Raw genomic sequence first — 72,089 nt, 5'->3', positions numbered from 1 at the left:
AAGTATTGGCAATCATGCATCCTGAGGGTCTGGCTGGAGTAGGAGGTGGAGTGGATTCTGGTAAGTCAACTCTCTATTACCATCACCCCCCTACCTGCATGCCGTCACATACCCCCACCCCACCCTCACTCCCATCACTCCACCACCTCACACACAACCCACCATCACAACCCACTCATCCCAATGCCAAACCCAGCATGCACCACTAATGCATGGACACCACTCACACCCCTGCATGGACACCCATCACTAAAGCATGCACACTATAGAATCACCTAGCCCACCACATAACTCACACAAGGAAAAGCTGCCAGGACAATAACAACCATAGAGAGCATCCCACCCATGTACAATATGTCACACACAGAAACGTTAACACTGCATATACATCCCCACAGGTACCCCAGCCAATGTCACTGGAGAAGAGGTGCCAGCAACATCCAGTCCCCCCACAGAAGAGGCCCACAGTAATGAAAGTGATGCTGCTCTCCTGGATCTGGATGACCAAAATGACCTCAGGACAGTTGGTTACCCAGACACAGTCCCACACCACCACAAAGCCTCCCCCTCAGGAAACACCACCACAACACTAAACCAGCGTGACCATACCTCTGCCCCAGGACACGTCAATCAGCAGTGTGTCCACCTCTACAGGGACCCCAGGGCACCCCCCCATTCCAAAGACAATCAGGGACCTGGGGTCAGTGGCAGTGGGCACACTGTTCAGGGGACAGAGGCGCAGGACAACAGGGAAACTGGGAGGACTGCTGTGCACCAGGAGGAGGACAGGCCCAGGGATCAGACTCTCCAGGACGCACTCACTGCGATCCTGAGAGCATACCAACATTACCAGGATACACTGGGCCAGATCATTAATAAGTTGCAGGAGAACATGCAGCTGCAGGGCAGTACCAGGGGGGGGATCAGGGAGGACTTGAAGTCCACCCTGGTCTCCATTGCAGGGGTGCCGGCAGACATGGCCAACATGATGAGGGAGGGAGTGTCACACCAGCGGGCCTCTACCACTAGTCAGACTAATGAATAGCCCTCCACCTCCGCTAGTGGACAGGAGGCCCCACCACAGGACCAACAGGCCACCAGCACCCCTCCCCCTGCAGAAGGAGAACCACCCTGCAATCCAGGCAGAAGCCAGAGACTTTTGCCAAGACCCCCGCCAGGAAATAAGGGTGACACTCAGGAGAGTCTTGTGTCCCACTCTGTCAACCTGTCCAACTTGAACTGCCATTGCTCCCCTTCCTATGCCCCCTTGGACAATGCACCTGTGCTACCAATAGACTGGACTCTACCCTGGAATTTCCTCCATCATCACCCGAGCCCATTGCACTACCCACTTTTCTTCAGAGCACTGCAATAAACACACTCTGAAAAAATAGTAGTATGGAGTATGTAAAATTATTTAAGTATGTATTCGTTTAACAAGGTTTCAACATTGCAATTCAACTGTACAGTAATGTATACATGGGAAAGACCTGTAGTTGGCTGCAGTGAAAATACCAGGAGCGATATTGGAGCACCAAGATCTGCAAAAAGAGCAGCCAAAGGGTACAGTGAGTGGGCATAGAAGTGGGAATTGACAGCCTCCCAGTGAAAATGCCAAACACAAAACTGTCAATGAAACATGTTACACTGTCTTACCTGTGTGTCATTGGAAGTATTGATGTATCACTGCAGTTCTGTTGTCCTCATCTTCACTGTCCACAGCTGCCACACAGCCATCTCTAGCCTCTTCCTCCTCCTCCTGCAGAAAAGGCAAGGCAAGGTTGTGCAACATGCAGCATGCCACGATTATCCGGCAAACCTTCTTTCAAGAGTAGCACAGGGATCCACCTGTGGAGGCACTGACACTTGGACTTCAGAAGGCCGAAGGTACGTTATGTTATCCTTCTAGTTCACCCATGTGCCTCAGTGTAACATTCCTCTGCCCTTGCCCTGGGATTCCTCACAGGGGTCAGTAGCCATGAGAGGTTGTGGTAACTAGAGTCACCTGCAAATATCAAGGGACAACTGTTAGCCACACACTATGCCATATGGCCCACACCATACCCATAAACCAACATCCGTTGGGTGGGAACCAGGGCTCACCTATTAGCCACACCCTGTGGCTCTGTAGAGTTGGGCCATCACATTTGGGATGCTGCTATTCCTCAGGATAAAAGCATCATGCACCAAGCTTGGATACTTAGCATTGACATGGGGGGGGATGTACTGGTCCACCAAACACACCATCTGCACACTCGAGTGAAAACTTTGATTTCTGAAGACCTGTACATTTTGCCGTGGGAGGGTGGGGGGGGGGGGGGGGGGGGGGAACAAATGCAATATGTGTTCCATCAATCGCCCCAGTGATGTTAGGGATATGTCACATTGCATAGAAGTCAGCCTTCACTGTGGCCAAATCCTCCACTTGGGGGAAAGCAATGTAGCTGCACGTGTGTTTAATCAGGGCAGACACTCTGGTCAGCACTATTGAGAACATTGGCTGCGACATTCCTGCTGCCAAGCCCACTATCACTTGGAAAGAACCAGTTGCCAAGAAATGGAGCACCGATAGCACTTCCACAAGAGGTGGGATCTCAGTGGGGGTGACGGATAGCAGATATCAGGTCAGGTTCCAATTGGGCACACAGCTCTGTGATTGTGGCCCTGTCAAGTCTGTAGGTGAGGATAAGGTGTCTGTCCTCCATTGTTGCCAAGTCCACCAGGGGTCTGTACACGGTGGATGTCTCCATCTCCTAGTCATCTACAGCGGTTGCAATCTATGGGGCAAAAGAGCGACGAGCCGGTCATAATCTCTACATTGTAGCCACTACAGTTCAATGCATGATGTGATTTTTTTAATGTATTAGTGGCATATGTCTTAGGATCCATGGTCTACCCCCCTTGAAATGGTGTCTGCCTGTCCTGTATGGAGGGACAGGTGGAAGTGAGGTAATTCCGCTGACGCAGTGCACCATTGCAGGAGGCGGTCGAGAACAGCAGTGCAGCACCTCATTGGTTAATATCGGACACTATGGGGTACAGTGGCCAATGGTGATGCACATCAGCAGTGATGGTATGCACCGCCGGACATCACCGCCATTTTCTATCTGTTCACTCGCTTACTACCTGACCTTCAAACAGGTGAGGACCTACACTGCATCTGCTGCTGTGACCTGTGTCTGGAACCTATCATGGCTCGTGTGACTGGGGAAAGGACCCCTGCCTTCACCTCGGCGGAGGTGAAGCGACTGGTGGATGGGGTCCTACCCCAGTACAGACTGCTGTATGGTCCTCCAGACCAACAGGTGAGTACACTGGGAGCACGATGCATGGGGCATGAATGCATGGAGTGGTGTGTGTGAAGGCCTTGTGTAGGGGGGTTGGTGGATGGGTCCTGGGCTACGTGCAGCATGTATGGTGGGCCATGTCTGTGCGTAAGGGGATGGGAGGGCTATGGTGGGCCATGAGTGTAACAGGCAGGACAGTCTAACTAATATCTTTCCCTATGTATATATCCTCTGCAGGTCAGCGCCCATTAAAAGAACGGTATATGGCATGCCATTGCCAAGGACGGGCAGACCCTGGGGGTCTATGGCAGTTGGAGCACCCACTGTTAGAAACAGTGGGAGGACCCGAGAAGCTGGGCACGGAAGATGACGGAGGCTCAGCTGGGGATGGCCTCCCAACGAGGAAGGGGTGCCCATCAAACCCTGCCCACCAGGCATCCACTACTGGGCAGGGGTGTGTGGGTCCCAGGTATGCTGCAGTGGGAGGTATGTGTCCCTCCCCATGTACTGGTGACTAGCATGGTTACTGGTAATGCAATGCATAGTGCGTAGAACTGTTCTCGGTGTGTGAGGGTCTTTTATAAGCTAACGGTGGTGTTGGTGCAGCCATTGTCCAAGTGTATCCTTCGTCTCTTCCCCCCTTTTGTTTTGTCATCCTGTCCTTATGTGCATTAGCATCATCCGGTGGAGGAGCAGAGGCACCGGTGATGGAGGGAGCTGCATCCCACAGGACCCAGGAGGCAGAGTCCACCGACGGTGAGGGCACCAGTGGGACAGAGGGTGAGGGGAGCACCACAGCAGAGACTGAATGGGACAGTTCAGACACAGATACGACCTCCAATGGAAGCTCCATGGTGGTGGCGGCCAACTCTGTGACCACCCCAGCTACAGGTACAGCCGCCACCCCCGAAACCAGCACCGCACTCCCAGCAGCCCCTCAGCGCGTTGCACTTGCCCACTCACCCAGGAGAGTGGGCATCTCCTTCGACCCAGGCGCCTCAGGCCCTGCCCCAGTTAGCCCTGCTTCCCTGAGTGAAGAGGCTATTGACCTCCTGCCATCCATCTCTAGTGGGCAATCAACCATTGTGAATGCCATCCATGGGCTGGCAGCCCAAATTCAACAGTCCAGTGCAATTCTGGAGGGCATTCACACTGGCTTGGTGGCCCAACAGAGATCACTCCAGGCTCTGGCCTCTCCTCTAATGGCAGCCATTGTCCCTGTTTCCACCCTCCCCCCTCCAACTTCCTCTACCCAATCCCATTCCCCTCAACCAAAACCTATCCCAAGCACACAACAGAGGACAATGCATACAGGACAACACACAAGAGTAGCACAGGCAAACATAAGCACCACACTTCATCCCACAGGCACTCACACAAACACCATCTATATGCAGACATACCAATGTCCACTGCCTCCACTGTGGCTCCCTCCTCCACCTCCACCTCCGTCCCAGTTGTGTCGACACTCACACCTGCATGCACTACACCCTCATCCACTACCAGCATCACAACACCTATCAGAACACACACCTCAGTGGCAGTCACCACACAAACAGCCATGCACACACACCCGTGTCCTCTCCCACTGTGTCTGTCCCCCTTCCTCCCAAAGTACAAAAACGCAAGCACTCAGACACCCAACAGCCATCCACCTCACAACAGCACCCAGCCCATTCACCTGCACCCACACACACACACAGCAGACAGACACCTCCTACAACCACACCCTCTTCCTCCACTCCCAGACCTTCTCCCTCTTCCCTCCCCAATGTCCCCAAGAACCTTTTCCTCTCCACAATTGACCTATTCCTTACCCCTCCCCCCCCATCCTTCATGTCTGGTATGTAAAACCCAGGCAAGCACCTCAGCCACCCAGTCCATGGGCCCTGTAGTGTCCACAGTAACTCGTGGTGGGAATGGGTCTCGGGCACCAGGCCGTGAAGGTCAAGGTGCCACCCCCAGCTGCTACTGTGAAGGTCAAGGTGCCACCCCCAGCTACTGTGAAGGACAAGGTGCCACCCCAGCTGCTGCCAAGAGGAGCAACGAGCCAGGAAGGGCAAGGTGTCTGCACCTGCAGGCAGAAAGGACAAGGGGCCTGGTGCTGGGACTCAGTCAGAGCCCCCACCACCAACCATGGTGGTGCATCCATCTGAGGCTGCAGGGGATAGGCTGTACCCTCCCCTCCCCTCCCCTCCCCCCCCCACCACCACCACCAGCACCACCTTCAGCACGACCACCAGCAGTGGGCAGCCATCCGGGGCTGCAGGGGATGGGCAGGAGCTTCCCCCTAAAAACCACTAGCAGCAGCACCACCAGAAGTGGGCAGCCGTCCGAGAATGCAGGGCATAGGCAGGAGCTTCTCCCCCCCCCTCCCCACACACCCAGCAGCACCAGCATGACCACCAGCAGTGGGGAGCCATCCGAGGCTGAAGGGGATGGGTAGGAGCTCCCACCACCAGGGGCAACATCACAACCACTGAGCAGCTGTCCCCGCCGGTGGACAGTGTGTAGTCCTGTATCCATGGTCTGTTGTGCGGGCTGCCCCTGCAAATCCTGTGGGATTGACACCCAGCTGAGAGACTGTGACCTTGCACTCCAAGACATGCATCACAGGGCACAATGCCCCCTTAAGAAGAAGTGGAGAAGCCATCCACTCACTCCTTCCTCCCAGGACGAAGATCACAGGGCACAATGCCCCCTCCAGAACCAGTGGAGAAGCCATCCACTCACCCCCACCCTGCCCAGGATGAAGAGCACAGGGCAGGTTGCCCCTCTCCAGAGCATGTGGGCAAGTCACCCACTTGGGAGACTGTGGCCTATCACTTCCCAGGACCAAGCAGTGGTGGTGTTCCATCTGCCGACTGAGGTGGCCCCGTTCCCCTGAGGTGCCTCCCTATTTTCTAACTGATGCCCCTGAAGTGTTCTCTCCGTGTTGTTGCAGGAGCCAAGTGGGGCCTTGAACTTGGTGATGTGGCCCACAAACATTGAGGACTGGGCAGTGACCCTTGATTTGTAAATATGTATATTAGTTTTAGATTGTATGCACATATTACTACTTTATCTTATTATACTCACTTTTATCTAGTCGTGTTGTCCTTGCATTTTTCCAGAGGGGTACACAGTGTATATATTTTATTACTGCATCGGGGGGGGGGGGGCGTCACTCTTTTTCCTCCCCGTGTGTTAGGTGGCTGTACTCACCAAGGTCGTCTCTGCCGTCATTGGTATGCGTGGTGGGAATATATGCAGTTCAGGCTCCATGGCGGCGTGGTTCTTTCCTGAGTTTCAACAGGTGAGTTGTTTCCCTTCTGTGCCATGTTTCGACCAAGCTTTTAATGTCTTTGGAACTGCCCCAGAAAAGGTGGTAGATTGAAGAGTCTTAATATGGTGGGGGGGAGGGAACATTGACTTCCACCTGGCTGTAGGCAGCTACCGCCATGGTGCCTATTGTTTCTGCCCTGGTGGTTGGTGTGGTGAAGTGGCTGTCTGGCTGAGCTCTTTCCGCCATGGTCATAATTTGGAGGTATTTACCACCAGCCTATTGGCAGTATTACCACCACTTTATCACTGACCGCCAGGGTTGTAATGAGGGCCTAAAGGCTACAAGGACTTTATATTTAGGCCCCAAATATAACTCATTCAAAACCAATGAAATTCAGCAGCTACAGCTACCTGATGTAACTATAGCTTACACCCCCACAATGCACTAGTTATGACCTCACTTTTTACATCACTCATGACATGCTCTGTGACATCATTGATGACATCTCAAATCACAACACTGTCATCATCCATATAACTACTCACACCTCCATAAAACCTCTCATACACTCTCTCAACCACTCGCATCCCATTCAGACCCTTACAGCCACACACCCATAAAGCTACTCACACACCCACAAAACCACTCACCCATGCAGCTACTCACACCCATGCATCCACAGAACATACCCATTCACACACCCATACAGCCACTCACACAGCTACTGATTCACCAATAAAGCAGAGCGGCTCACTCACCCATACAGCTGTGCTCACATCCATTCACTCATCCACAAAACCACTTGCATACCTATTAACACAAATACAATAACTCATGCACCACTCAATCATCTATACAGCCCTTCATACCCTTACCGTGCAAAACAGCCAGTCACACATGCACTCCCTTCCCCTTAAGCCCAAAACAGCCACTTACTTACCCATGCAGCCACTTACACACCCACTCACCCATAGAGCCATTCACAGCCACTAACACACACGCATTCACCCATAGAGCCACACACAGCCACCGCAGTCACCTATACAGGCACTCACACTAACCCACCCAATCAGGAACTCACATTTACAGCTACTCACAAACCTGATACAGTTACAGTGCCAGTTAGATGACATTAGAAACCGTATCACTCAGCAGTAGAAAAAGATTAGTAATGTAACTTATGCAGTATCTCAGGATAGATCTTAAACTCTCAGAATCTTTTACGCAACACTTGCAATCGCTGGATAATGTCATTAGTGATCCCCCTGAACTTGTGATGAATGTGAGGTCATAAGTAGTACACTGTGAGGGCATACATTATAGTTATGCTCTGAAAACTATAACTGCTGCATTTAAATGGTTTTGTATGAGTTAAACCGGAGCTTAACTCTAACACCCTCTTTAACCTTTGTTTTTTGGGAATCTAAGTTTAAAAAAAAAAAATTCTGTTCCCTATTATAACTATATGCACATATATATATATTTATTTATTTTACTGGTGGTTGTCAGTATGTAGTTAGTTTCCAGTAGTTAGCTATAGTTAGGAACTTGTTCCTTCAGGAAAGGGCTTTTTGTTTCGTCAATAACTGATGCCAAATGATGAATCTTCACAAAGTTTTCAAAAACTATTTTGCCGCTCATTTTAGCAGCAATCTTAACAGTTTCGGGGTGATTCGTCAAGCAGGGGCCAAGAAAAAGGGGGGGCCCCAATGCAATTTCTCATAGGGATTTTATACACAACTACTGCTGTATGGAAATACACAAAACTTTGAAGAAAGCAAAATTATGGTCCAGAAAGTATGATTTTTGTAATTTGGTGTAAAACTGTTCAGTATTTTTAGAGATCAAAGGAATATAGCTTTCTAGGGCTGCGGATCCACCATGGTGGATCGAAGTGTCACTGTGGAAAGTGTTAAACAGTATTCATGTATTCGCCTTGGAGTGCTGATCTTCTCTGAAGAAGAGTTGTTACATAGACGCTGTGGTGCACATCAGTTATCGGGCACCACCGGCGTTCAGGTGCGGAGTGACCATGCCGTATGAGTGTGTGTGTGTGTGTGTGTGTGTATATATATATATATATATATATATATATATACACACACACATATATATATATATATATATACACACACACAAAAAACAAAAGGAGAACTCTGGGAAGTTCCCAATTTTAGGTGGAGAGCTGCTCTAGTAAGGAGCACCCTGCAACACCAGCGACACTCTAGATTTGCTCACCTCAAATGTCTGCTTATCTAGCAAAGTTTAAGCATAGGATCAGCACAGTGCTATCCTTGCCGAGCTAGATAGTGACAAAGTCTTTTGCCATTTGTACAGCAAAATCTTTAAGCATAGGATTGACAGTGTCATCCTCGCCGAGCTGTAAAATGACAAAAGCCATTTACCACTCCAGGCACAGTATTACAGCTTTGGACTGGTCAAATACCGTCCAAGCCAACCTGGAATGAGTAAAGCAACCCCTGACACGTGTTTCACTCTCATTAGAGCTCTTCAGAGGGGTACAGCTTTGTCCAGACACAAGGGAGCACCCAGTATAAGTCAAACCAAGGCCCTTTCAGGATTAGAGTGACGCATAAATTATGCAAAAAACAAAGGAGAACTCTGGGAAGTTCCCAATTTTAGGTGGAGAGCTGCTCTAGTAAGGAGCACCCTGCAACACCAGTGACACTCTAGATTTGCTCACCTCAAATGTCTGCTTATCTAGCAAAGTTTTTAAGCATAGGATCAGCACAGTGCTATCCTTGCCGAGCTAGATAGTGACAAAGTCTTTTGCCATTTGTACAGCAAAATCTTTAAGCATATATACATGTACACACACACACACACACACACACACTTGTGACAGTTCCACTGAGAAAACAGGGCTGATTGCAGCAGCCCCCTAACTTTTTGCCCCATTTTCAATTTTTGCTTGTCCTTACTCTGATGGTGACCCGAGTACTGCTAACCAGTCCCAGGGCCTGTCCTCTGTGTAAAATCAGTATGCAAATTAGGCTAATTATAATTGCCAGTGTCAAACTACCTATAAGCCCCTAGTACATGGTAGGGCATGTAGGTTTAGGGATGTCAGCATAGGTAGTGCACTCATAGGTGCCCTGCTGAGGTGCCCAGTGTAATTTTAAAGGAAGGCCTGCTTTGCTGGCTGTTTTTAAAGTTATATGCAAATTTGACTTTAAGACTTTGGAAGTACTTTTAATTCCAATCTTATTTGTACATACAAGTCACCCGTAAGGTGTGCCTACGTGCCCCTAGGGTTGGGTGCCATGTAACTATAAGCAGGGACCTTAAAAGTTGTTTTTATAAGCCCTGGTGAGGTAAAATAGCCAAATTTGTTTTTCCCCTCACTGTTGTGAATGGCCTCTATAGGCTAAAATGGGGAGACTTTATTTTAAATAAAAAATTCCCCTTAAGTGTCAGATACCTTGAGTTTGGTATCAAATTGTTATAATAAATACCACAACTTACAATTGTTGGATTTAATATAACTAATTCAGGTAAATAGCTTTAAAACTCTACCTGAAAGTTTCCAGCTTCTGCTCTGTAGTGCCCTTCTCTGATTGGCCCTCATCTGAAAGGCTGGCCAGGCTGCCTTAATGAGGTGTGAAGTGGCCTGGGCTGAACACAAAGGATGTGCCTGGGGGAAGGAGATCTGCCTCCACAGATGGGGAAACAGGAATGCGGGGGTGGGGGTTTTGGGGGGAGAGCAGCCAAACTGGTCTTCAAAGGCAGGGAAGGACATTTGGAGCAGCCCAGCACCACCCTCACATCCTGCAACCCCAGACAATTAGGTGCCCTCTTGATAGGTTAGGAGAGGGGGTGTGTTTTGATTTTTTAGCCTCACCAGTTGGTAGGCTCAGAAACGATCCAACCTCAAAATATCATTGAGCCATGTTGGATTTTTGAGGAATGTTGCTCCCTTGGATTGATCTTTGCCACACTTCCCAGGAAGTGGTCAAAGGGGGAAGGAGCCTGCCTGTGATTGGCTACCCAGGGACACCCCCCCCCAATTGTACACCCAGGAGCAAGGATAAATGTAGCAGAGCTGCACCCACACCTTAGATTCCCTACAAGGAAGATCATCATAAGGACTGCCCTGCTGGATATCTGATCTACACCTGGACACCACACTCTGAAGGAATGCACCAGCCGCACACTTGGGCTTCACCATAGAAAGGACTTTGCCTTGTTTCAACTGGTTTAAGGAGGAACTCCCGGTTTGCCACAGGTGAAAAATAGCTAACCAGAGTCCCCTGAATCAAATCCTGAAGACCCTGACCACTGTCCAGTGGCCATTTTGGTGTTTGAGCCAGGTGCATTCTGGGAGTTGGAGCACCTCAGCTTCTGGAACCTTGGGGCAAGCTGTGGATTCCTAAAGGACCTTCTGGAAGAAGATACAGAGGTTTGATTAAGACTGGTGAATTGTTTGGAAAAATATCTATATAGACTAACCCACAGCAGTGAGTCTAGCCCGCTTGCCTCAACTGTGACCTGCCCTGACTTCCAAGGTCATCCCGCTGAAGAAAATTTTATATATATATATATATATATATATATATATATATATATATATATATATAATGACTAAGTCTGAAAGTAGAAAGTTGGTCAGGACCTCCCACGCAGTGTATCTGAATAGGGCTCCAGGGACATTAGGTCAAGATTCAGGTTTGGCCCGGTCAAAGGGTTTTGATCACAAAAACAAATCGTCCAAACGAAGAAATCTTCAGCGAGGTCTCCTGAGACACATATCAAGGAAGTGCTCCAGGGAGGTTAGTTCGGACTGGCATCTTCCTCCTGCTGAAGAAAAACAACTAAGTCAGAAGGTAAACTTTTGACCGAGGCCTCCAGCTTGCAGTAGCCGAGCAGGGCTCCATCGCAGTCGGCCTTAAACTTGGACTTTGCCCCAGTCGAGGTGTGCCCAAATGACCAGACTGGAGTTTTAAAAAAAATTTATTTCTGTGTGCTAGAAAACAGTGATTCTATAAAAATTCATATCTGCAGTTCCCCTTATCCAATTTTAAATGTTGGTGTCATTTTAAAGATAATAATCTAATATATTGTTATAAATTGGTGTTGGATTTTTGTTATGTTTTACTTTACTGTAATATGATTTTTAAATGCTTTACACACTTGTTTCCTAAGCCTTCTCACTCATTGCCAAGCTACCAAGGGTTAAGCTGGGTTTAATTTAATGAGACCTAACTGGACTTAATTGGAGGTTAGTGGCTTATTAAGTGTAGGTACTTAACTGCACTTACCAATAATCCACTTTCCAACATTTTTTGGTGTGTAGTGGTGGGAACCAGTACTTGTGTTTAAAGTCACACTATAGTTTTAAGTAACATAAGTTAATAAGCCTCTAAATTGACCTAGAGCAAGAGTATTTTTGATCTTTCAAATTTGGACTAATTTTATAATTACTTCATTTTTTATTTTTCTAAATTGCTGCCAAATTTTTCCTAACTGACAAAACTTGAGGGAAACCATGGAGCTTGATCTGGCTAGCCTACCCACACTCACTGCAGCTGAGCTTAGGGCATTGTGCAGAAAGAGGGGATTACCTGCTGCTAACAACCTTAGGAAGGTTATGATGGTCAAGTCCGTTGAATCCTGGGTAGTGCAGATGGAGGCAGAGAAAGCTTCAGAGGTAGGAAGTGAGAGGGAAGGTGTTGTCTCCAACCTCCAGGGGGAGGAGGATGCATGCCAAACTAATTTCAGCATCTATGGCCCCATCCATAGCTATTGGGAGAGGAGGATCTGTGGCATCAGCCCAAGAAAAAGACCTGGACCTCAAGGAAAGGGGACTTGAGGCACAGGTATGATTCCTGGACAGAGCACCTCTGATCAGCACAGGTTCAGGATGACTGACATCCAGTGACGATGCGTGAGAGTTGCAGTGTTAGAAAACTGCACTGCATGGGGTGTAGCATGAATTCCCCAGCCACGATGCAGGTGGAGTGTTGATTTTAGCCTCTAAGCAGGTGGCGTGTCATTTTCAGCCATGTTGCATCGAACATTTCCCCAGTGTTCTCTGCGTGGATTTCAGTCCGTGGTCTGCTCACTTCACCTTTCAAGAGCCCAGAAGCCAGACAGGGCATCACTTGGCAGGGCAGGAGTCTCAGCAGAGAGTCCAGGTGCTGGCAGAGGAAGTCTTTGATGGACCTGAGACTTCAAAAAACAGAAAATGCAGCTAAGTTTAAGCCCTTGGAGATTCTTGACACGCAGGAATATACCAGGAAGTCCAGCCTTTGTCCTCTTTTTGGCAGAAGCAGCAACTGCAGGCCAACCCAGGAAAACAAAATCACAGGCAAAGGGGCAGTACTCCTCTTCAGCTAATCTTTGTCAGAGGTTCTGCTTGATTTCTGAACTAATCTAAAAATATGGGGTTTCGGGTCCACTACTTATACCCCTTTCTGCCCTTGAAGTTGGAAAATTTAAAAGGTAAGTCTGTTTTCAAGATCCTGCCTTCCCCAGACATATACCATGGGGATGGAGTCTGCATTGTGTGGGGCAGGCACAGCCCATTCAGGTGTAAGTGACCACTCCTTTCTCCACTTCATAGGTATCATCAGGCTACGCATGGTGCACCCCAGCTCCCTTTCTCACTGTCTAGAGAAGATTCACAGACAGTCCAACTGTCAGTCTGACAGACAGGGAATCCCCAAACAGGCAGAGCCACAGAATGGTTTAAGCAACAAAATGCCAACTTTCTAAAAGTGGCATTTTCAAACTGAAAAGGTAAAAACAACTTTACCAAAAGCTGTATTTTTACATTGTGAGTTCAGAGAACCCAAACTCTGAATTTCTATCTGTTCCCAAAGGGAAACTGCACTTAAAATGTATTTAAAGGCAGCCACCATGTTTGATCTATGAGAGAGATAGGCCATACAACAGTGACAACCGAATTTGGCAGTATTTCACTTTTAGGACATGTAAAACACATCAGTACATGTCCCACCTTTAACATACACTGCACCCTGCACATTGGGCTACCTAGGGCCTACCGTAGGGGTGCCTTACATGTATAAAAAGGGAAGGTGTGGGCCTGGCACACTTTCCATGTTGAATAGGCAGTTTCAAACTGCACAAACACTCCAGTGGCAGCTTTGAGCCATGTTTACAAGGCTACTCATGGGGGTGGCACAACCAGTGCTGCAGGCCCACTAGTAGCATTTGAATTACAGGCCCTGGGCACCTCTAGTGTACTTTACGGGACTTACTAGTAAATTAAATGTGCCAGTCATGGAAGAGCCAATGACATACAGTTTACACAGGAAGCACTCGCACTTTAGCAGTAGCCATAAAAAATGATGCAAGGAAATCTCAGATTTCCTTACGCCATTTTTCTAGCTTTCCTAATGGAAAAACGCCCCCTTTGCATACATTATGCCTGGTGCTGGCATAATGTAGCAGCAAGGGTTGCAGAGCAATGCATGGATACAGCGTGGGGATTTTGGCCGCGTTGGGCCACATTAACGTAAAAGATAATGATGTTAATTTGGTGCAAGGTGGCACTAGGGCATTATAAATATGCCCCGCAATGTCTTAAAGGTAATGTTTCCTAATTGGAAGCCAGTGCAGCTGCCTCATGCCCTCCTTAATGGAAGAGAACCTAGATAGCCCGAGCAGTAATCTGGCAGCTGAGTTTTGACCATGTTGAAGCTTGTTCAAAGATAGTTGGTTAATATTAAGGTATATGGTGTTAGAGGTCCAATCTGGACACAAGAGCCAGGGTTACGGTCAGTTCCTGTGGGTTAAATGGCAAGATGTTCTATAGAATTTGAATTAGCCAGAAGCATGTGTTAGTAACTATTTACCTGAGCATCAAAAGTTAATTCTGAGTCGCAAATAACCCTGAGATTCCGGACCACGGGTGTTGGTAATGTACACATGTGTTGGGCCACAAGTTAGGATTCCAAATGGTGGTATTCGCACCAAAGACTAGCTTTGGTTTTGTCACCATTCATTTTAACCAGTTTTGGTGTATCTACTTTGACTTCTCTCATAGAGGTTTGAAATCTCTCAGGTGTAATGTGAACGTTTTCTTTAATGTTAACAATTTGGGTGTCATCATAAGAGGACACTTGGACCTGGAAGTCAAAAGACAGAACCAGTTTAGAAAGTAGTGAAACTGACAGATGAAAGAGGGTCGGACTCGAAGATGATCCCTGGGGAACCCCACCGGGGGGAGATCTGGTAAGGGGCTGAGCAGAAGTCCCCACACTTTAACAACAATATTCTCTTGGAGAAACAGACTACTGAAAGCAGATCCCCTCAGGCCTGCCTGGTAGTCAGTGTATCAGTATTTGATGTGTGATGTGTCAAATGCAGTCGACAGATCTAGTAGGATTAGATTAGTTCCCCTTCCTGATACACCTGTTTTCTTATCTGTGGGGACCAGTAAGGCAGACCCCATACTATGATGTTTCAGGAATCAATGTTGGGAGAACCAATTGATTATGGGTGAGAAGAAAGGTAACAAGGTCTTGATTAATATGCTTTTCAAACAATTTAGCCAGCATCGGTAGGAAAGCAACTGGGTGTAAAATTATAAGATCTGGACTTTTAAAAAAAAAAAAAAATTGGTATGATACCACTCTTTCCAAGTGGTAGGAAACTATCCTGATTCTAGAACGTCTGTGTAGATTTTTCTAATGGCACGGCTATAAATTTGCTGACTATTTGCAGTACTCTGGGGGACAGGAATCATTTGGGGAGCCCAAGTGAATCCTGGATAGAAGAAAGTGGACTTTGTTAGCTGTTAAAGGTGTAAATTTAGCCAGAGTCGCACCTCCAGCTATTTCATCATTAGACTCTGTGACCTGTACTCCTAGAATCGGATGGGGCTGAAAAATCAGCAATTATCTTCATGACCTCCAGTCACAGGGAGGACACACAGCGTTGCACTGTCTCCACATGAACCACCCAGCTACTACACACGCCACCAGCCAGGCGTTACAGCCCTGGATTCCGAGGAACCAGAGATCTGCTTTCATAGGACAGTGGTAGGAGTCCAGCAGAAGCTGGCCAAGCAGGTGGCGGTGTGGATGGAGTGCACATGTGCCTCAGTCAAACTAAGGACAACTCAGCTGCCTTCAGATTCACCTACTCCCCACTACGTGGACTCCAGCAGTCTCAGGCTGACATAGCTTCTGTCATGAAACAGTCTCCAACAATTGACCTCAGCAGCATAACAAATAGGCTGGGGGCTTTACAGAATACCCTGGAGTCCATACAGCAGGAAGTGACCTCCCTCAGGGAAAACATGGCTGCCTACCACCGTGATGCTGCTGAGGTATTGAAAATTCAGCAGTTCCTCCTTGCTGCAGTGATGCCTTGTGTTGCTAACAAATGGCATGCTACCAGGACCTTTGACTCCACATCTCTATCCCCTGAAGTGTGTGGCTCCCTCTACCATCGCATCAGCCATGGCACAGGAAGCACCATACACAGATGAAGATGTGGAAGGAATAAAATTCACAAGGAAAAGCACCCGGTAACAAGCCTGTGCCACATGGACAGTTTCTCCTTAGTTCTGGCCTTAAGATCATGCCAGTGTTGTGCCAGTAGGAAATGCGCTTCCTTCACCTAACCACTGTTGATTTGTCTGCTATGTACTGTCATTGTCTCTTATACCAATTGGCAATTTTGTAGCTCCTCATGAATGCACACTTCTACTAACCATGTCACATGACATGTCCCTCAATCCTGGACTCAGATTGTGCTACATATGGCTAACGTTCACTCATGGGTCTGAACTGGACATTCTATAGAATTCACAAAAAATAAAGCACCTTGTACACATGTAGCATTTCTACGCTTATTGTGATCCATCTACTCAGCTAAAAGATAGCATTGTATCAATCCATGTCAATATGTACAGAATATCAGCACGAGTGCATAACCATCAGATACTGCCACACACTAGGATCCTAACATGAGAAAGGTGAATGATTGTGTTGTCGGCTACAACCAACTTACTGAGTATTCTATATACATTTTGAACAGATAACCTTTGAAGTAAACATGGCATGTATGGCCCTGAACCAAGTCAACGGTAATTTACTCAGATGGGAGTACCAGTAGCACTTATTTGTGTGGTATAGGAGAAGCTAACCTGATCAGTGATGGCCACCTGTCAGTGTTGCAGGACAGTTTCAAATGTGCCCATTGTCAGATGTGCCACACTTGCCAACAATGAAATTGCAGGACCCTATCAATGAGAGATGAAGTATCAAATTTACTTGTCCAAGATAAATTATACATACACATTGTGAATGGCTGAACACAGAATGGCAAACGTATGCATGAGTAAACGGTATATATCAGCCAATCTGACAGCTCTTTGGTCATAGGGGATGCACATGGTAAACCTGGTAGATCAAGACAGTAAGCATACTCTAGGCCATTTCCACAGCTTGGCCAGTGCACTCATAAGCACCCCCAGACACTCAAACTTAAAATTATTAGGCTAAGAAAAACAGGATTTATTGTAAAGCCATATACATACAACTAACCTCAAGATACCTTTGGTTAAACCTATACTAAATTAACTACACCTATATAACCTATTCAAAACTTCTTACACATGTAACACCACATGCTAAACATTGCTCCCCCCAACCCCACCCCACCCCACTTAAGAGGCAAGATACAGTTTGTTGTCCTATGACTAAACATGTACTAACCTAAGGCATAAACAAGTATATACTTCTTTGGTATTTTTTTTACTACACAAATACCCCAGCATGACCCTGCACCCATCCCACACCAATAAAAAGAAACCTCCCCCACCACTATACTAAACCTAACATATGCCTACCCTACACTAACCTAATACTACCCATCTAAAACCCAATCTAAAACAATGTAACAGTAAAAGGGAGGGAAAAGAACTGGGAGGTTGTAGAATATAAGTTCAATTCTTTATTTCTTCGGTTTTTGATATATCACAATATCCTCTGGTTCTGAGCACTCTCCTATTTTTCAAGTCTGGCTAAAACCTTGGTCATGTCCCATCTCATGTCTAGTTCAAATTGGCTTGCAACAACTTTAGCAGGTGGCTGAACTAGTGCCTGGCTGGTGCAGATGACATGGAGGGCCTTGGATTGGCTGTGGTCCTCTGCACCCCTAATGATTTTCCTACAGTGTCCTTGTGTGGCTGATGTGGAGGTCCACCATGTGCAAATGCCTGCCATTCCCCAGATGCCTTCTCACGGTGGAACGTCCTTGCCATTCAGTGGTATCCTGCTTCCACCTCCATTATGTGCTGGTAGTGTTCGGCTCTGATGAAAAGCATGCCTCTGGTCTGGTGTCATTGGCAGTGGAAATAAGAGAAACAAGCATCAGTTACAGCATTGGGGGAGGTTGTAGAGACATTATGTACACTGCAACTGCAGATAAAACATTTCTCAATTATTGCCATCTACAGTATTATGTACATGTCACTGGGATGATGGCTATCCATTGTTAACCAACAGGGCCCGGAGCCGATTGGACAGTTTTGTCCATGATAAACATTTGTATCAAACTTGTGATGATCACGTGCCCTAAAGTCTGGATTTCCTGTGTGCCTGGGTGGCCGTGTAGGCAATCCATAACCTTGACACCCGTAGTGAAACATCAAGGCTTGCCCAGTCATCACGGATGCAAAGTGGGGGGCCATATGATAGGGGGTCTGGTAACTTCCCACCAGCTATTCTAAGGTTTGGAAAATCACCATTCATGTGTCCTGGTGTAAGACCTGGCCGAGCATATGTTACATGGGGCACGCCACTGCCCATGATGTGCCTACATGTACAACTGATGCAATGTCCCCAGAAAGTGTGGCCCAAGCCTGACCTGCACATGAAATTTGTCTTCACATTACAGAACTGACACCCCCTACCCTGTGCTATATATGTTAAAAGGCATACACATGGTGGCTGTATGGGTGTCCTTCGGCTCACAGTGAATCTGAGACTGAATTGGGTGCTGCAACAGTATCCTGATACATTCTACATCATTTACACATGCATGTCAGACATCAAAGTACCAGGTATGCACACAGCATTCACATCATATGCATATGTGATGTGACCTACACTCACAAATATCATGCTGGCGTGGGATGAATTAAACTTTTCCCACAACCATCTGGAGCCGAGTTGTCTACGAACTGTGTACACTGACTGTTGTGCAGCATATGGGTCCTTGCAGTACTACAGCCTCATCTCCTAAGGGTTCTGAGGCACCTGTAGTGCATGTCTTACGTAAGCCCCCTAGAGACAGCTGAAGTTATAACCCTCATCTATACCGTCTTGTCAGTAAGTGTAAGCTATGTGTAGCACACAGTATTGACAATAGTGCTGTGACAAAGTGGTTGTCAACAGGCATGCTATATACATTAACAACTGCCATGACACCCATCAAGGTAGACCTCAATGAATGCGGCTGCCATTACAATTCTTATTACACACAACTCCATGTCAGCACACATTGCCCCATGTGCTACAAGAAAAGCCACTCATTGCACAACATTCCAACAGACATGTCACCATTCATTCCCCAATGATATCATAATTGGTCAGGCAAAACCATATTTCATAGCATTTTACACTTCAGACTGACTCACACCAAACCATGGATTGCACACGACACAAGATGACTTAATGGCTTCCTTGGGTCCTTCAAATCGGGCCTCCTCACCTATGGTGTAAAGCAGGCGTCCACCTGCAAAACATGAATGGAAAACCTTGCTTAAGGTAATTTGTACATATCAGTTAATGGACAACATTGTCCACTGTCAACTTGTTAGGCTTAGTGAGCAAATCATCCTAGTGGTAGATCAAAGCAACTGACAAACATCTGTGATCAGTAAGTCACACATTATCAGATAATGTAGACCTACGCACAAACCATCACTGTCCGACACCCCTGTGATGCTTCTCACTGCACCATTTATACATTACATTACATTGTCATGCAGGTGTTTTGTAGCTCTACACCTTCATGACCATGTGGGACTGCATGACACTATACTGCATCTGAGGGGCATACAACGGTTGCTTGTGTGTTGGACCAGGCCCTTTTTGCAGGGTCATCCCCAAACTTGGCCTCCTTCCTCCTACTTTTTCTGACCTCTTGTTTGCTCTAGGACTGAGCACTTTAGCACCGCTGATCAGTGCTAAAGTGAAGGTGCTCTCCCTTCTAAAATTGGTGGGATTGGCTTGCACCTAATGTGCACATTTCATTTACTTGTAAGTCCCTTGTACAGTGGTATCCCTATACCAAGGGCTTGTAAATTAAATGCTACTAGTGGGCCTGCAGTGATGCTTGCGCCACCCACAAAAGTAGCCTTTCAAACTGGTCTCAGGCCTGCTAGCGCAGGGCTTTTGTACGCAGTTTACTGAGACAGGGACCTGACATCTAAATTTACTTGCCAGGCCCAGAACTCCTTTTATACATGTAAGTCACCCCCTAAGGTAGGCCCTAGCTAGCCCTATGGGCAGGATGCTATGTATGTAGAAGGCAGGACATGTGCCTGGTTGTATTTTCCTGTCCTGGCAGTGACAGTCAATTTGGTTTCTCACTGCTGTGAGTGTTGCCTTTCTCATAGGATTGCATTGGAAATGCCCTGCCTTATGACTAGGGAGTATTGTCTGATTTATGAGGGGGTTGCATAGGCATGTTTGGTATGGTTGTAATGGTAGTGAGAAATGCTGCTTTCTGGTGTAGGTGGATTTATTTTTACCACCATTATAGAAATTCCAATTTTAGAAATTGAGCATTTCTCTGTGCTTATGACTAATGTTTTGCAGCTTGACTAATCCATGTCTGTGGCAGGGTGGCAGCTGGGCTTTGTGCATACTTTTCAAACAGACTCCACACAGGGAGGGTGGAGGTGTCAGGTGCACCTGCATTTTAAATTGTCTTCCTGGGCTGAGAGAAGGGGAAGCACACCTGCATTTGTAAAAGCTGTGTCCTGGCCTTACACAAAGGGCTTGTTTACCCCCACAACTGATGTCTGGAGCCTGTGCTGTACGAGAGAGGTGACACTCCTATTGCCAGTCGTAACTGGTTGAAACCTCTACCTACCTCCCCCCCCCCTTTGAAATTGCTTTGCAAAACTGAGCAAAAGTACAGGGGATTTTCCCCATGTAAAACACAGGACACATTCTTGCTTTAATGGACACAGAATGCTATTGGAGGGACTCACCAGGAACCGCCTTGGACTGCTGCTGCTGTGCTGACCTGTGACCTGTGACCTGCTGAGTCACTAGGAGGTACTGCCATTGACTGCATCCCTTTATGCTGGCCTGTTGGGCCCCGTGCTTCACTTGTGTCCCCAGAGGCTGAGAGCTTTGGCCCCTGCCCACTGCAACCATAGGATTCCTAGCACAAGGACAGCTCTGTGTTTGAGGCTCCTGTGCTGGGACAAAAGCGCTTGGAGAATGCTCTGGCCCATATTTATACTCAGTTTGTGCTGGATTTGCATAAAAAGACGCAAATCTGGCACAAACATCACTCTATATTTATATTTTGATGCTAGAAAAGTCTAGCATAACAAATTGAGTTATTATAAGGATGTGTGAAACTGCCTTGCATCAATAAGAAATGCAGACGTTCCTGTGCAAAAAGTGACAAACACCCTAGCGCCATATTTATCCAACAGACCAAAAATGACGCACGGATGGGAGGTGGACCCAAAAAGAATGACACTAAACCAGATTGGAGTCAAATTTTAATGCCTGGGTCAGGGCAGGCATTAAAATTAGGCAAACACCACTAAAGGAACATACAGAAGCAACATTACAGACCAACAGGACAACATGGAGGTGTTACTGATGTAGCTTGCAAGACAACGCCGAGCACAGGACCAATGGCAGCAGCCACCAGCCCCCCCCCCCCCCCCCCACCCCAACGCGGCCAACAAAGTTAACGCAGAAGGCAGGAGAGACTTTTCAGAAACAGGACAACCCTCCATGACCTCAGGGAACAGGACATCATTCGGAGGTATCGACTCAACTGGCAAGCCACACAGCATCTGCTGCACCATAATGAGCCACAACAGCTAACCTGCAGACACCACACAGCATACCACCGGTGACCAAGCTGCTAGCTGTCCTGCATACGTTGGCAAGTGGCTCCTTCGAGACAATGGGTGCCCTGGTCACTGGAGTATCAGCCCTCATTCCCGGCCTTCCTGTCCAAGGTGTTAGATGTCAATCTCCCTCACACCCCTCAACATCAGCTTCCCCAACACCCAGCAGAAGCAGGATATAAAACATGCCTTCTACCAAATCCGTGGCTTCCTACATGTGCTCGGTGCAATTGACTGCACCCATGTCCGGATCATCCCACCTGCAGCAACAGAGCACCTATTCAGGAACAGAAAGCACAAGCATTCTATCAATGTGCTGGTAATAGTTGACCAGGGATTGCTCAAGCATCTTGGCCAAGTATCCTGGGAGTGTCCATCCATATTTTGCCACAGCAGGATCAATCAGCACTTCCTGGATGGAGAATATGGCAATTGCCTTCTTGTCAGTAAGTCAATAAACCTAGTAATACACAGCACAACAACCCTGTAGGACACAAAACATACACCCCTACATTGACACGTGGGCAGGGTGACACGGATAGGTATGTTATACACCCTGACACAATGGGATACACACCTCTGGACAAATGACAGCTGACACAAACATTAGTTGCACACTAGAGCACCAAGGGACCAATGTCAAGGCCCACAGTGACAATTACATGGCCTGCACTATAAGTACAGCTTGGGCGATGAACCATTTACAATTACATTAGGCCACATAGTCAATCGGACACCCTCCGAAATAGTATGTAGCATAGAAGGGGTGTGCAATGTGTGTTGCAGCAGGTCTAACATCATGAGACATAGTATGATGCAGACTCAGATGTAGGCGACACTGAAATACTAAGGCAGTCCCAACATCATACATCACTCCTGGGGTGCTGTTTCCAGGTTGCAATAAGGAAGTGGACTGTGCTATGAACACATTGATGTGCCACTAATACAAACTGCACACTGCTGCACACACTGAAAGAGCCAATTGTCCATCAAACTAGCAGATGTACAGGGAGATGGCCCTTCCTGCACAGATCTATTCACCTCCACATGGCAGTTAACCAGGTTCCTTGGAGCAAGTTCGGTAGTGTAGGTGCACAGTTGCACATGATAGAGGGAGAGGGAACAAAGGCTTGCCTAGACACAAGTCACACAAAGGACACTTGTGCATGGTCAATACTGAACACCTCAGTGCTGCCAACTTATGGAGATGTGTTGTGCATTCTCACCTACCCAATTCAAAGAGCCTCAGTGTCGCATTTAATCTGCAATGACATGTGTAAATGGATGGGATGTCCAGGCCATGTAGTGCAACCATGTTACCACTACATCCAAATCCATTGTGTGCGTGGATGCATCATGTCCCCTCCAGTGAAAGGACACTAAAACATGTGGGACAATACACAATGCATGGTATACATACTGACCAACAGTTCGACAACCAAATCATAGATCCCAGCTCAATGAGCCAAACGCAAGTTGTCATGTCAAACAACCCAGTGCAGAGAAAACCACAGAAGACCAGGATCTCACACAATACCACAAACACATGAGTCAGATGACAAGATAACTGCCATGCTACATAACATTCCTGTTGCAAGCACTAACAAAATACTTACTCCTATTCTATTTTGCAGCAGATCAGGGTTACTGGATCCAGCCATTCCCCAACCCAAGCACAGCGTGCCCATAATGAGGCACATCGGAGGACATGCACCATTGTAGAAAGGACCTTTGGCATCCTGAAGTCCAGATTCAGGTGCCTCATCATCACAGGAGGCAGCTTTATATATGCCCTATACATTGTGCATAAAATGAGTGACCTGTGCTATCCTGCACAACATTTAAGTGAGGAGGAACATCCCATTATATGAGCTGGACCAAGAATTGCCAGAGGAGGATGGTGGCAGGGAAAATGAGGGGGTGGGAAACCGAACAGCTGCAGGAATGCCCCACAGATAGCAAATTGTACACAACCTTTTTACTGAATAGTCACTCTACACACCTTGTTAAGATATGTAAATAAACACCTTACTTGATCACACAATCCCGCTCTGGTTTCTTTATTCTCCATCAAATGTACCTTAAGAATGTGAGTATTAACTCAGGGAGCTTGTTACAAAGATCTAACTACTTCTGATGCAACATCACGTGATGCGAATGATTGTACAGCAAACACATAAAATACTCATCTCTTGAATGAGAAATAAGGACACAAATGGAGCACAACATACGAGTCACATCCATGTTGCCAACATGGTCTACTGTAGCACATGACACAACTATGACATCTCCAATCATAATGTAAATACGCGCCCCAGACAAGACAGTGGACGTGAAATATCAGAAGTACAGGAATATGTGAATAGACCCCTAACATTACTAAGTGACACTTGCAACAGCTGCAAGGAGCTTATGTGACAAGGAGAGCATCATTTGCGATCATGAATAGCAGGATTGTCCCAGGTATGACAAGCAATGTTCACAACACATGCCCTGCACAGTCCACACCTGGAAATCAGACCTGCCACTGCCATTTGTTACGTCTCTGCCATCCCACCTTTAGAGGGGGCTGTAAATGGACTATGTAGCCTGGGAATCAGTAACACTCACTGTAGGAAGTTGGCTCTGTATGTGCTATTTCAAAGTAAGGAATAGCATGCACAGAGTCCAAGGGTTCCCCTTAGAGGTAAAATAGTGGTAAAAATAGATAATACTAATGCTCTATTTTGTGGTAGTGTGGTCGAGCAGTAGGCTTATCCAAGGAGTAGAGTTAAGCATTTGTTGTACATACACCTAGACAATAAATGAGGTACACACAGAGACAAATCCAGCCAATAGGTTTTTATATAGAAAAATATATTTTCTTAGTTTATTTTAAGAACCACAGGTTCAAATTCTACATGTAATATCTCATTCGAAAGGTATTGCAGGTAAGTACTTTAGGAACTTCAAATCATCAAAATTGCATGTATACTTTTCAAGTTATTCACAAATAGCTGTTTTAAAAGTGGACACTTAGTGCAATTTTCACAGTTCCTAGGGGAGGTAAGTATTTGTTAGGTTAACCAGGTAAGTAAGACACTTACAGGGCTTAGTTCTTGGTCCAAGGTAGCCCACCGTTGGGGGTTCAGAGCAACCCCAAAGTCACCACACCAGCAGCTCAGGGCCGGTCAGGTGCAGAGTTCAAAGTGGTGCCCAAAACACATAGGCTAGAATGGAGAGAAGGGGGTGCCCCGGTTCCGGTCTGCTTGCAGGTAAGTACCCGCGTCTTCGGAGGGCAGACCAGAGGGGTTTGGTAGGGCACCGGGGGGGGACACAAGCCCACACAGAAATTTCACCCTCAGCAGCGCGGGGGCGGCCGGGTGCAGTGTAGAAACAGGCGTCGGGTTTGTAATGGAAGTCAATGGGAGATCTCGGGATCTCTTCAGCGCTGCAGGCAGGCAAGGGGGGGGGGGGGGGGGGGGGGGTTCCTCGGGGAAACCTCCACTTGATCAAGGGAGAGGGACTCCTGGGGGTCACTCCTCCAGTGAAAGTCCGGTCCTTCAGGTCCTGGGGGCTGCGGGTGCAGGGTCTCTCCCAGGTGTCGGGACTTAGGATTCAAAGAGTCGCGGTCAGGGGAAGCCTCGGGATTCCCTCTGCAGGCGGCGCTGTGGGGGCTCAGGGGGGACAGGTTTTTGTACTCACAGTCTTAGAGTAGTCCTGGGGTCCCTCCTGAGGTGTTGGATCGCCACCAGCCGAGTCGGGGTCGCCGGGTGCAGTGTTGCAAGTCTCACGCTTCTTGCGGGGAGCTTGCAGGGTTCTTTAAAGCTGCTGGAAACAAAGTTGCAGCCTTTCTTGGAGCAGGTCCGCTGTCCTCGGGAGTTTCTTGTCTTTTCGAAGCAGGGGCAGTCCTCAGAGGATGTCGAGGTCGCTGGTCCCTTTGGAAGGCGTCGCTGGAGCAGGATCTTTGGAAGGCAGGAGACAGGCCGGTGAGTTTCTGGAGCCAAGGCAGTTGTCGTCTTCTGGTCTTCCGCTGCAGGGGTTTTCAGCTGGGCAGTCCTTCTTGTAGTTGCAGGAATCAAATTTTCTAGGGTTCAGGGTAGCCCTTAAATACCAAATTTAAGGGCGTGTTTAGGTCTGGGGGGTTAGTAGCCAATGGCTACTAGCCCTGAGGGTGGGTACACCCTCTTTGTGCCTTCTCCCAAGGGGAGGGGGTCACAATCCTAACCCTATTGGGGGAATCCTCCATCGGCAAGATGGAGGATTTCTAAAAGTTAGAGTCACCTCAGCTCAGGACACCTTAGGGGCTGTCCTGACTGGCCAGTGACTCCTCCTTGTTGCTTTCTTTGTTCCCTCCAGCCTTGCCGCCAAAAGTGGGGGCCGTGGCCGGAGGGGGCGGGCCACTCCACTAAGCTGGAGTGCCCTGCTGGGCTGTGACAAAGGGGTGAGCCTTTGAGGCTCACCGCCAGGTGTCACAGTTCCTGCCTGGGGGAGGTGTTAGCATCTCCACCCAGTGCAGGCTTTGTTACTGGCCTCAGAGTGACAAAGGCACTCCCCATGGGGCCAGCAACATGTCTCTGGTGTGGCAGGCTGCTGGAACCAGTCAGCCTACACAGATAGTTGGTTAAGTTTCAGGGGGCACCTCTAAGGTGCCCTCTGTGGTGTATTTTACAATAAAATGTACACTGGCATCAGTGTGCATTTATTGTGCTGAGAAGTTTGATACCAAACTTCCCAGTTTTCAGTGTAGCCATTATGGTGCTGTGGAGTTCGTGTAAAACAGACTTCCAGACCATATACTCTTATGGCTACCCTGCACTTACAATGTCTAAGGTTTTGTTTAGACACTGTAGGGGCACAGTGCTCATGCACTGGTACCCTCACCTATGGTATAGTGCACCCTGCCTTAGGGCTGTAAGGCCTGCTAGAGGGGTGTCTTACCTATACTGCATAGGCAGTGAGAGGCTGGCATGGCACCCTGAAGGGAGTGCCCTGTCGACTTACTCATTTTGTTCTCACTAGCACACACAGGCTTGTAAGCAGTGTGTCTGTGCTGAGTGAGGGGTCTCTAGGGTGGCATAAGACATGCTGCAGCCCTTAGAGACCTTCCTTGGCATCAGGGCCCTTGGTACTAGAAGTACCAGTTACGAGGGACTTATCTGAATGCCAGGGTGTGCCAATGGTGGATACAACGGTACATTTTAGGTGAAGGAACACTGGTGCTGGGGCCTGGTTAGCAGGGTCCCAGCACACTTCTCAGTCAAGTCAGCATCAGTATCAGGCAAAAAGTGGGGGGTAACTGCAACAGGGAGCCATTTCTTTACACTCACCCAGAGTCTCTGCTGGTTTGCTTCCCTTTTCAATATGGCATGCTATGGAAGAACTACATTAGCTCCCTATGGAATTCAGGCCCCATAATGCACTACCTTGTAGTCGGTAAGACCTGTAATCTTCTGTCCAATGCTTCCTATGGGAAAAGTCTGGTTGTTCCTTTATACTGGAGCCTCTCCTCCAGGATGAGAGAGTGAAGCTCCACACACCTGTGACCTCTTGTGCAGCCCATCCATGTGACTCCACCCTGGGCTTGCTGCTGCCTGGAACTGCTCATAAGCTGCCTGTCCCTGAAGCTCCTCGTCATGCATTGGAGTTCAATTCCTTTGTGTTCCAGACCCCTTGTTGGATTGTGTTTCAGTCCTGCTTCAGCCTAAACCTGCTCTGTTTTCTCAGTCCTGTTCCTGCTTGTTCCAGTCAGAGCCTGTTCTGTTTCCCAGTCCTGTTCCTGCCTTTGAGTCAGCCTTAGCCTGTTCCCTATTCCAGGCGTTGCATCCTAGTTTGTTTCCTGTTTCCTATTTGGTTATTGTGTCTGGTAAGTGTACTATAACCTACTCACCTGCTTATAAGTGTTCTACTTTGTACTTGGGTTGGCCCCTTGTTTCCAGGAGGCAATTCGAGCCCCCATCCTTTGTCTAGTGTTGCATGTAGTCTTTAGTGCCCAACAGTGACAGTGTGCTATTGCGGTTTTCCAGGAATTGCCACTGTCTCTCCAGCTGGATTCACAAGAGCTGGTCTTGTGTATGTAAGTACAACCCTTGTTTGTGCCCTAAGGGTCCAGAGACAATCACTTCTGCTGCCTCCTTTCTATGGGGTTTGTGTGGTGACTATCTGAAGGATTAATCTGCACAGAGGCATCAAGGTTCCCTGTGGGAACGTCTGACCCCTACCCTGTGTACAACCTTCGTGACAACCCCAGTGTTTATCCATTACTGATCAGTTCCATGTTTGTTCACACTATGGTTGCTCTGCCTGCCTTCACTTTCCTGTTGTCTGTCTTACCATAGCTGTCCTTTCTCCTTGTATGCCTTTACCTGCTCTTCTGCTTCGGTACACTACCTCCTTCCGAGATAGTCTGAACTCAAGGGGTGCCCCTACCAGAGTCCCAACTAGACCTGCCCAAAACTGACACCATGGAGGCCAATCCTGACATGGTACGCATGCTGACACTCGTGCATTCCACAGAAGTGTCCAGTTCAAATCTGAAGATATGTAAACACATGAAGCCAGGGCAGCAGGTCCACCACAGCAACACAAGATAGGTAATTGTAATGAGTCAAACTGACGTGTACCAAACATTTCATGGGTGGAATTCAGGCAGAGTCTCAAACACAGTTCGTACCAAACATTTACACAGGTCAGACATTGGTATAGTCCACACAAGTCACCATGAACTCATACCCAACAATTAATGACATGAGGGGCAAAATATCTTACATAGCACTCAGACAAAACTCAAGTATCATTGAGGATGGCTGTCATCTGAAATGTAATGTCCCCTAAGTCAAACTACACGCATCACATGAGTCAACACATGTCACAAACACATACCATGACTGCTTTAGATCACTGATTGCCATCAGATGTAGATACACATTCACACATTCACACATTTGCATGACGTCCAAAGTATTGCATGCAGTTCTTTCAGAAACAGATTACAGATCATTCACACCAAAATCACAAAGTATCATGCTCTACCACATGTGGCCATACACTATTATACAGTGCAGGCCATACCATCCTATCTTCATGTTCATCCAGGGTGCATCCATGTTAAATATTAGAAAATCACACAGATAGTAAAAAAATTGATGCAAATGCGTCAAATTCCTGCAAACTAACCATACATGGGCCCATAGTGTGAATTCCACCTGCGCACCACACATGCGAATATCCATTGAAATTGAAGTATACAGGGGATGCATGCTATTTTGCTGTACATGTAGGTGGGGAGTTGAAAATATTCACGCAAACATCCTCTGTGGCAAAAAATAGATGCATGGGGACAGGGAGTGATGTAATACAAAATCCGGTTGACAGCCATGGCACAGTGGGTGTACTTAAACTTTCACTTTACAGTCTGTGCAATTTGTCGACTGTGTGGCTGTGCCTCAGTGTTGCTGGTTTGGTGATTGCATTTGAATCTTTTGGTGTCTCTTGTGTCTCATGAAATCTGTTGGTTTATTGTACCAGTGTGTGATTGTGTAGTTTAAAACTCTTATATTGTACCTGTACTGTTGGGTGTCTGTCTGGGTGTTAGATTAGTTGGGTTTCTTAGGATTGGGCTGTAAGTTTTTTTTATTTTCATTTGTTTTCCTCTTTTTTTCTACATTTACTGTTTGAATTTGTTGTTGAGGGACATGTCAGGAAGGGTGAGGCTGACACGCATGGGGAGGAGGAGTTTGGGGGCTTTGTGTGGCTGGTGTGCTACTTCCTAACCATGATGCTTGAGATGGGTGGGCAGGTGATACAGGGGTATCACAGGTGAGGCGGCTGCGGTGGGGCAAGGTGCTCTACCACCTGACAAGGGTGTACCATACCAGCCAGAATGAGTACCAGCTAAAGCATTGCTGGGCTAACCTGGTGGCCAGAGACCAGGATCTGCTGGACCACCTGGGTGTGGTGATCGGTGGCCCTGTTGGGGAGTATCACATTGACAAATTTGCACTGTAGAAAGCTCCTTCGTGATAGTAGCAGATGTGTTAACGTGCTGCATGCAATGTTTGTGGCCAAGTTGAGTGCAAGCAGAACAAAGTGTTAGTGTCTCTGTACTGAGATGGAGTCCACATGTCTATACATGTGGACAATGCAGGCCTGAGGTTTGTTGAGGCATGTATGACTATCACTTAGGGCCACATGTGATAAGCTCTTTATCATTGCAAACGGCCCAGTTTGCTGAATTGGTGCATTTGCGTGAAGAAAAAAATGTTTTCCAATGCACATACCAAATTGCCATTCCACAATCACATTGCTGAATCACAAAACAGGGTTTGCTAGTGGCATTTAGGAAGGGGCGTTGCCTTCCTATTTGCGAGTCGCAGTCTGATGTATGATTGTTTTGTGACCGCAATGTCACAAAGCAATTGCAGTTACCTCCAGTTTTGAGCTTGTACTAATACAGTCGCAAAAGTGAAAGGGTGCCCATGGAACCCCTCCCCTTTGTGAAGGCATGCAAAAACATTGTTTGAGCAGGCAGTGGTCCCAGGGAGTACTGCCGGCTTTAAAAAGAAAGCAAATAAAAGTTTTAATTTGTTTTTTACATGCATTCTGTTTATGCATAATGAAAAAAGGCTGCATTTCAAAGAAGAAAATACAGCTTTAGTTAAAAGCAGACCGACATGGTAGTCTGCTGAGCCCAACAGGCCACCATCCCTGTGAGTGCTGCCATTCCCAAGGGGTTTGCAAATGGAGACCTAAATCATTAAAATTCATGAGGTAGCTCAGTTGCTACCCCATTTGTGATTTGCAAACAGTGTCCTTGATATTGTTTTACTTCAGATTTTCCTACTCCCAAATCGTGAGTTGCTAAGTCTCACAATTTGGAATAACAAAACCTGATCTTTGTACATGTGGCCCTTACTCGCATTTCAGGTGCTATGGCAACACCTGTGCCCATGCATTCTGTCAATGATCAGGTATACCACCTTTCACTGGATCCAGACAGCTAAGTGGGCAATCCATGTTTAGCGCTACATTGTCATACACATGATCCCTGACATTATGTTGGCAAAGGGGGCATACATGGCTTAGGAGACACTGCCAATGGGCATTTGTTACCTACATACAACTGACATCTGTCATGGACCACTGAACGCATAATTGCGGACTGAAAATTGAGCCACATGTCCATCGCATAGTAACTCAGTGTCCCTTGATGCATAAGCCACAATACCCAAGTCACTTATATTGCAGTGCACCAGGGAAGTGCCATTGAAACGTTCAAATACAAATCATGCCATGGAGTACCTTCTGAAATGGTTTAGCCATATATGGTTGTAGTAGGGTTTAGCACCACATGAATGTTAGGTCCAGTGCAGATGTGTGGCTGTCACTCAGAGGGTCAGTGTCTATGTGAGTTTGTAGTGGTAGGTCTGTTGTACTGTTGTCATGTATGATCACCACCTCACTCATGTAAAATATTGCACTGATATGTTGTCCACATGTATGTTCAGTGATATGACATTGATCATATATTTCCATCCATGTTTTACAGGTGGACCTGCCCCAATACCATCGGGGAAGTGGGCAGATTTCAGGGCCCAGACGTATCCAGTGAGTAATGTCTATCCTGTGTAGTGATTGCAGCTGTTGTGTGAGTGACTCGTGTTGCACTCATTGCAAGATATGATGAGCTGGCATGTGATCTCATCTTATTAGGCTGGATGGTGACAGTGTTCAGTGCAAGGGTTACCCATTCACAACCAGATAGTCATATCTTGGGAGTCTTGAGCTGCGCAATAGGGAGCAGCATGTGCACAAGAATAATAACCACATGTGACTTTAAAGTACACCAGTGGCAGTATATTGGCACTGGGTCATACCGTCATTCTCATAATACAGTGAGGCATCAGTTATCCACACATTTGTGCATCCCTGTATTGTAATGTACATGTAGGACTGTATGGGTAACTGCCCCCCAGCATGTAGCCCCATAAGTTACACTCCATTTACGTGACACGTGGTATGCAATAGGCGTGCATGCAGGTCAAGGCCAGACGTGTGCTGGCATCAATGTAGTGTTTCGGGAATTGTGTTGGCAGATCAGGTGTTGATGGGTGTCCACAACTGGACACATGAAGGTAGATGTGAATTACCTATGGAGACTTTATTCCTAGGTGGCAGCCCTCCTCACATGTTCCACTCACTAAATCCATGTGTAAGTGGACATGCCTTTGTGGTTGTCCTCAACAGGTGTGATTTATTGCATGCCATCAACCCTGAGGCACAGGGGTAGGGGAACAACATCTATGTAGGTAGAGGTTATGGTCTTTGTGTAGATGACAGTTCTCATTCAAGCGTGCATGTGTCTCAAACACTGACCCCTTAGGATTACCAGCTGCCTACCATACTGCCAATTACATCTCCTAGTCACTGGTCTTGTGTGCTTTGAAGTTGACTCCGATGATAAAGATTAGTGGGCCTGGCTTATGTGAAGCAGTTGCTGCCTTTGACTTGGTGAAATGTGTCAATGCAATGCACCAATCACTTTATTTGGTCCAACTCTTGCTGTGCTTTGCTGTAAATGACATGAGTAGTCATCGTTGCTATTACATTAATCAGGGACATTGTATTGTCTGGACTGTGATTCGGACTGCATGTGCAGTTTGAGGCAGAGTGTTAGATTATCATCTGTACATGCACACCGACACTGATGGTTGCCTGTCTTATTACAGCTGATAACATTGATGTCGCGGAACTGAGGGCGTTCCAAAAGCAGGCAGTGAGATATCGCTACATATTGAATGTTGAGTCTGGGTACCACAAGCTAGTGTTGTGCTATCAAAGAGTGAGCCACAGGGGAATGGCGGACATTCAGCTAAGGGTGACCTGCATTGGCCACAGTATAGCCAGCACCACACCTACACAAGGGACCACAGCCACCACCATCACATCTGCCTCACCTGCTGCACCATCAACACCAGCACCACAGCCCACCACATATGCTGCAATGGATGGGTCAGCAATAAGGGAGCTCCAGAGGGACCTGAAAAAAGTCCTCAAAAAGCTGGACAGCATACAGAAGGATGTTGACCAGAATACAAAGACTGAAAACCATCAGGAAGTCTCAGGAGGGCCAACCTCTGAACTCTTGCCCCCTCACCCATAGTTCAGTCCCCTCCCTCCTCAAGTTTTGTAGTGGTTTACTGAAGGGATAAGTAGGTTTGAGGGGTGGTTTTTCATATTACAGGTTAGTTTGTGGGTGGGGTTAATGTTTGAGCTTGTATGTTCATCTATACACACAAATGTTCAAAATCGATTTTAGTCTGCGCCCTACACGGCAGACTACGGGTGGGGTCGCGAACCCTAAATCCACATACCAAATTGTTTTACAAAAAAGAAACGCTGCAGTCACTTGCTTAAACAATCCACAAGTTTAATCATGCAAAAAACGAAAAAGGCATTGAATTACACAATCCATCCAACACATTTCGGGAGACCTTGCTCCCTTGTTCACAGAAATGAACTCTCCTTCCATTTCCATCTCAACTATAAACAAACAGACTATACTCCTTACATACTCATGGCGGCCATTTTTAAACATGTTACTCCACATATAAATACTTGATAATATAATCAAATATGGAACAAAATACTTATTACCATTTGTTTTTAACTAATGAGTTACATTATCAGTGTCACTGCACTAAGGTTTCAAGATCAAGCAACAAAGACAAACAAGCAGTCAGTGTTTCACTTAGGGATTTTCCCTCTATACTTGCGAGGGATTAATTGCCGTCCCAAGCATGTCTGTTATCTATTGTTTGGGACCTCACCTACGTCAGGTGTCCTTGTAGATCTGTATAAATACATCGTACTTTAGACACAAGAGGGATTACGACCAGAGGGCATCGCCACCATCGCTGATATTGATGCTGCAGTCATCTGGACGCTGACCCAGTCTTCGTGTCCCTGCGGAGTCTGAGATAGAGACCTCATTCCAAGGTAAGGGTTGGGGGCTCCTCTCATGGACGTGGCATTGGCAGATTAACACGCCCAGCTCTCCTTTAGGTAGGTTAGGCCTCACATTAGGGTATTAGGGCATATTACATCTGGTATGTCTTTCTTATGCATTGCAAGATGGTGGTCTTTGTAACAATGACTCGTCATCACAATACTGTTTCTTGCATTATTCATTATCCTAATCATTGCAGCCCATGCAACTTATTGCAAATTGCAGTTATGTTAAATAAAAACTATTGAAACTTAACTGCATTTTTGTCATTGCCTGTGTTTGTAGGAGACATGATATATCTGTGAGAAAGGGGTAATCTCCGTTAAACCACGACACTCCGAGATGTCTTATTCTAGAGTCCATGCGTAAAGGCTGCCACAAATCACCTTTTACTATTGTTTCTGGTGAGTTGCTACTAGTGAGCCGGTAAGGTTGGGACAACAGTTGCGATTTGTTGTAGGATAGGCATAGTCTCCTACAAACATAAGTACTGTCATCCTTAAACCAGCAGTCTTGCCTAGAGCAAGAGTCCAAACTATGGCATGATATTCGTATCAAATAATTTTATCCATTATTTTTAGCCCATCGATCAAATGGTACAAACCTATTACCATATATTGACATATCCCATTTACTTACTGTGCAAACGGCCATCCTTCTTATAATTCAACCTTTTCTTTAGTCCTAAATTCCTCAGATATAATAGCTCCTTTGCTTCTTATTGTGTTCCTTTAATAATCAATGCCTCTCAACACTAGAAATAGTTTCTTAAATATTCCTTCTTCTAAGTAAATTACATTAAATGGATTTCAAATAAATGTTTCACTACACTAGTTTAGATTTTGGATCAGTGGTAATCTGATAGCACAACAAAAGGTATAAGTAAGAGGAAAAAAGTACAGAATATATTACTGGTTAATACAAATGGACTGATCGTTCTTCATCCTTATTCATTCCCTCGACTCCATTGTGTTACACCTTATAATTAATCGTGATTCAAGTTCTTAAATCTAACTTCCTGTTTCCACCTCACACTCATTGTGACCCTATCAAGGACCATGAACTGCAATTTGTTCACATTTTATCATCATGATACTCCTTAAAGTGTCTTGCCACTGGGTATGATTTATCCTCATTCTTAATTGCTCTCATATGTTTCAGAATTCTTTTTCGCCATGTGTATTGTACTGCCTATGTAGAATCTATTGCATGGGCATTTTGAATCATAGACGATAGTCTGAGGAACAAGATACATGTTTCCTTATTAAAAAGGGTTTTTGTACCCCTGGAAAAATTTCTGCAGTTTATGCTGTGTCTACAAGCTTTACATTTACGACAAATAAATAAACCTTGAATAGGTTTTACCTTTTCAGTATTCAATATGAAACTATGACTAAGTATCTTTCAGGGATCTACTCCTCCTAAAAGTGAAAGCGGGGTAATCGTTGATTAATTCTCCTGTATTTTCATCAGTTTTAGGAGCCAGACAAAGTTTTAAGAAAGCCTTCTTGATTTCCCCTATTTTATCATGATATAAGGTGATGAATCATTTGTGTACTTTGCTTCTTATCCTCATCTATATTATCCACCAGAAGGTAATCTCTTACATAGGTTCCCACGACAGGGTTTAGGCCCATATGTAACAGGGCTGAAACGCTTCGACATATGATAGAGGTTGCAAGTCAAACTTAATTTGCCTTAAGGATTTTTGGTTTCACAGTCCTGTTTTCTTCCCCCAAAACAGGGATGTAAACAAACATGATCCAGGACTGACAAATTAAGACAACCATCTTGTGTGGTTTTTGGTCTAGTTATCAATGATCACCACATGGTTTTCATAACAAGGAGAGGAAAGTTGGACCATTAATCTATGCTGAATGACAAATTTTGTATGTGTCGTATAATGTTGATATATGTGTTAGTCATACATTGATGTAAATTATACGATTGTCCTAACTGTTGGGAGTGACAAATAGGATTGGATTAAGAGCAATTAAATTGCATTGCCAATGAGTCATTGTATGAATTATATGGCGAGATCTTTTCCTACTATTTGACCACTTGTTCTGATATTGGTATGTAGTGGGTGAGGCATGTAGGTTTTTAAAACAAGTGTCATACAGTGACTTGCTTGTAGGAGATGTGGCCAGCGTTGACATTCATCATGTAGATACCTTGTGCGTAGATACCTGCCCACATTATTTATGCCCTCTTATACTGACTGATTAGTGTAAACCATTCTATTGTGACAAAACACAAGTGCAAGGTTGAGGAACATCTCATTGGGCATGTTGAGGTGAAGTGTCATTCAGTGCAGGGGAACATGAATTGCCAATGGAGTAGTGAGAGACAATGGCAGTCTATAATGGAAAGGTTAACATTGTCGGTTAAGAGTGCATGTCACCAACTGTAGCAACACTGGCATGTTGTCAAGCACAGGACAAAGGGAAATCACTGCCAATGTGGCTTGGGCTGGTGCTTCTGGGTACTCCTACAGGTGAAGATGATCTGTTCCACATCTTCATCCTGACTTGTGTGTTGTCTCCTCTGGCCTTGAGGGTGGTGGGTTTGAGGGGGCCACACTTCAGTGGCTGGAGCAGTGAACACCAAATTCCTGGTAGCTACCATCTGTGGAACTACTTATGGCATCACTGCAGCAAGGAGGAGCTGTTGATTGAGCATGGCAGCAACATCCCTGTGGTAGGCAGCTGTCTGCCCTGAGGGAGACAAGTTAGAGGCATGAGTCCTGCTTGTGGTCATGCATGCAGCAAGATTGGTAGGGCATGTGTTGTAGCAATGCCCTCAAGGCAGTGGTTAGGTCTCACACCTTTGGACTCCATGCAGTGGGGATTGTGTGCCTTGTTTAGCTGCTGCCTGTTCAGTTGCTGTTACCATGCACATACGCATACCCTCAAGGCTGGCAGCCATAGTTTGCATCCCCACCCACACCTACTTGGATAGCTCCCACTGGACTCCCTCTACTGTTCTCTCAAATGTGGCCCCTGTGTCAGAGTCCCCAGCTGTTTGAGCTGGCAGGTTGTACTATTGGGGTGGTGGCTGGGTCCTCTGGGATGGCTTCAATATGAAGGTTTCTCCTTGCGACTGGAGATGGTTTCTGGAGGGTTCCCAGGACATTTTGGAGGGTTTCCTGGTTGATGGTTGACAGCTGATGTTAGACTTTTCATCCTTGGCATGGTCTTGCTTAACTTTTTGCCTCCGTTTTCCAGGTTGTTGTATGCTGGACTCTGATTTTGCTGTTTGTTACTCTGGGCACTCTACCACTGCTAACCTTTGCTAAAGTGCAAGTGCTCCTATACAAAAATAGGTACGTAATTGGCTTATCCACGATTGGCATATTGAATGTACTAGTAAGTCCCTAGTAAAGTGTACTAGAGGTGACAGGGCCTGTAAATCAAATGCTACTAGTGGGCCTGCAGCACTGGTTGTGCCACCCACATAAGTAACTCTGTAACCTTGTCTCAGGCCTGCCACTGCAGTGTGCACTTTTAAACTGTAGATTCGACTTGGCAAGTGTATCCACTTGCCAGGCCTAAACCTTCCCTTTTTACATGTAAGACACCCCTAAGGTAGGCCCTAGGTAGCCCAAGGGCAGGGTGTAGTGTATGTTTAAGGTAGGACATATAGTAATGTGTTTTATATGTCCTAACAAATATTGCTAAATTTGTTTCACTGTTGCAAGGCCTGTCACTCTCATAGGTTAACATGGGGGCTACCTTTAAATCAGATTAAACTGTAGATTCCCGTTAGGAGTAGATAGATATTGGGAGTTTGGGGTCTGAGCTCACAATTTAAAAATATATATCTTTTAGTAAAGTTGATTTTAAGATTGTGTTTGCAAATGCCGCTTTTAGAAAGTGAGCATTTTCTTGCTTAAACCATTTGTGACTCTTCCTGTTTGTGGATTCCCTGCCTGGGTCAGGTTGACAGTTGGGCTGGTTGCACCTCACACTAGACAGTGGCACAAAGGGAGCTGGGGTGTATTCTTCCTTTCCTGATGAGCAATCTGGGCTAGGAGGGAGGGGAGGAGTGGTCCCTAACACCTGAAAGGGCTATGCCTGTCCTCACAGGATGCAGTCTCAAACCCACTGGTCAGTGTCTGGCCAAGGCAGGATTTCACATTAAAAAAGCGACTTTACATTGAAGTAGGCCTACTTCAAAGGAGAAATTGGGTATAAGAAGGGCACCCAAAACCAGACTTTAGAAACCCTTCTGGAAACCAAGAGGAACTTCTGCCTGGAGAAGAGCTGAGGAAGAAGATATGCCCTGCCTGTGACTGCTTTGTGGAGCTATCCTGCAGTTGCTGCTTCTTCCAGAGTAAGAGGACAAAGACTGGGCTTTGGGTGCCTTCCATCTTGAGAAGAAATCTCCAAGGGCTTGATTTAGAGCTTGCCTCCTGTTTGAAGTCTCAGGGACAGCAAAGACTTCTCTCTGCCAGCACCTGGAGCATCTGCTGAGACTCCTACTCTGCCAAATGGTGCCCATCCAGTTTCTGGGACCCTGAAAGGAGAAGCTGGCAGCCCAAGAGTGAGAAATACATGCACCAACCACCGTGCAGAGAAAAGATAAACGTGACTGATCTGCGGCTGGAGGAAAAAAAAAAGCCAAAAAAAAAAAAAAAACACTGCAACACTTGCCTGCAACACGACCAGAAGATCTATGCCTGTGGTTGGAGAAACTAAGCACTGAGAGGCTGGTGAGATCACAACCCACGCTGTGTGGTTTTTGGATCGTGCAGCTGGATTTGACGCACACACTGCTGGGCATGTAAAACCACCACAAAGCCTGCCTGGACTCTAGTGTTGACATGATCAACGCATTGCTCCTGCAGAGAGAAGAAAACACAATCTGACCTGACTGAAGGAGAAACTATGCAAGGTCTCACTTGTGAGACAGATTGACACATCGCAAGCCCTTTTTGATGCCCACTCCCCTGTGCTGGATTATTTTTGTTGCTCCAAGGTACATTTTTATGCAAACAGTTAGTGTTGTGTTTAGAATTACATGAAGACTTTTTGCATTTTTATTGATGACTTGTGTATTGTGGATTTGTCATTTTGTCTTGTTTAGATAAATATTTTCTATTTTTCTAAATCTGTGCTGTCGTTTTGTAGTGATTTCATTAAGTTACTGTGTGTTGGTACAAATACTTTACACCTAGCACTATGAAGTTAAGCCTACTGCTCATGCCAAGCAGGGATTAGCAGAGGGTGATTCTCTTCTACCCCGACTAGATTAAGGGTCCTTGCTTGGACAGGTGGTAACCTGACTGCCAACAAAAGACCCCATTTCTAACAGCTGGTCATCCAGGTCATCAGGGTAGTCCAGGACAGGCAGAGCCTCAGGAGAGCCATCACCCTCTACAATGAGAATGTACAATTAGTGTGTGTCTTGTACCAGTTGTAATGTGACATCACTGACTTCCTATTGGTGGTACATTGTCATCTTGGTTCCCATGCATTGATCCAGTCATTAATGTTTGCAGTCTCAGCCCTATGCCCCACCTGCATGTCACATGTAGTGAAGGGCAGTTTGGGCTATTGTCTGAGTCACATCTTCTAGGTGTGAGTTCTGTCCAAATTGTGGATTGCGACCTTGTCCTCATCAACCCTCCCTCTGCTTCCATTTGCATGGTGAGGCCTTGCAATCAAAGATGGTTTGCTGATGCCACCGCACCACACATGACAATATGGCCATGTCTGTCTCATGTTTCACATACAACTATGCAGTGCTGAGACTTTGCACCACACCATGCATGGCATTTCCATGAGAATGCATGTGTTACCATTGGTAGTTTCTCATGTTGATGTTTGCGTATGTGTGCTACATTGCATTGCACTGATGGACCTGGCAGAGTTCCGTTTCCTCTTTTGACTGTGCAGGTGTTTTCGCCTTCCTACACATCCTCCCCCTCAATGCAGTTGTCTTTGCACTATAATAACGGAGATGTTGCATGGTGGTATTGCAGCTATTGTGACAGGCACAGGGGTAAACCCAAGGATGGCCAGCATGGGTAGGATATTACTGCTTCATTAGGTATGCGACAGTGCCTGATGGTTATTGAGTCTATGGATATGGCCAGTTGACACTTGGATATGGATTGATCACGTAGTCATACTGAACCCTCATTTAGAGTGTTTGTTTCATGGGCACCTAACAGCCATTTCCTAATTGACCAGCGCAAACAGCACAGGTAATTGTGGCAACTGTTGTCCATGGGGAATGCCACTTGAGCCAATGGCATTAGACTGGGCATTGTCCTAGAGTTTAAATTCTGACAATACCAGCTGTCCTGTGACCAGACCAGTTTTCTGTTTTACCCTACCCTCCTGGTCTGCTTCAGCATTTCCAGCAGCCTTGGCATGGCAGTGTACCCCCATGCAAAGGTTGTTGGTGTGGTGTGCCCCTGGATGCCCCCGCACCTGGCATTTTTTTTGTTGAAGTTGCAGCACACGAGGAGCACTGGGTCCCTGAGTGAAGAAATCACAACTGCAGCCCGAATTCTCACAGCTCACTCCGAAACCCACTCTTTGATGTGCCCCCAGAGCATGGGAAAGACAAAGGCAGGAATCGGTGCACTCATGGTGGGGTCCCCCAGGTACGGTGTACCGAGGAGTGCCCCCAGGGCACAAGCAGGCATCCATTCCTGAGCTTGGTGCTGCCATGTCTGAGTCGCAGAGAAAGAGTATGCCAGCTTCTAGTGAGAGGGCAGATAACAGAGGAACGAAGAGTGGGCCAGCCTGAGGACAAGGGAGGGCCAGTGAAGCCCCAGCTGCAGTCACCAGGAGGACCGCAGCTCAGTGGGAGAGGTGTTTATTCCTCTGGAGCTGCATCGATGACGTGGGTGGCTGCAGACAGTAGCCTTGCTCGGGCCACACCCCCAGCCCCCTCCACCACCCACTGCACCCTCCAAGGCAAGGCCCCTGCAGAGGAGAAGACCAGGGTCCCCAAGGGCCCCATGAAGGGGGAATGCCCCCCATCGTGGGAGACGTGTGGCCTCCACAAGTGTGTGGGGTAGGGCGTGCCTATGAAATGCACACATCATCCTTTTATGGGCATATAGCAGGTCAGGTGGTGACCCTCAATGTAGGTCCCTGGCCTGCCCAAAGTTACCCTGCACCACCACATTTATTGGATCCCTGACCAGAGGAGCATGTGAGCTCCTTCAGGATGTCTTGGGGGGGAGGGCTGGGATTTACTGCCTTTTGGGTACAGTGGAGGTGAGAACACATCCATAATGATGTCCTGGCATTCTGTTGCCAGGTATCTACTAGGACATGAACATTACTGATAATGTATATTACTATGACCCATACATTTATGGTGATATGTTTTCATGACTTGCCATGTATTTTCTGATGTTCCTGTCAATGGCACTTGTATGTTTACTAGGGCAAGTGCATTTTTAGTAATGGGTTTTTCACCTTCTGCATTTCTGGTAATTTGTGCTTTTAACTTGATATCTGCATTTTGGCAAATTTTACCTGACTAATGTGTATGTTGCATGATTACCAGTGACCTATAGTTTATGTGATTACTGCTGATTTTTGCAGAGTAATACTGTGTAATGTTCTGACAACTGCTTGGGTTGCAGGGTATTACTGACATGAGTTTGTTCTAATGATGTTGCGTACAATAGTTTATTTTTATATAACTGGGTTTTGTGTTTCCTTTGTGGTGGGGATAGTGTCATGTGTTGTGCAAGCGCTTTACACATTGCCTCTGGGATAGGCCTGACTACTTATGCCAAGCTTCCAAGGGGGTGAACAGGGGTTATCTTGGGTGTGTAACTCCCTTGCCCAGACTAGACTGGGTGGGTTCTGTCTGGCTTAGATGCATACCATAGTCAACCAGAAACCACATTTCTAACAGTGGCTATCCCATTGTGACACCTATAGTATTTGATCCTGCCCCAGATGTTGTAGACATCTACCTCATTGACACAGCAAACTTACAAACAACGGCCCAGGGGTTATGCGTGTATTCTAACATGTTGAGGAATGCTGTGAGACATCCTTGTGTGAAGTAAGTAATGTGTGTGCCATCACAAGGCACACACAATCAATAATCCTATTGAAGTTTACTCATGTGAAAATAGTTGTACCTACCTGCACATTGCTTCAAATCATGGATGTATTGCCAATAGTGTGTGGCCAGCCATTGTTGGCAGGGTATAACTATTTGTCCAGGGAGGGATAAGAACATGGGCATAGACATATGCCACAGACACTTGCAATGTGTCCAACGATGCATTTGTTGGTGCAGTTTACTGAGTAGTGTGCCAGTGATTGAGCAGATGCAGGGCAGCCCCATACTGTTAGTAAGAAGCGACAGGCCTGTGGAACTAACTCAGCACGTGTGTGGTAATAGACAGTTTAGGGTGCATGTGATACACAATGTGCAGGAAAAGGAAAGTGCTAGAGTCTGGACTGAGTGCATGGTCAAGCTTCCTTACATGGCTTTGGCCAATGACACAAAGGGGCTGATAGAACACCAGTGGCACAGCACCAATTGCATCAATACACTCCTTGTGGCCCTTAGTGCACAACTTGCCCCCGCCAAATGTGTGCCTAGTGAGAATTAAAGCACTGCATGATGCAGGTAGGGTCCAACTGCATCCATTTTTGTGTAGGTAAATGATTTACTCAGCAGGAGTTGCAACACAACAGATCACCACGACTTCTGCTGAGTACATGGGGGCCCATCAGATGCATTTATATGCCCCATATTACCTGCTCTCAGCTGTTCAGAGTGCATGAAATATGGAATTTAGGTACTTATTTTTCCCAGTGGCGTATGGATTTGCCTCCCAAACAGGTTTTGGGGCCCACTCCCGATGCATGGTGCAGGCCTTATTTTGTGCTTCCCAATACAGAGATCGGGAATTGACGTGTGAGACACTATCAGTGGGATGACTTCAGGAACATGGGGAGTCGAGTGTGTGAGACTGTGTGGGGAGACGAGTATGTGAGACACTGTTTGTGGGGAGATGGGGAGATCAATGAGTGCGAGTGGTTGAGTGCATCCTAAGGGAAAACACTTCATGAACTAACTTTTTCAACCGTGGGGAGAGGGTGGTTCAATGAGTGAGTGTGGGGAAAACACTTTCTGAACTAACTTGCAAGCAGGTCTAACTGGAATGTGATCTGGCGAGGGGGTGATATGGAGGATATATCTGCATCGGATTAAACATTTAATAGTAACTCCAAAGTGTGTGGGATAAAGGTTGAGGTTCGCTATCTTCCATGACGGGGAGATAGTATCTGCATCAGAACAAACATGTTAAAGTAACTCCACTGAGTGTAGGATACGGCTTCAGAGGTGCACTATCTTCCACAACTATGTCAGATGGGGAGACAACATCCAATGAGGGTGTGGGATGAAAGTTTGGAGGCTCGCTATTATCCACAACTGTGGATGACTGGGAGACTATCTGCATCAGATGAAACATGCAAGGGTTACTCCAGTGAGGGTGTGGGATAAAAGTTCAGAGGCTCTGTTTTCCACAACTGTCTAAATGGGGGAGATGGTTGTGGGATGGGAGATGCTATTGATCAGCATCAGTTGAAACATGTGAAAGGACCTCCATTGATTGTGTGGGAAGAATTAGAGGCTTGCCGTTTTCCACAACTATGCTCAACAGGAATGAGACTAGAAGACAGGTTTTAAAACCTATCCCAAACCTACACTGATTTAGATCTTAGAAATGGGGCCTCTAGTTGGCAGTCAGTTTACACCTGTCCAAGTAGGGATCCTCACTCTAGCCTGGGGAAGGAGAATACACAGCTCAAATAATCCCGGCTCACCCCCTTGGTATCTTGGCCCAAGCAGGCTCATCTCTGAAGCAATGTGTAAAGTATTTACACATACAGTAACACCATGAAAGCCAAAAAAGTATTCCACACCAGTTTAGAAAACTAATATTTATCTAAAATATAGAAGACCAAAATGAGAAAAATCCAATTTATACAATTAAGATACCAGATTTTAAAGTAAATCTTAATCAATGAGAATCAATGGATGTGTTGCTTTAGCACAAAGTACCTGGTATGCATTAAAACAAATACAGAGGTCTATCAGAAAAGCAAGTGATGTGTAAATTCCTTATTCACAAGTGAAACCGTGAGTCGATTCTCGACCAGGTAAGCGATGCATCAATTTTTTCCTCACAGGGAAGGGATGAATTGATTTCCAGGCAGGCAGCCTTAGGTCTTTGCAGTGATGTTAACATTTTGACACCCAGGGAGGATGTGTGGAAAATCCAGACACCTCAATGATGAAGTTACACTGAGCTAGTGATGTGCTGATTTCTGAAGCCACAAAGCAGGTGCTGCACATATTTTAGAGCCACAAGGTGGGTGCTGCATCACTTTCTGCCATTTGGTTCCAGTGCATGTATTCAGTCAGGTTTTCCCAGCTTCTCCTTCCCAGGGCCCAAGGTGCTGGCAGATAAGGTATTTGATGTCCCTGAGATTTTGTATCAGAAGACAAGCTCAGCCCAAGCCCTTGGAAAAACTTCACCATCAGGATACATAGCAAAGTCCAGTCTGTCCTCTGAGGCAGAAACCGTAACTGCAGGCCAACCCAACAAAGCACACACAGCAAAGGTAAAGTATTCCTCCTCACACCTCTTCTCCTTGGCAGAGGTTCCTCTTGATCGAAAAGTGTTCTAAACTTGTGGGGTCAGCAAACAATACTTATACACATTGCTGCCTTTTAAAAAGGACAAACTTCAAAGGAAAATATTTTTCCAATTTCTCTACTAATAGACTCAAACAGCATGCGAAGTTTGTTGTAATCCTAAACAAAGCTATATTTTCTTATGGAGACTAGTTCATAAGGTAGGGCTAGAAAAGAAAATGAGAACTCATATTAAATGAAGTGTGGACCTTTCTGCATGAACACAGTTTACGTCAGTTAATGCTGCATTTTATATGGGATTATATGAGTAAGATAATTCAAGTCTAGCTGCTTTGTAGGGTCACACTGCATTCTCATGTGTATGTATAAAGTGCACATTCATGCCTGAGGATATCTTGGTACAGAATAGAGGTTTATTGTTACCCAACAGTTGAACACATTTTATCAACCTTGGAAGGATGAAAGGCTGAGTAAAGCACCAGGATTCGAACATGTGTCAAACACAGATCCGTCAAGTGAAAACAGTTTACAAAGACACCAAACTAATACTATCTGGGTCTTCAATATATCTATCATTGCAGACTTGCTGTTGAGGCTTGAATAGGACTCACTATGGGAACTTGAACATGACTATACAAGCACACTATCTGTGAGACCTGGGTAACAAAAACACTATACCTTCAGGGACTTTGGCATCCCATTAATCACAAACTATCCCTGTGGGGACCTGGCATTACTATAATCACACTGTGGTACCTGGGCAACCCCTATAATCACTGTCTGTGGGAATCTGGGCATCAATATGATCAAACACTATCACCGTGGGGGCTTGATCACTTAAATCACGCACTATTGCTAGAGGGACTTCAACATCACTATAAAGATGCTCTCTCTCATTGGGTAACTCAGTTAACACTAATCCTACACCATTTCTTTGAGGACCTCAATGCCCCTATATTCACAAAGTAGCTATTTGGAACATTACAATAATCACATTCTCTGGGGACCTGGGCATGTCTATTCTCACACTGTGGGATCTGGGCAACAATTTAACCACACTATCTTTGTAGGAACTTGAGCATGACTCATCATGCACTCCTTTTACAAGGACGTCCATATGTCTAACTATTATCCCTACATGGACTTGATTTTGGCAGTCAGTTTCTCTACAGGTCTATAATTACTAGCTCTGAGTATGAGGCATCCCTGCAATCCACTCTGAAGACTTGAGCATGACTATAAAAACATACTCTGTGGACCTGGGTAACACAATCACACTATCTTTGGGGCCTGGGCTTCCAAGTAATGACATTATGTGGGGACCAGGCACCAATATAACAATTACAAGCTATCACTGTGGGGTCTTGATCACTTATCACGCACTCTCTCAATGGGGACTTGAATATGACTATAAAGATTAACCATCTTGTTGGGTACCTAGGTAACTCATCATGCACCATTTCTATGAGGACCTTGATACCCATATATTCACAATTCACACTAACTGGAGAGACGAATGTGACTTTAATCATACAATGGGGGGTCATTATGAACATGGCAGGATTCCCCACCATGTTCATGCTGGCGGTCTAAACAGACCGCCAGCCTGTAGAAGACCCTGCCGGATCTATAATAAACATTCCTCTTGGCAGGTGGGTGGAAACAATGTTTGTCAGCCCGCCCAGTGGAATGCTGGATCAGGACATTGCCGACTGCTCCCCATGGAGCCATCATCAATGCTGCAGTGTGGCGGGTGCAGCAGCACCCGTCGCGCATATCACTGCCTGTAAATCAGGCAGTGACCCATGTGATGGGGCTGTGCATGGGGGGCCCTGGAGCACCCCTTCTGCCAGCATTTCCCTGGTAAGGAAACCGCCAGGGAAAGGCTGAAGGAACAAGGGTTCTTTATCCCAAGGGCAGCGCTGCCCTGTCTGATAGAGAAATCTGCCATTATCCGGATGCCTGTTGGCAGTAGCCTGGCAGTGGCTGAGGACCACCTGTGGTGGTCTTCCCTTGTTCATAATATGATGGTTGAAACCGCCATGGTGGTGTTTCCACCACCACGGGCATGGTGGTCTGGACTGCCATGTTGATAATGAGCACCTATGTCTTTGATACTCATTATATAAATGTTCAAGTCTCCAATGTGGGACCCCAGGCATCTATAATCACACAATCTTTGTGAGACCTGGTCATGAATATCACCCAACACTATCTAATGGGACTTCAGTATAGTTAAATGCTATATTTGTGTGGACTTCAGCATTAGTGTAATGTCTACATGGAACTTCGCATCAATATAACCTCTGTGGGGACCTGGACATCAATATATTGACACCACCTCTGTGGGGACCAGGGAATCAGTATAATCACACTAGCTTAAGTATTACTATCATATCACACAGCATATATTTGAGAACTAGTATTGCAGTCATGACAAAGATGCCTAGCAGTGAAGGTAATGAAAAGAACCAGGTAATCTCACCTTGGCTTTACTATTTGACTACACTGTAGGATCTTTGGCATCTAAATTAACTATGTTTTACTTCCGTGTTCCTTAAGGAATGAGCACTCAGCAATAGACTAAACATGCATTCAATATGCTATCGTTTCCTCTGAAATGCATTATCATTAAAATTCAATTTGTGTGTTCCTATAGAAACAAACTGATGCAATTTAGGCATAGCACTGAAACCTAGCATTTAGCAATTTGTTCATGACTGTATTCAATCACAAATGAAACGTTTGGAGTAAGTCCTCACAAGCTCAGTAACCCATGTTAAAGTTCCCATAAGAATGGTTCTTTACACATGCCATAATGAAGCTTTTTTTAAATTTGAATCAAGGTCCCATATTTATTTTTTTCTTGAGTTTCTGTAATTACTACATTTTAAGACCATTGAGAAAGATTAGTACCCATAAGGAAGGTACCCACACAGTCCCCACAAGGATGATAATGTGTATGTGCGTAATATATATTTATATTATTGGTCTGAAAATGAATTCCATCTCATACATGTTTCAATTTTTTTCAAATGTGTTTTGAGAGAGTCAATTCTTAAGGGCTGTTTAACAAAAAAAACGAACTAGAACCGCATATAAACACTGGCTGCACAAATATTCAATACAAAGCATTCAACATTTCATAGTGAATAAAAACAGCCACAGCTAAAACTGTTCTTATGCCAAAATGCAAACATAATGGACAGTTAGAGGTTATACAATAGCAGTTCCAATGTCGTAACAAAGGCCCCTGCAGTGCCGGAGGGGGTGAGCTGCAGGGTGCCCCCTCAGTACAGTGCTCTGGCCTAAGAACCCCTGCCTGAGTCTAGAGATGGGGGGCTTCCTGTACCGTGCAGGCGGGTGTCAAGATTGGTTACATTGAGTAGTTCAATTGTAATTACATTATGACAGTACCCATTTCACTCTTGTATCTAGAACAATACTCTATAACAAAGATATAATTGTTGAAAAATAGGAACACTCGAACAAACAAAGGTCTCATCTCAGGAAGCCGCACACTCATGAGGAAAGAAAATTCTTACTTATATATTTTGCTATCTTAGACATCTCATCTAACAATACTTCCCCTCAAAATTTAAACCCAAAGGTTAAATCCATAGTAAATTACACATTTAACACAGTTCAAAATTACAAACTTTACAGTCTAATCCCCATCAGCATCGAACCCCTACCAGGTCAGTCTCAAACGTTGCCACACTGGTGTTAAACCAACACGGTCGCACTACCGTGTGAATAAAATGAAATCACTAATGGAGTTTAACAGTATCCTACACGCAATTTCTCGAAGATGGAGGATCTTCGAGGGAAGTGAAACAAAGTTGTCAAAATGAATGTTTACTTCAGTATTGTACTATGAAAATGTCATCACAAACGGGGTGAAATACTATGTATCATAATCAAACTGTTTAAATGATTCATGAAGTAGTTACATGCACCTACAAACAGAAAGCCGAGTTCTAATTAGACGTAAAAAGGTTATGACCATTATCTCGTTCGTGATTTTTTTCAATGAAGTTATAAACCCACACCGCAGGTTGTTGAGGTGAAAAGTTGCAATGAGAGACATACAATCGAAAAAGCCAATACGGACATTCAGAAAAGCCATTGCTGTGTTATGATCCCCACTAGCTCCTGCACTATATAGCATGCAAACGCGCTAGGAGAAAACGTGTTGCGAGATAGTATAGATAAGTGATAAAGCTTTTCCTGGGAGAAATGTTTAAAGAACAAAACGTAAGAAAATATCAAACAGATACATTCCATATGTGCCCGTCACAGGCCGAGCTGTACGGGAGGCCGAATGAACCCACTGTGCCAATCACAGAACTTTCGGAGCTTCGTAACAGTCATGCTGGCACTAATGGACTAAAATACCCATTAACACGACATTTCCCGGACCTAAAAGAAGTTAAATATACTCTAGAATTAAGTTCGTAAAGGAAAAGAGAATAACCACCACGTTACCTTAAATACGGTACAGTCGTCCAATAAATCAGTGTCCAAAACAATATTAACCAGCGACATAGAACAGAAAATGTTGTACCTGATAACACATCTATTTAAATGCCTTTCATCTACAATTATACATTATTAAGTTACCTGAAGAAAGACGCAAACACCCACAGCTCAAATCGGCACGAGGCTTTGTTGGTAAGCACCTGATATATATACCTTAGTTAATGAATTGCACGTGTGAGAGGGAGCATGGCCACCTATAGAGAAGGAGAAAAGACTTTCGAGCAAATTTCTAAATGGCATTCATGAGCCCCAACTACTACTATCAATCGTAAACAAAACACAAAGTGTGAGAAACGATACCATAAATAAAAAAAGAGTGCTAAAAATGGGTGACCTGGCAGAAAAGAAATGTGAAATAAGAAGGAAAAAAAGCCAAAATGGCGTGAACTAGGCTTGAGGTTTGAGCTGCTACTGTCACATGAAGGTGCTTCTACTCTATATGGCTTCATATCTGTCCTTTGGAAGAAAAGCCTTCATTAGAATTGGAAGCTAACCCAAGAAACATTAGGCAGCATTTTTAAATTCATGACCCCTTTAACACTAAAAGTCAGAAAGAAAAATCATTCTAAATAGCCCAAGCATGTATCGAACCCCGAACTTAGCCCATTACTAATCATAAAAAGTTGTGTCTATTCTATATGGGCTTTCATCTACTTTTCAGAAAAAAAAACTTTATTAAGCCATTTTAAATTTGTTGATAAAACAGTTTTCCAGGCTTTTTTCTTCTTTTCTAACTCTCCACCACTCCTGTGTTTTTTTTACTTCCTTCATACCAATCAATTCTTTATCCTTTAGTTGAACAAATGAGTGTGATGACCTGAGATGTATCGCTATTGGGTGCTTGTCCAAATTCTTAATGGCCCTGAGATGCTCCTTCCATCTAGTTTTCAATTTGCACATGGTGGATCCAGTGTATTGTTTAACACAAACATTATATAGATACTGTTGGAAGTGTTACAACAGATGAGTGCAGCAATACACAATTGATACTCTCTGGTTACATCTACAAATATCTTGACATTAGATACATGTTTACAACATATGCAGTTCCCACATTTGAAGGACCCTTTAGGTAGTCAAAGAAGCCAGCTTGTTTTAGTACTCCTGGGGTTGTAATTAATAGTATCACTAGGGCTAAGTAATGTGTGTGTGCCTTTCTTTACACTATTTTAGTTTTAGCTGGTACCAGGGTTTTGAGATCAGGATCCAAGGTTAAAACATCCTAATGTTTATGTAAGCTGTTATAGATTCTTCTATTGCCATTGCTGTAAGTCGTGATGAATCTGATCTCACTGTTGGTGATTTTATTTGCTGTTGGAAGAGCCCATAGGACAAGGGCGCACGTCATAGTTACCTTAGGGCACAAGTTATAGTTACTTGAATGACACTATAGCTGCTGAATTTCTATGGTTTTTGTGTGTAAAATCTGAACGTAACTATAATGTAGCTGTAACCTTTGGTTTTTGAGTGAATATATTTGGTATATTAACCAAAAAAACAAAGGTTACAGGGACATTATATTTAAGTTGACGTTTCATCCATATAAAACCATAGAATTTCAACAGTTATGGTTATAATTATAGTTTTAGTTATGCTAAGAACCTATAGCTCCTTGCCTAAAGCTACTTTCAAGCACAAGTTATAGTTTCTTCAGATAACTATAGCTGTTAGACCTGACATTCTTGGCGTGGTCTCCCCTCACCTTTTGCTTCTACTTTCCAGGTTGTTGCTGTGTGCTGGATTATGTTTTTGCTGTTTTTGTTACTCTGGGCCCTTTGCCACTGCTGACCAGTGCTAAAGTGCAAGTGCTCCCCATGTGAAATCGTATGTGTAATTGCTTTTCCATGAGTGGCATATGTGATTTACTAGTAAGTCCCTAGTAAAGTGCACTAGAGGTGCTTAGGGCCTTTAAGTCAAATGCTGCTAGTGGGCCTGCAGCACTGATTTTGTCACTCACATGAGTAACCCTATAAACATGGATCAGACCTGCCACTGCAGTGTCTATGTGTGCAGTTTTATCAATGCAAATTCGACTTGGTAAGTGTACCCACTTATCAGGCCCAAACCTTCCCTTTTCGTACATGTAGGGTATCCCTAAGGTAGGCCCTATGTAGCCATATGGGCAGGGTGTGGTGTATGTTAAAGTTGTGACATGTCCTAACAGTGAAATACTGCCACTTATAAGTCACCTATATGTCAGGCCTTCCAACCCTGAAAGCTAGGTGCAAACTACCTCTGTGTGAGGGCACCCCTGCACTAGCAGAGGTGCCGTCATGTTGTCCAGGACCATTTTCCTGGAATTCGTGAGTGTGGGGATGCCATTTTATGTGCACACTGGACATAGGTCAATATTCGGAAATATGTGTTACAGGCATGGGAGGGGTAGCCTCCCAGAGCCTCTGGAAATGCTTTGAAGGGCACAGATGGTGCCCTCCATGAATAATCCAGTCTACACCAGTTCAAGGACCCCAGTCCCTGCTCTGGTGCGAAACTGGTCAAAGAAAAGGGGAGTGACCACTCCCCTGTCTATCACCACTCCAGAAGTGGTGCCCAGAGCTCCTCCAGAGTGTCCCTGGATTTTGCCATCTTTGATTTCAAGGTGGTGGGGCACTCTGGGAGTCTCTGAGTTGCCAGTGCCAGCAGGTGATGTCAGAGCCCTGCCCTGATAGGTGCTTACCGGTGTAGCTGACCAATCCCCCTTTCATGGCTATTTAGGGTCTCTCTCCTGGGTGTTTCCTCAAATTCGGATTGCAAGACTCCAGCAGCTTCTAACGATGAAACTGCATCTGGATCCTCCAGGAACTCTACAAACTGCAACAAAGAAGCAAAGACGACTTCTGCAACATTATTTCTTCAGCTCCTGCCAGTAACTGCAACTGTTTCCAGGTTGTGCATCCTACGAGGACTGCCTGTCTTCAGCCTGCACCAGAAGAATGAAGGAATCTCCTTTGAAGTGAAGGAGTCACTTCCCTGCTTCAGCAGACAACCCTCTGCAGTGACCACCAGTGGCGTGGGTCCTCTCTCCTGACAAAGTGCGTGGATCCAGCAACATGATGGACTGAAGTGGTCCTGACAGTCCAAAGGTCCAGCTGTCCAACTTTGGTGGAGGTAAGAGCTTACCTCCCCACGCAAGACAGTACCCCTTTGCACCATGTATTTTGCTGTTGCAAAGGCTTATTTGCATCCTTCCATTACGTTCTTTGTGCACAGCACAGCTCTGGCCCCCAGCACTCCTTCCTGTGATACACAGCTTCCTGAGTAGTTCTCCGGCGCGTGGGATCTCTTTGTGTCCTGCTGCGTGGGCCTCCATTTGCACCTTCTTTGTGCCTGTGCTGTGGGACTTCCATGCATGCTGCCTGGTCTTTTGAGGACTCTCTGAGTTGCTGAGAGTCCCCTCTGTCTCCCCCTCCTGGGCAGAGGCCACCAGGTCCCTCCTGGTCCCAAGCAGTGGCATTTTCAACTAACAGTGAGCTTTGTGTGTGCCAAGGCTTGTTATCAGAATCCAGAGACACCAACCAGACTGCAATCATCCTTCCGGCGTGGGACATCATCTGCACCAACCAGGAACCCGCATCCATCTTCTTGAGTGCAGTACTGACTGTTCTTCTTCACCGGTGGTTCTTCTTTTGTACCTTTATCCGGGTTAGCAGGGGCTTCTGTTCTCCCTGGACTCTTAAGTGCTTCTTGGACTTGGTCCCCCTCTTCCACAGGTCTTCAGGTCCAGGAATCCATTGTTGGTATCTTGCAGTCTCTTCTGGTTCTTGCAAAATCTTCTAACACATGTTCTTGTGTGTTCTAGGAAACTTACTGTGATTTAATTATGCTTTTCTGGGTTTTGGGGTGGGTTCTATTACTTACCTTTGGTGTTTTCTTACACTTCCAGCACCCCTCTACACACTACACTTGCCTAGGTGGGAAACTGACTTTCGCATTTCATTATTTTACTATATAGTTTGTGTTCCCCCTATCCCCATTGTTATCTATTACGATGTTCACTATTTTCACTGTTTTCTTACTGTTTTTACAGTTATTACTGCATTCTAGTGTATATACTGTGTATATTAGTTACCTCCTAAGGGAGTATAGTCTCTATGGTATTTTTAACATTTGTGTCACCAAAATAAAGTGCCCTTATTTTTGTAACACTGAGTATTTTCTTTCATGTGTGTAAGTACTTGTGACTACAGTGGTATTGAATGAGCTTTGCATGTCTCCTAGATAAGCCTTGGCTGCTCAGCTACAGCTACCCCTAGACAGTCTGGCTTCTAGACACTGCCTACATTTCACTAATAAGGGATAACTGGACCTGGTATAAGGCATACCTACCTTTGATACCCACTACAAACCAGGTCAGCCTCCAACATTGGTGGTGCAGTGGTGGGATAAGTACTTGCAATTGCCTCATCACTCTGTCACTAGTGCTTTCCACAGGGAAGTGTACTCTATACCTAGAGCTATACATACTTATACCTAGTACAGGGTCTAGTGTCTTACTTTCCTTTCTTAGAGACTTGGGGTTAGGTAGAAAAGGTATTTTCTTTCTACTCACTCTCATACTCACTACACTATGTCTACTGCTGGGCCTAGCTCTGAAGTCATGGGTACTCCCTATGAGGGCATGACCTTCACATAACTCAAGGGGCATTGCTCAGAGAGGAGCTTAAATGTAGGGACGAACCCTAAGAAGAATTTCCTTTTGAGTCTCCTTCTTCAGGATGACCAGGTACAGTCTGGTAACCAGGAGGAGTAGGGGGATTCTAACAGTTTAGAATCAGATGATCAGCCTGAAGATTCAAGGGAGGGCTTGTCAAAGGATCTCCCCCCTAGCAAACCATCTAGTGTAGCTGGCAGTGGGAGGACTAGTCACTCTGGGAGGGCTCCCTTCACACCTAGAGGTCAGGTTACTAGGGTTACCAATGTCAGGGAAAGATGTACCTCTGCCCACTCTCATGTCAGTAAACTGAGACTGGAGGAGGCCAGGCTAAGACTGCAGCAGCAACAGCTAGCCCCAGATAGGGAGGTCTTAGCTGTGGAGGGAGACAGGCAGGGGTTGGAGTTAGTTCCCCATGGTGACAGCAGTAGACGTTTCAGGAATTATAGTGTTAGGGAGAATACCTTTGATTCCAGAAATCTGCTCAAAATTGTTCCCCCTTACAAGGACGGGGATGACATCTACAAGCGATTTGCTGCACTTAAAAGGGCCTGCAAAGTTCACAGGGTCCCTCAGATGCAGTGGGCTGCTATTCTGAGGTTGTCCTTTTTTGGTAATGGGAGGGATAGACATCTCACTGTCAGGTACAAAGATTCAGATAATTACAATATTTCAAAGACAGCACTCTTGGATGGTTTTGGCTTAACCACTGAACAATATAGAGCACAGTTCAGAGAGATCGGAAAAGAGTCTTCACAAGATTGGATAGACTTTATGAACTGTTCTGTGAAGGCTTTGGAAGGTTGGTTACATGGCAGCAAAGTGTCTGACTATGAGGGTCTTTATAATCTGATTCTGAGAGAGCATATTCTAAATAATTGTGTGTCTGATTTGTTGCACCGGTATTTGGTAAACTCGGATCTGACCTCTCCCAAAGAATTGGGAAAGAAGGCAGACAAGTGGGTCAGAACAAGGGTGGTCAGAAAAGCTCATACAGGGGGTGACAAGGACAAGAACAAGGATGGTAAGTCACATGACAAACGTGGGGACAAAGATAAAAAGCAAAAGTCTTTATCAGGCCCATAAAAATCCTCTGGGGGTGGGTCTAAATCCTCTTCCAACCAATAGAATAAAATGCCTTGGTGTTACATGTGTAAAAACAAAGGCCATTGGGAAAGGGATCCCACTTGTCCCAAGAAAAACACCAAAGCTCTCACCACCACATCCCCAACTGCTTCCACTAGAGCCCCTAGTAATAGCAGTGGTGGTGGGAAAAACACTACAAATAACTATTCCAAGGGTGTAGCAGGGCTCACTTTGGGTAATGTAGTGGGGGTTGGTTTAGTTACGGAAACCACTGAGGCTCTTTTAGTCTCAGATAGTAGCACTGACCTTGCCACCCTTGTTGCTTGCCCCTTAAAATGGATAAGTGTGAGCAACAACCCCTACTAATTGGTGCTCAGTTTGAGGCCTACAGGTACACAGGTGTCATTGTCACAATGGTGATGGAAAACTGGTAGCCCCTGAGCAACACCTACTTGGTCATCAGTACCAAGTGACTGATGCCCACAATAACACTGTTAACCACCCCATGGCTGTTGTGAATCTCAAGTGGGGGTGGGGGAGTACTGGTCCAAAGAAAGTTGTGCTAGCCACTGATTCACCTGTAGAGTGTCTACTGGGCAGTGATTTGGGGACTTCATCTTGGGCTGAAGTGGAATTGGAGGTTCATGTGGCAATGCTGGGCATTCCTGAGCCCATCTTTGCTTTGACGAGGTCTCAGGCTAAGAAGTAAAGAGGACAGGGAAACTTGGATCCTGGAACAATGGACCAAGTGATCCCAAAAACTAGGGGTAGAAAGGGTAAACCCTTATCCACAATAGCTCTGTCTACTGAGGATTCCTCTTTTGATAAGGAGGAGTCTACTCCCTGTGCAGAACCTACACCAGAGGAGCTCCAGGCTGACACAGCTGAGCTTTTGGGTGCCTGTCAGGGAGAAGTCGAGTGTAGCACAGCAGACCTGTCCCACAATAGAGGGTTTGAGACAGCAAGCTGTCAAATAAGAAGCAGGGGATGAGAACTCTCCTAAGGATGGGTAGGTCTCCCCACTTTCAGCGGGGGAGGCATATGTTAGACCAGACATCCTTGGTGCGGTCTCTCCTGTCTTTTTTTGCCTCTGTATCACATGTTTTGACTGTGTGCTGGACTCTGTTTTTGCTGTTTTTGGTACTCTGGGAACTTTACCACTGCTGACCAGTGCTAAAGTGCAAGTGCTCCTTTGTAAGTGGTATGTGTAGTTGTCTTTTCCTGATTGGCATAATTGTTTTACTAATAAATTCCTAGTAAACTGCACTAGAGGTGCCTAGGGCCTGTAAATCAAGTACTACTAGTTGGCCTGCAGCAGTGGTTGTGCCACCCACATTAGCAGCCCTGTAAACATGGCTCAGACCTGCCACTGCAATGTCTGTGTGTGCAGTTTTAAACTGCCATTCCGACTTGGCAAATGTACCCACTTACCAGGCCTAAACCTTCCCTTTTTACACATGTAAGGCATCCCTAAGGTAGGCCCTAGGTAGCCCCATGGGCAGGGTGCAGTGTATGTTAAAGGTGGGACATGTACTGATGTGTTCTACATGTCCTAACAGTGACATACTGCCAAATGTGTTTTTCACTGTTGAAAGGTCTATCACTGTCATAGGTTAATACAGGGGCTGCCTTTAAATATTCTTAAAGTGCAAATTACCTTTGAGAGCAGATATTGAGATTGGGGTCTCGGAATTCACAATTTAAAAATACATCTGTTAGTGAAGTTGGTTTTTAATTTGTTAGTTTGAAAATGCCACTTTTAGAAAGTAGGCATTTTCTTGTTTTACCTCTTCTGGAATTCTGCCTGTTTGTCGATTCCCTGTCTGGTTTAGACTGACTGTTGGGATATTTGTGAACCTCCTCTAGACAGTGACACAATGGGAGCTGAGGTATAGCCTGCATATCCTGATGAGCCATCTGAGCTGGAGTAGAGGGCGGAGTGGTCAGTTAAACCTGAATGGGTTGTGCCTGCCCTCACACAATGCAGTCTGCAACCACCTGGCATGTTTCTAGGGTCAGAGGAGAATGACCAAGTAGGGGGGTTCCTTGAAGAGATGAGCATAGCTCAACCAGGGAAATAACTAATGTAGAGAGAACTACTAAATGAGCTACAGCAATGAAACCTGAAGATATAATAATCTTCAGGAATAAATCACAATGTATTCAGATAATTACAACATGATATATTACGGACTAACAATAATACATAATAGAACAGGACGTCTGAACATAGATAAGAAAAAATAGATGCAGGTGTTCTGTCACAAAAATATATACTTTTATTACATGTTTTTACAAAAGGTTAAAATACTTGAAGGACAAATGGGGAAATACATCAAAGAAAAATTAATTACCTATCTCAGACATACCACACTCATACTGAATGAGACAAAAAGGAAGGAAAGATACACTAGTGAGAAAATTAACATAAAAGACTAGAATTTACATGATAACATAAATACATTTTCTGGAAAGAATGAATGAATAATGATAACTTGATAAACATAGGAAACTGCTCAAACAAATACAAAAATAGTTATAATATAATATAAAAACAATTTATACTAGGGGAAGGATGGTGATGAAGTTGCTCTGTCAGATAGGTACAGAGAGGACAAAAGGCCTACGCGCGTTTCGGTGTTCCTAGGTGAAAGGTGATAGAGATCACCTTCATCAGGGCCATTCCCAATAATGAAGTCCACTGATAGTATAATCTTAGCAGCCGAACATCCTAGTCATGTTTGTGATACATTCTAGATGTACATACATCATGTAGTCATGATATCTAATAAAGGAAAAATATATAATTATATAATGATCTAGAAAAGTCCTGCTAGTGTGGTAGAAATCACTAATTTTGATTTGAGTGAAACAGAGAGAAAGAAAAAATGTTTATATGTACATAGAACTTATAGGCTTATAGTAGTCCTTATTTTATCGTGCCATTGGCAAATTATAAATAGATGATGGACCAATAATATGAAGAAGAGACATATTTCTCTGTTAGAAAGAGTACCCTAATAATAAAGATTGGTGTTCGGCTGTGGAATTAGTAGGAAAAAAGTCAGACCTGGGAGCATGTAATGGTGGCAAGACATGAAATGTTTAAAATCATTAGGTTAAAGTGACATGCAAGGATCTGATAATTCCTGAAATCATATATAGACGTGCCTTATATAATGTAATTTGAACTGCTTTTCCCCATTCTTTGAAGGAAAACACCCAGGTGTATAGAACAATTGATTAAAGTGACCTAATATTAGGATACTTATTTATAATACCTGTGATGTCAGTCTTGAGGACGTGACTGACATATAGCTGTTCCATTCGCATGGTTGGGTATAAGGATGTCTTTTGTTGTCAATAGGGGTAGATAGGCTGGGGAAAAAAAATGATATCCCGATCAGTAAAGGAAGGAAAGTACTGGAAAGAGGGATAATAGTATACCTGTTGCACTGTTGTAACTAATAGAGATTTAAGAAATACATCAAAATTTGCTGAGTTTTTAAGTTGTATGAAGACTGAAAGCTTGAACGTCACCTGAAGTTCAATGAAACAAAATGAACTGACAATTCCCGTTATTATGATCTTTGGAAATCAGCAGGGGCAAGAGCAAGAAGTATTCAACAGTCTTTCCCAGATATATGTTCTAGATACGGGAGCTGGACAGAATAAAAAGAAGTTGCTGAAATGGTTTCTTAGAGTGACGGGAGGATCCTATTATAATATTAACTACTCAGTGAATGAGCAGACTAATGCGAGAATCTATCTTAGGAGACTTACCTATGTGTTGGCCGGCTTCGCGTGTGTTGATTAATGACGGCAGCCGCCGGCTGCATTCGATTTTATCCCGCATCTAATTGTTAATTGTAAGTTTCTAGGGTCAGACCTGGACAAGGGAGGATCATGTAAACAACAGAGACTTTCCTTTGAAGTTTGCCTACTGGTGGACCCAAAACCCCAGACGTTTAGATCACTTCTGAAACCAAGAGGAACCTCTGACAAGAAGAAGAGCTGATATGCTGAGGAGAACTGCTGCCCCTGCCCTTGACTATGCTTTGTTGGGCTATCCTCCAGATCCTGCTTCTGCCTGTGAAAGGGGACAAAGACTGCACTTTGTTGTGCATTCCTGTTTGAGAAGAATCTTCAAACGCATCGTCCCTGGATGCAGTCTTTGTGAACCTGTGCAGATCTGAGGTGCCCCGTCTGGAAATCAACGCACCGCTCTCTTGCGAGGGAGAAAAACAAAGCATCATCAACCCAACTGGAGAAGAAACAACTCACAGCCTTACTTGCGAGTAAAAAATCGATGCATCACTAAATTTTTTGCCGCACGCTCACCAGGAACTTTGTGTAAAATCAAAATTTCCATTGTTTTCGATGGAGTAGGACTCTTATTCTTTTGAAAATTTATATCTTGACTTGTGTATGTTGGATTTTTGTCATTTTGGTCTTGTTCGATTTAGATACATATTGCCTATTTTTCTAAACTGGTGTGGTGTCTATTTTGTAGTGTTTTCACTGCATTATTATGGGTGTTGGTACAAATACCTTACACATTGCTTCTGGAATTAGCCTTCCTGTTCATGCCAAGCTACCAAGGGGGTGAGTGGGGGTTAACCAGGAGTGTTTCTCCTTTGCCCTGACTAGAGTGAGGGTCCTTGCTTGGACAGGGCTTAACCTGACTGACAACCAAAGACTCCATTTCTAAAAGCCATCCTCTAACCCGCAGCAAAGTGAGGAAGGGCATATGGGGAGGAAAGACAGAAATAACAGCTGCCTCTTCCAGTTGCGCTATATAAAGTGTGCTATGGGGACTGAAGCCAGCCTGGCCATGTGGGCTTGGAATACTATGTTTCCTCCAAGCAAAATGTGACATCCTCTAAAAAATAAGAAACAGGGCCATGGTCCCTGGGTAGGCCTGTAATAGGATCAATCCACACAAGAGAGGTACTGTTTTTATTGGAAGGAGTGTTGGAATCCTAGATGGCAGGAATGTAGTGGATCACTGCTGATTCTAGACAATTTCCTCATAGAAATGGGAGGGGATGCAGGATTATAGCCAAAGCTTGGCCTTTGCAGAGCTATTAGGGTAAGCAAACATCAGGATCCACACAAGTTACACTATCCTAGATTTGCCCGGTTCTCTAAGATTCAAAAATTCACTGAGTTCATTTGGTCTGTATGCTGCTAGCTGACTTACAGCTCCCATCATGCATTCAGTCACTATTGCATCACTTGCAATGGTGGTAGGAATGATCTAGTTCTCGGGCCAGAACGTCTGTTTGGACTTTGAGGGCTTTTGTTTAAAAATAAAACCTTGCATCCAGTAGTCTTTCAGCCCCTAAGGGCAGATTGGGTTAAATCTTCTATCTCCCACCCAAGGGGAGAAAAACTTTTGGGGCTTGGAAGGTGAGGATGATAGTTCACTGTGGGTCAGCACCCATCCCGTTCTAATTAAAAAAAATAACCTGTGGGTGCAGTGAATCCCCATGGGATGACAATTTAGAATAACATTCCCTATCTGCCTCCAGGGGAGAAAAACACTCTTGGTTCTTTATGGGTAGGGTAGAGCATGAGGCCTGTAAGGGTTAAACCTACCTCATAGCATAGGTTTTTGTAAATTATGTTATCCCTTGAGGGGCGAAAGAATGTGGAACTCTTTAGTGGTGAATGGAAGGCCTGATGCCTGGGTGGGCATTTTTCTGAAAAAATAATTACTGTTGTCCTGTGGGCTTTCCGCCCTTAGGAGGCAGGGTGGGGGTACATTTCTTAAATCTGCACCCAGGAGCAAAAAAAATGCTGAGCCTTTTATGGGGTGGGGCCATTGCCCTGCCCATTCTTTTTTTAACAGACGTTCTTGGCATATAATGGGCTTTCTTCCCTCCTCTCCAAGTTGGCAGAGTGGGATAAATACTCCAATCTGCCACTCATTGGGTGGGGGATAGAAAGCATATCTGTTACTCTAATTGATGGGGCAGAGCTCATTGTCTGTGTGGACAGCCCTCACCCATGTTTTCAACAAATTTTCTCTTGGTGTGTGTTGGGCTTCCAGCCCCTGAGGGGCTAATTATTGGTAAATCCCCCTCAACCTGCCCTCCATGGGAAATACTGCTAGAGCTGTTAGTGAGTAGGGTCACAGCCCATGGTTTGTGCAGGCAACCCTTTCTTAACACATTTTGCTTGGTGTCTGGTGGGTTTTCTTACCCACCGGGGGCAGGTTGGATGTAAACTTTTAATCTGCCTTCCACTGCAGGGCCTGAAAGACTGTGGGGCCTTGATGTAGTTTGTGCATGGCGTGAAAAGTGGGAGGGCTACCCTCACTCCTTTTCATGACTAATTTCCCTAAAGTCTAGTGGGCTTTCTGCCCTCCCACAAGGAATAATGGGGGAGGAATCCTCTCCACTCAGCTTGGGTGCAGAAGGGCAGCTGGAAGAGTCATAGGCTGGAGGCATCATCTGATGTCTGGGAGGGTTGCAGCCAGCACGTCTTATTTTATAGTATAATATCCTTGGTCCATACAGGCGTTCTTTTGGAAGGGTGGGCGAGATTCTCCAACCTGCCCCCTCAATAGAGGCAGAAAGACCCTTGGGCCCGTTCTTGAGAGGGCTACTGCTTTGGTGGGTCAGCCCATATATCTTCATTTTTGTTAGATGATATCCCTGGTGCTAGTGAGCTTTCTCTCTATGCCTAGGTGGCCCTCCCCTATCAAATACCTCCTGGGCGATCCTCAAACAGAGATCCAATAGAGAGATGTTCCACTGGAAAGGAGACATTGTACCAGTGGTACTTTGTCACTTTCCTGCTTGGCTCATTGACCACAAAAGCAATAGGCACCAACTGCTATAAGCTCCTGTGAGGTCAGCTTGCTGTTCAGACTAATTGTCACACACAAAAGTACTTTAGGGCATGAGGGAATCTCATCCTTAATATTCTAAAGTAGTTTTACCAGAAAAAAAAATCCTTCTGCTGGTAGCACCAAAAATATTTTCTTCTATGGTAGACAAATAGTTTATGTCCCTTGCACTGTTGTGGTAGTGCTATGCACATTAAACATTCTAAAAGGGATAAGAAGATGATATTGATTGTGAAATTATGTATTTTTTAATTATTTGGTAGCTCCTCAATCCATCTCAATATCACAGTCATCAGGACACAGACATTTGTGAAGATTACACAGGTGTTATGCATAAGAACAGTCAGCAGTTGTTTTATGATGTACATGCACAGTATTGTTTCCTTCAATTTCTCAAGTGTTGTACTTATATGTACTAATTGTAGTATGTCAAGATTTCAAAACAATGACCCTATTGAAGGGAACAGTGCAATGTCAATAGAAAGTTTTAATTTATTTTTACATCTCCTCCTCAACAGGAAACAATACAGAAGACACTGACACAGAACATGCAACCAGTGTGGATGTAGAATACAATGGGACACAAATTAGACAGCATACAGACCCCTTTAAGAAAGCATATAAAATGTGAAACTGAATTTGATGTTGATACCATAGCACGCCCTCCCACATATGTGCCAACTACACCATTGTAAATCCACAGAGGAGTAGCCAAAATCTTCCCAGGAGACCAAATAAGAGGACATTATTTACCCAGTTTATGAGGAAGCTGTATGCAACTTCACAGCATCACTTGTGGATGACGACTCTGCAAGGAGAGTGTCATGGATACATCTCCTCAGCCACACAAAATTGCAAGCAGAAATGTTGTTCCAATTAAAACAATGTTTCAGTTTGTGCCCTGTGTGACGCCTACACACCACACTATGCTTTGCCCCAGTCTCAGCTTGCCACCCTACCCCTACCAGTCTAAAAACAGACCCCCAAAATTACTCAGGCCCTAACCGACTCTCTACCATTCATCTCACATCCACCCTTTCCCTAGAGACCACACCAATGCCTCCCATGTGATATCACCACCATGCACTTATTCCATTGTTAGTATTTACAATCTCCTGTTGTCAATGGTCTACCCCTCATCTTTGGCTATTGCACAGGACCTCAGATGCTGATGTTCTTGTTATTTGAAAATTTTCAATAAACAAAGTTTAATAAAACAATGTTTCAGTTCACATTGCACTGATGAGAAAATTGTTGACTAACACACAGATTCTGAAATACATCATTTTAACCATATTGCCTAGGCCCTGGAAAGAGTAGACACTTCAAATCAATAAGGCTCAACATGAAAGTCTGTAGGAGTTGATTGTGGCATGCTTACAAAGCAACACTTTGGCTTTGCGTACAGCACGTGGTGTATTCAGTAAGACCTCTCCGGATAAGGACTCAGTGGCTTCCCACTCTTCATTAGTAAAGAGTAGATCAAATGCCTTTTGTCACTGCTCCACCACCCTGGCATACACTGTCATGTGCCTCAACTCCACCATACAGATGCCTGTAAAAACATAGAAACTAATTATTTAATTCATTATATTTGCCATGTCTGGTTTACAAATTACTTTGTCTTCTACAAAAGTCCTAGACGCAGGACAGAAAATGAATTAAACTTCTTTCCACCAACACACTTGCTTGCACTGTGTTGCATAGGCAAATGTTTTTCTTTAAAAAAACAAGTAATTATTTATTACAGTTATGTCTTAACTGGATGTATCACCTTACCACATATGCCTTTTCCATGCATAACTTCACAACATAGTCTTCGCCACAAATACCTTTACCACACAGATGCCTTTATCACACAATCATACATGAACTTACCATGCATGCCTTTACCCTGCATTGCAAGTAAATGTTCCATAATTAAAACCATATATATAGGACATTTTCATTAGGTCACATTTCCACAGGAAATTAATTTCTTGTTTTGCCTATAACTTTGGCATCGTTTGAAGAATCTCCACAAAACTTTCTAAAGAAAATTCTCTTTTTTGCTTAGTTTGTTTATGGAAATTTTTGGGGTGATCCAACAAGTGGGAGCTGAGAAAAAAGGGCATCCCAAAAAGCAAAACTACCTATGATTTTTCTATTGTCTTCCTTAGGCAACATTACTACAAAAACTGCTAAACGGAATTACACCACATGTAGCAGGAAGTTAGATCTTAGTCTTCAAATTGCACTTTTTTTATGATTTTAAATAAATCTGTTCAGAAGTTATTGACAAAATAAGTTACAAAATATTTGCATATCTAGATGGTTGGGTTTGAGGGACTCCCACTAGAGACTTGCAGGAGTGTCAGTTCAAAAATAGAACACTATTCAGTGGAAGTTAGACTTATGAAAGTTCATAGAGAAATTAATTGTAGAGAAAAATTAATGTGCACGTTTGAAAAAGTGCCCATGGAGAATGGCCGCCACTTATACGAATTTATACTAAAATGATAAAAAATGCTTAAAATAATGAAAATGTGTAATAATAATGTAGTAATGTGCCATAATGAGATGTATAACCTATGTTTTACATTATATCGTAGAAGTTAACTTAGCCAAAGTTGTGGCCTAGTTTTGTCAGGCCTCACACAGAAGCTGAATTATTAGAACATGCTGGAGTGAAGTTAAAATCCTAACCTGACTCTGAACCCCCAATGTTAAAGTTTGCTTAGCTAGAATTTTCTGCAGTGTACTGACGGACAGGAGATAAATGAATCAAATTGCTTCAATTATGTGTAGAGTAGACGAGATGTATTTTCCCAGGACTCAAAGAATAGAGACACTGACTGAAGAGGAAGATGCAACATTTTCGATACCTGAAGAGCCGGATGATGAGGACATCGTACAGTGAACCAATCAATGAACTGAGAACAACGAAATGCTAGAACTCATAGATTTGTAGAATTAAATGTATTGGGTAGCATCACATATGGTGACTAATTGACCAATGAGGAATTGGGGTGATGGACTGAAAAACTCTAATAAAAAGTCATTGAATATTGATAACATTGGTCACTACATGACTAGGATACTCCATGCGATTAAAAAGGTTCATTGGCCTATACGCGTCCCCTTGTACGTTTATTTACTAAGGACCAGGCGCGCTAGCAGTTTTTGGTAGCAGCTTGATGGTTAGTTTCCTTGGAGAACTAGTTATGTAGTGATTAATGGTTATGGTGGTAGTTTAAGTTAGGGTTACTTGTTCATTTTATGAGGTTTGAATTTTGTTTTTCTGAAATGGCAATTGTAGCAAAGATGATGTCCCCTTAAGCCCAGAAATGACTTTCCCAGATCCTGGATCCTGCTAGTGAGGTTGGGTAAGTTATCGGCATTTTAGTGATAGTGTAAAAGTGGTAGATTGCGCTTGCAAAGGCTTAAGCAAATTGCAGGTGAATTGTGATGTATGCGAGATAAAGTAGGGAGTTTGCGTACTCCAGTTAAGGTTTAGTAGGAGTGTGCGTTCTCCGCAGTATGAAAGTAGAGAAGTTGTCGAACTTCACGTATGTGTGGCACTTTGTGCTAAAAAATTGTCCATGTTTTTGTTGATGATGTACGGAACCTGTGTGGTCTAAGACTCCGGAGTATATTGACAAGTGTAGGAGACACTTGGTTATATGTTGTGATCTGTATGGTTTAGTAGGTTGATCGGGCGTGGTCAACGAGTTGGTGTGTAAGCTGTGAGTAAGAGAAATTTTCGACTGAGGTTTGGTGAGTCCTATGTGACACCAGGACAGACCCATTGATCAGTTGAGAGTGAAAATCGGGGGTCAAATTTTACTTGCGAATGTGGGAGACTGAGAAAGAGCAATAGCTGCATGAGCGAAATGCAATCAGTGAAAATCCGTAAGGTCTCTGAAGCAATTGTGTGCCTTCCTGTAGTAAAGCAGCAGGTTTGTTTTGTTTTTTTGTTTTGGTTAATGCTCACAATAATTTTGCATTAGTTTCGTGTGAGTCGAAGTTTAGGAGGACAAGCCACAAGACTTTGTCAGCCGCAGTGTGAGTGTGACGTCAGAGTGAGCCGCGGTGAGATAGGTTGGTTAGTAAGAAGAGTCTTGAACGGATTAGTAGCCGTCCGCAAGAGGCAATTGGTTGAGAAAGCGGATGAAAGGATCTTGGGAGTAAAAGTAATTTCCTTATTGAATCGAATACATAAAAGATAGCAAAGATTACGTTTTTCAAAGCGTTCAGAAGTGCAATGAAGGGTGATTCCCACATTAAGGCAACAGTTGGGGAGCCTACCTCAGCGGAAAATTCTCCAGCATTTATTGTGATGGAGGAGCGGGGTGTCACGCCATGTCTTTGGTTAAATCAGTGGTGCAAATTGATGGAGAAACAGGGAGCTTTGGCGTTTCCAGAGCATGGAACGTTCAATTTGAGAATTTTAGGTCAGTTGCGAATGACATTAAATGAGATGAAGCCACTTCCGAGACCAGCACAGTTTGAGGCTTCAGCGGTTTGGGAGCTTGTAGCCAGACAGCAGCAAAAGATGAAATTCCAGAGAAGAGTAAGGAAGGTAGAGTAGTCCTTAGCAGAGGCAAGATAGGATTCGGGACAGAAGAAGTGGAGAATGACAACGTCACAGGGTGTTAGACTGTTTCCTGCTATTGCAGAGGAAAATGAGTCAGAAGACAAAGAGGATACTGACAAGAGTGATAAAAGTTCAGGGGGTGAGAAGAAGAAGAAAAAGACTTATGTAGATGAAGAAGATTCAGATGTTGAGGATCGTATTACTCAGATACTGAGGGACCGACCTCCACCATAGGCAGCGCATGAGGAAGGTCCAAGTACAAGTTCCGTTCCGGCTACCCCAGCTCAAGTGACGGGAACAGTAGAACCAGTGCAAACAGATAATGGACAGATAGGAGGGGTAGTGCAGAGTACTCCTAATGCAGTGACTGCTTCGGTGGTCCAAGCGCAGATGCACCCACCATTACAGAGAATGTATCCAGTTGTACCAATTTTTGAGACAACTTCGAACTTAGTGGTGCCATCGGAGCAAGTGCTCCAGAGATCAATGCTAGTTCAGACTGAGCCCACTCCAACGTTTTTGCCTCAGGCACAGACACAGGGTTTGCCGAAGTTCACGCCAATGACATGGACACAGTCAGATGTGACACTGGTGATGAATCAGAGTATGGGAGTAGCCCTTCCACAAAATGCAGGTGTCAGAGCAGCACCAGATGCAATATTGCTGCCGATTACTGTTGGTCCAGCGGTACCATTGTTTGCACAAAAGAAAACGATTGCAAGAGAACAGGGTGAAATGTCACAGCGCCTTGTGAGGAGGGGGCTGAGTGATCATGTGCAAGTGATATCGTCTATGGGTCAGACCTTTGATGGATCTAGACCATTAATGGATCTCAGTCTACTTTTTTCACTTCCAGATGTGGTAAATGGCCCGAGTGCAAATCAGAGCTTCAAGCTTTTGACACCTCAAACTCCAGGTGCAGTGGTACAGCAAATTGCAGAATGTGAGTAACATCTCATTACAGGGATTGACAGCACAGAAGCTGAATGAGTGGTTGGATGGTTTGAATACTCCTCGAAACACTTCCAAGGGTGAAGAGCAGATAAACCGTGTAAGGTTGGCTACCGAGCTAACCGAGCTAGTCGAGGGAACAATGGGAGTGAATAGATCAGAATCCTATACAGACGAAGAGCTGAGGTATTTGTGTCTGAGAATTACGAAAGAAGTGGGCAAGATACATCAGAAATTGGCAGACTTGGCAGATAAACATGACATAGAAACTGAGAAAACAAAGCACTTGGAATAAAGCTACAGGTTAGATTTCAAAGCAAAAGATTTTGAACACATGAGGTCAGCAGGGATGAAGACACACCTTAAAGAACTATTGCAGAGTGCTCAGATTTGGGGAGCATTAGAGAAGTGGGAAGGCAGATGGGCAAAGAAGAAGGATAAATGGAAACAAGATTCACAAGAAGGATCTGAAGGTGCTCAGAAAGAAAAGGATCCAGTAAAAAGTTTACCAATGAAAGGAATTCCAGGAAAGCAGTTTGTTCATGTACCTTGGCACAGGAGTGATATTCTGTCATTCACAAATGATTATCCAAAACTGAGAGAGAAACCGGTTGAGTGGTACCAGCAGACAGATAGATTTGTGAAGCTTTCTAAATGTCTGTGGGAAGACTTGAAAACTAATAATAAGAAATAGTGGTTCCAGCTGACTTGTGGGTTGAATGTAAGAGAGCAGTGGATTGGCCAACTACTGAACCTGAAAGGGATAGAGTTACAGGTGCAGCATCACCTGAAGTGATGAAACATTATTATAAGGTGATTGAGTTCCTGAAAATGAGAATTTTGCCTAAAATATTGACTGGCAGAGAATTGACAGGACATTTCAGGAGGCGAAAGAATCAATACATACCTCCTATGAGCGATTGTTGAAAGCGTTCAAGGAATACAGTGGAAAAGAAACAATTGAGCCGAAAGATATGTTGCACATTGTGTTTAGGTTCGTCGAAGTATTGGGACCTGAAATAGGGCAGATGATTAAGAGTCATTTGATCTGTTGCCAAGCAAAGCCGATTGATGAGGTATTACAGTCTGCAAAATACTGTAGTGATGAGATTGAGTTGAAGCAGAAAAAGTTGAAGGAGAAGGCGATGGTGATGCAAATCAAGGCAGCGCAGACAGGAGTGCAGGGAGCTTTAGTGCAGCAGATGCCGCAGCAGCAGGGAACTGTCATGTTCCAACCTCAAGTGAGGGGTAGGGGTCGTAGAGTCAGCATGACTTGTGGTCCGGATTGGAGTACTGTAGTGGTTCAGAATGATGTGCAAGGGATGAAAAATATGTTACCGTGTCATCTGTGCAGAAACGTGGCACACTGGAAGTGGGAGTGTCTCATCATGGTACAGGATGGTGTTGTTCAGCAAGGTGGTGACGTCAATACATTTCAAACTGTGAAAGTCCCTAGAATGAGAGGACTTAGGGGGTCATTCTGACCTCGGCGGTAAAAGGCGCATACCGCCGGTCAGAAGACCACCACAACACCGCCCTGGCCGCGGTAAACCGCCACGGTCATTCTGACCCGCAACTGCCAAACCTCCAAAAACCCGACATCCACAAAAGTCCGCCATACCAAAGGTCAGCGAAAAAATGGCGATGACCAAACCTCCACCGTCACGCCAACACAAATACGCCCACACTATCACCCACATCACCCACAAACCCCTATGACCCGAAATTATTGACGAAGGCTAGAGAGAGAGCACAGAATAGACAATCCCACAACACAGAGGCACACAACACCATCACCCACACAGAATCCACGCACCAAACACCACACACCACCACACGCACCACACCCATCACCACAAACGCCACCCCACACCTCATCCACACCACCCCATGGCACCCCAAAGACACCCCAGGTTCAGTGACGCAGAACTCAGGGTCATGGTGGAGGAAATAGTCCGTGTAGAGCCCCAGCTCTTCGGGGCACAGGTGCAGCATACCACAATTGCCAGGAAGATGGAGCTATGGCAAAGGATAGTGGACAGGGTCAACGCGGTGGGACAGCATCCACGCAATCAGGATGACATAAGGAAGCGCTGGAACGACCTACGGGGGAAGGTGCGTTCCATGGTATCAAGGCACAACATTGCGGTGCAGAAGACTGGCGGCGGACCCCCACCTACTCCCCCAGAATTCACAGCATGGGAGGAGGAAGTCTTGCACATCCTGCATCCTGAGGGCCTCGCAGGAGTAGGCGGAGGAATGGACTCTGGTAAGTCAAATCTTCACTACTTCATTCCCCCCACCCCACCTGCATGCCAAATCATACCTCCACCCTCACCCCCACCCCATCACAACAACTCCATGCAAATGGCTCACCATCACAACCCACCCATCCCAAAACCTAGCCCTGCATGCGACCACAAAGCATGCACACCCATCACCAAAGCATGCCCACTGCACACACACATCACCCCCACAAGCCACCCTCACAAAAGCCCACACAAGGGAATGCCTGCACTTGGGTACACGGACACCCACCCATCACACGAAATGCCACACACAGAAGCAATAACCATACCTTCATACCCCTGCAGGACCCGAACGCCACCAAACCACGACGGAGGGTACAGAGATGTCCATCCCACCCCCAGAAGAGGCCCCCAACGATGACAGCAGCTCTGTCTCCCTGGACCCAGATGACCACCCCGGCCCATCGGGGACCTCTGGACAGTCGGTTCCCCACAGACAGCCACAGGCTATACCAGACCCAACCCCCTCTGGGAACACCAGCACAGCTCCCACCCAGCGGGCCCATGCCTCTGTTTCCAGGACACGTCAATCAGCGGTGTGTCCGCCACTACAGGGCACCCAGGTTGACCCACCACCCCAACAACAACAGGGACCTGGGGGAAGTGGTAGTGGGCACACCGTCCAGGTGACAGAGGCCCAGGGAAACAGGGGAACTGGGAGTGCTGCTATGCGACGGGGGGGGACAGGCCCAGGGAACCCACTCTCCAGGAGGCCCTCTCCTCCATCATGGGAGCTTACCACCACTCCCAGGAGACGATGGCGACGGTACTGGCCAGGTTCCAGGAGATCCAGGCATAGCAGGAGGAACGGTACATGGGGTTCAGAGAGGAACTGAGGAACATCGGTTCCGCAATGGGGACCATCGTCGTGGCCCTTAACCAGATAGTCACCACATTGCGGGACCATGTGACACCACAAAGGGCCCCTGTCACTAGCCCAGGCCAGGAACAGCCTACCACCTCCGCCGGGGCTAGTGGACAGGAGGCCCCCACACAACAACAGGCCACCAGAACCCCACCTCCTGCAGAAGAAGAACCACCCCGCAAGCGGAACCTGAGATCTCACAAGAAGACAGAGTAGGATTGCAAGACCCCCGCCAGCAAAAGATACCCCCTGATGTCATCCCACTGTCCCACATTGTCACCCTGTCCAACCTTTAACTGCCCCTGCTCCATCCTTCCACAGGCATATGGACAATGCACCTGTGCGTCTGAGAACTGGACTCTGCCATGGACATTACTCCACCCCCACCCATCACCGTTTTACAATCATGTACCTATATGTAGCACTTAAAATAAATCACTTATTGCACTTAAAATAACAGGAGTCTGCTTGTATTCTTAACAAATGTATTACACATAACGGTGCAATAATGTCCAGTTACTTTGTGATGACAACATACCAATTTCAATAAGCTTTAGTCCATGGGCAAACAAAGCAGAAGTCACGCAGTGGGTCATACAGCTCTGAAAAGGGAAGGGAAAGTCACAAATCAGTTAAAAGGAACTGGGGGGAAACACAGACAGTAGAGACGCATGAGGCCTTAAGTAAATGTAATATGGCGTGGGTGATTCTTACCTGTGTGCTACTGAAAATATTGAGTATGACTGTATCCCTGTTGTCCGTGTAGTCCCCGTCGTTTTCCTCCTCTTCACTCTCCACAGGCTCCACAGCTGCTACAACACCACCATCTGGACCATCCTCCTGTAGGAAAGGCACCTGGTGTCGCAAAGCAAGATTGTGAAGCATACAGCAGGCCACGATGATACGGCACACCTTCTTTGGTGAGTACATAAGGGACCCCCCTGTCATATGCAGGCACCTAAACCTGGCCTTCAGGAGCCCGAAGGTCCTTTCTATGATCCTCCTAGTTCGCCCATGGGCCTCATTGTACCGTTCCTCTGCCCTGGTCCGGGGATTCCTCACTGGGGTCAGTAGCCACGACAGGTTGGGGTAACCAGAGTCACCTATTAACCACACACGGTGTCTCTGTAGCTGTTCCATCACATAAGGGATGCTGCTATTTCACATGACATACGCATCATGCACTGACCCAGGGAACTTGGCATTTACATGGGAGATGTACTGGTCAGCCTTCTCCTCGCAATTCCCAGCGTATGGTGCCTAGGAAGGACAACATGGAGCACACAGTCAAGCAACCCACAGGTTCGTTCACACAGCTTGCACAGTACACGATTCGCTACGCATTGAAAGGCTTGTATGAGTGGCAATGCAAGGCCTAGGCCTGTGTGACGCAGTAGAAATCAAGCCATGTGGGCCCTTGAAATGGCGGCTGCCTGACCTGTGAAGTGTGACAGTGGGATGTGAGGTCAATGCGCTGGCATGGCACACCGTGGCGGTAGGCGGTCGAAGACCGCGGTGCAAAGCCGCATCGGTTAACATTGAACCCTATGGGTTTTAGTAGCCAATGACGATGTGCGCCGGCGGTCGCGGTACGCACCGCCGCGGTACGCACCGCCGCGGTACGCACCGCCGCGGGCGTGACCGCCATTTTCTATCTGATTAATCACTCGAGACCTGATCATCCACAGGAGAGGACCTATACTGCAAGTGCTGCTGTGACCTCGGTCTGGGAGATACAATGGCTGCTGCGACTGGGGAAAGGGCCCCTGCCTTCACTTCTGAAGAATTGGAGAAACTTGTTGATGGGGTCCTCCCCCAGTATGCGCTACTCTACGGTCCTCCAAACCAACAGGTTAGTACACAGGGTGCACCTTGAATGGGCTATGCCTGTTTTGAGTGGGGTGGATGTAAGATGGTGGGGAGGGGAGCGAATGAGGAGTGCAACGCACGAAA

General features: G+C 45.5%; 1 long non-coding RNA gene across 1 annotated transcript; it reads right to left on the bottom strand.

Moving 5' to 3' along the window:
* Positions 1-17,359: 17,359 nt before the first annotated feature.
* On the bottom strand, positions 17,360-48,962 carry LOC138268457 (uncharacterized). Its single transcript, XR_011200005.1, has 2 exons — positions 48,924-48,962; positions 17,360-17,881 (listed from the first exon to the last, which is right to left on the bottom strand). It is a non-coding gene; the product is annotated as an uncharacterized lncRNA (long non-coding RNA).
* Between the last annotated feature and the right edge of the window lie 23,127 nt (positions 48,963-72,089).

Source organism: Pleurodeles waltl, chromosome 12 (genome assembly GCF_031143425.1).
Source record: "Pleurodeles waltl isolate 20211129_DDA chromosome 12, aPleWal1.hap1.20221129, whole genome shotgun sequence".
Lineage (NCBI taxonomy): Eukaryota > Metazoa > Chordata > Amphibia > Caudata > Salamandridae > Pleurodeles > Pleurodeles waltl.
This window is presented reverse-complemented; position numbering and strand designations above follow the sequence as displayed.